Source organism: Humulus lupulus, chromosome 2 (genome assembly GCF_963169125.1).
Source record: "Humulus lupulus chromosome 2, drHumLupu1.1, whole genome shotgun sequence".
Classification (NCBI taxonomy): domain Eukaryota; kingdom Viridiplantae; phylum Streptophyta; class Magnoliopsida; order Rosales; family Cannabaceae; genus Humulus; species Humulus lupulus.
Genome location: NC_084794.1, coordinates 32,299,982 through 32,372,070, shown reverse-complemented (window position 1 = coordinate 32,372,070; position 72,089 = coordinate 32,299,982). Strand labels below are relative to the sequence as shown.

At 35.3% G+C, this 72,089-nt stretch overlaps 2 protein-coding genes and 1 non-coding gene across 3 annotated transcripts; 2 read left to right on the top strand and 1 right to left on the bottom strand.

Moving 5' to 3' along the window:
• Positions 1–5,388: 5,388 nt before the first annotated feature.
• On the bottom strand, positions 5,389–6,368 carry LOC133814112 (glutathione S-transferase T3-like). Its single transcript, XM_062247112.1, has 2 exons — positions 6,078–6,368; positions 5,389–5,901 (listed from the first exon to the last, which is right to left on the bottom strand). Exons 1-2 carry the CDS (start codon positions 6,366–6,368, stop codon positions 5,389–5,391), a joined length of 804 nt encoding a protein of 267 aa, XP_062103096.1.
• A 472-nt stretch (positions 6,369–6,840) lies between these two features.
• On the top strand, positions 6,841–7,374 carry LOC133814111 (uncharacterized). Its single transcript, XM_062247111.1, has one exon. It carries the CDS (start codon positions 6,841–6,843, stop codon positions 7,372–7,374), a length of 534 nt encoding a protein of 177 aa, XP_062103095.1.
• Positions 7,375–52,147: 44,773 nt separating this feature from the next.
• Positions 52,148–52,255, top strand: LOC133820325 (small nucleolar RNA R71). Its single transcript, XR_009886742.1, has one exon. It is a non-coding gene; the product is annotated as a small nucleolar RNA R71 (small nucleolar RNA).
• The last annotated feature ends 19,834 nt before the right edge of the window (positions 52,256–72,089 follow it).

The following is a 72,089-nucleotide window of genomic DNA, read 5'->3' as shown; positions in this document are numbered from 1 at the left end:
ATAAAACAGCACCAGTGAAAGAAAAACAGAGGATGTCAACGCGCCCATGCCAGCTCAGTCGAAGTCGAAGTCGAACTCTACGTTATCACAAAGCACCTTGTTGGACACTTTTGCCACATTGATAAGGCCTTGAATGTTAATTCACAATGCCTACTAACTCAAGATACTATCTCACTCATTCATTTCAAGATAAGAACACACCACCAGTTCTCAACTTTTTTTCTCTCTTTCTTTTGTTATCTTTTGACCAAAAAACTTAACCATATAGGCAAGAAAGAAAATAAAACTACAAATTTGGTGCCTTTCCATTCCTCAGCTGCTTAATTATTTTTATAATTTTTTAAAGGAAAATATTTTTATAATTGAAACCGTGTCATGAGTAGTTTTTAATCAAGATTGTAGCCTCAAATAAATATGTCTATGAAAAAGAGGATGAAAAAGGAATCCTGAATTTTTATAAAATATAGGGTAAATACTCATTTGGTATCCTGTGTTTTATCGAAATACAGACTTGATACCTTATGTTTTCAATAATGCTCATTTGATATCTTATAATTTGAAATTGTACATATTTGGTACTCTAGACTCAAATGTGATCAATAATATTTTATCAATATGATCAAACTGTCCTCAATTATATAAATTTTAAATTCAAATTTAATTACTTAATTACATATAACTTAGGGCAGTTTTGTCATATTGATCAAATTTGAGTGTAGTGTAGGATCTCATTTATATAAGTCTATATGCATGCTCCCTATTGCACAAAATAAAATACCATAGAAAACATAAATACATGCATAAAAGTAATTTTCATACAGATATTCATAAATATAATAATAAAACCATTATAGTACTTACTAGATTCATAGCAGAACAACGACTACGTACACCCTTTGGATTTCCTATCCTTTTGTCCTTGTTGAATGCTAGGTATTGCAAGGAATCCAAACTGCTTTGAAACAATACCACAATCTTCCAAATCTTCCTCTAAAACAACTTAGTGTTTGTGTAAGCAAGTCTCAACACATGAGAAGAGAATTCCTAGAGAGAAACTAAGAAAGTGTGGGTGGCAATGTATAGAATATTATGAGTGATTTTTTTCCTTGTCAAATTCACCTCACCTAATACATTCTATAACACTAGTATATATATGCAATTAGCTAGGACATAAACTAGGCTTTAGTTTCCCATTTTAATTTAATTATTTAATAATTATAATTAATTAAATACTTGTCAAAATTAACCAATTATAATTTTGACCTTTATTTAATTTATTTTATTAATATTAATATCAATCTATCAATATTAACAAAATTATCTCAATTGGCTATAATAACCTCTTCTTGAGACTTTGCAATAAAAATCTCAAAGTTTCTTCTATTTCTTTTCTCATAGAATATCAATAAATAATTTAACATTATTTATTTTCATTGATCTAGTCAATATGATATTTTTATAATTAATAATTAAGTTAATTATTCAAGACTGTAGTGGTATGGCAGAGTCTGAGGTTAATCGAATCACAGCCGCTTCAGGATTTACTTAAAGTGGATTTGCAGAAGGCATATGATACAATAGAGTGGGATTTCATAGAGGAAATGCTTGAGGCTTTCAAATTTCCAAAGAAGATTATCAATCTTATCATGATATGTGTTCGAACTCCTAAATTCTCCCTAATGATCAATGGATCTTTATGTGGTTTTTTTTGCAGCAAAAAGAGGCATAAGGCAAGGAGACCCTTTGTCTCCATTACTATTTGTATTAGGTATGGAATACCTCTCTCGGATCATGATTAAAGTGGGATCTTGCTCAGATTATAAATATCATGTTAAGTGTAAATCTTTGAGATTGAATCATTTATGCTTTGCGGATGACCTACTACTGTTTTGCCATGGAGACTTTGTTTCGATTTTATGGATGCTTAGAGGGCTCAAGCTCTTTTCGGGGACTTCTGGCCTAGTACCAAACCAAAACAAATCTGCATTCTACTGTAGTGGTATGGCAGAGTCTGAGGTTAATCGAATCACAGCCGCTTCAGGATTTGCCAGGAGTCAGTTGCCGTTCAGATACCTTGGTCTTCCAATCTGCTCTAAGAGACTCTCATCAGTGGAATGTGGCCTTATTTTAGAGAAAATGGTTCTTCGAATTAGGCAATGGAGCACAAGAAACTTATCTTATATGGGCAGAGTTACTCTAATAAACTCAGTTCTACTGTCTATACATTCATATTGGGCCCAAATTCTGATATTGCCGAAGAAAGTGTTGAAGGATATTGATGCCATTTGTAGAGCATTCCTCTGGAGAGGAATGAGTGACAATGCAGGGCCTGGACTAGTAGCTTGGCATCATATCTGCAATGCTAAAACAGGTGGAGGGCTGGGGTTTAAGAGAGTTGTGGATTGGAATATTGCAGCAATAGGGAAATACATATGGGCTATTGCTTCAAAAAAGGACAATCTATGGGTTAAATGGATACATAACATCTATTTGAAGCAAATGGATTGGTGGGATTACAAAGCTCCATTGAATAGAAGCTGGTATTGGAGGAAAATGGTGGCTGTTAAGGACATGTTTAAAGCTAAAATCGATAAGGCATCTTTTGCAGCACTGAAGTTCAGTATCAAAGTAAGTCATGATTTGTTGTTTGATTCCCCTATCAAAGTAAACTGGGCAAAGTATGTTTGGGAGAGGTTCTCTGTACCAAAACACAGATTTGTCTTCTGGTTAGCCATGATGCAGAGATTACGCACCAGAATGTTCATTCACAAGTATGATTCCTCCATTGATTCATCATGCTTATTATGTGGAGATTTTAGTGAAGATGTTCATCACCTTTTCTTTCAATGCAAATATAGTAGAACATGTCTAATACAGGTGAAAGAATGGCTGGGCTGGAAAGTTAAAACAGAGGAATATGGGCGCCTACTACATTGGATTGGGAAAACTAGAAGATGGAGCAGGTTTCGGAAAAGCACTTTGACAGCAGTTCTTGCTTCTCTGATCTACCATATTTGGAGAGTGAGAAATGACCTTCTGTGGTCTCAAAAGATGTGGACCATAGATCATACCGTCCAGGCAATACAAAGGGATATCAGATTGAGGATATATCCTTTAATTACAAGCAAAACAAAGTCCTTAGATAAAGATTGGTTTCAGACAATTTGTCAAAGTAGTTAATGAGAATGTACAAAGATAATGATGTATTAACGATAGTATTAGTGGGGACATATATTGGGGAATTGTAGATTGGGAATATATAGTCATATACCATACATGGTTGTACATGAATTGGAGATTGTACATGAGTCGGTTTTGAGCAATACAATGATCTTATTTACCAAAAAAAAAAATTATTCAAGACTACTAGGTTCATTTTGATAAGAGATGACATGGGGACTATGGATCCATGAACTCAAGGTCCAATAAGTTACTATGAGTTTATTTATAACAAATAATCTCACTACCTTATTAATTCCTCATGACTCCACTATAGACTCAAAATTGCACTCTTGAATTCATAGAACACTTTACACCAAATGTAAATACGTTATCCATTGTTATAACCATAACCATCATTCAATCTTCTCTAGATGATCTACTAAGGAGACACATGAAAATTACCGTTTTACCGCACATTGGTATTTTATCCTTAACTCCCACTAAGTTCCTTGTAAATGATATTTCTATAAATTTAATTACAGATATGAGTACTCTATCATGTAATACTTGAACCAAGTTATAAGGAAATCATCGTTTCACTTCTTAGACAGAAGCTATAGATTTTATATCTACGATAAATACTCTCACTCAATTATACTACAAAATCTCCAATATGTAAGTATGAGCTAGTCCGTAGGGTAAGTTGGTAACGAACAAATCAAAAGACTTAAATAATACAATTAGCAGAATATTAATCACTCAAAGAATTAAGATTGAATTGACCTATGGTCAACGTTGTGATATGATTAGATTAGATTATAATGTTACTTACTTATCTTATCAATAATCAATATCGGTCCAGTCCAATGTAACAAAATACATCTGATCTTATCTACTTGGTCGATGTCCTGGATATGACATCACACCATATGTGTAAGTAGATCTTATCGTAGATTACCCAATCAGTATAAATCCAGTGTACTAATTTAATCTTAGGACTACAAAATGCTTTTGAACATATAATTACAATTATAATCAACTGTGACTGAGTCACTATAATTGTAACTATACATATGTTCGAGATTTTATAAATGTTTATATTAATAATAATTAATCATGTAATAAAACATGTAAACAACCCAATTTGATTGAACGAAATAATTTCTACTACTTTATTAATAGTGAATGAATTACATAAGAAATATGGTTTTATAAGGGCATAAAACCTAACATATAGAGTACTAAATATATACAATTTTAAATTACAGAGGGCACCAAGTCTATATTTTGATAAAACACAGGACACTAAATCTGTATTTTGATAAAACGGAGAGTACCAAATGATTATTTACCCTAAAATATATCAATAAAATAAAATTATAAGGTTGATGTGGCAATGGACACTTGGATCGGGAATAAATTCTACCTACTTAACTAGGGAGGATTTCATACGTTAGGGCATCTGCAATGTAACAACATTTTGCTGTATTTGGTGCAGAAATCTCTCCAAGGTAACATTATAATAAACTGTATTTTGATGTGTTTGCTACAGTACACATCATATATATCGTGTATTGTAGCACACGGTATTGTCTTTTTTTTTTATTATTTTATTATATATAATTATTATTATATATATTTATATTATTATTTATATATATATTTATATTATTATATATATAATTTAGAATTTAGTTTATTATGTGGAGATTAAATTGTATATACCACAAATTATGTTTTTAATTATAATTTAAATAAACATTATTGAATATTTGTATTTTTTTTAATATTACACAATACAAACATTACAAATTTAAAGACACACTAAAAAAATTAAAATTGAACACATTAAACATCGCATTCTCATTATAATCAATAGTACACATTCTCAACATTCACAATCACATTACAATTTTTTTAATATTAATCATAGTAATGCATACGAAACATACTCAAAATTATACAATAAAACATTATAAACTTAAATCATAGTCAATGTTACACAATAAAAACATTACAAACTTAAACAAGCATTGAAAAATTAAAATTAAACACGCCAAAATCAAACGGAAAGCAATAACATAGAAATGAACCTTATGAGATACAAAGACAACAATTCAATAATGTGGAAAATTATTCCCTGTTCCGCCAAGATAGTCAAAATATGGACTATAATCTTGTTAGTCATTTTCAGATCTTTCACCTCGATCTTCAGATCGTTGCCCTTCATCTTGAGCACTTTGTCCTTGATATTGAGATGCTCAATATTGTGATCCCTGATATTGAGATCCTTCTCCTTGTTCTCCAACTTCGGATGTTCGTGCTCTTTCTCTGTAAATTCTTCTTTTTTTCGCTTTGAATGTACTGGCAAAACTCCGGATCGGGTATAGAATCCAAATCCGTGAATAAAATTTTATCTTCAGCCTTTCTTTTATGACGTTCATTTCTATCTGTGTTACTCTTTTCAATAACTTGAACGAGTTTTTTACTTTGTTCCATTAGTTTGTTAAATTGATCATCGCCTAATTGTTTTGCCTTTGCTTTTTTCACACCGATAGGTCTTTCAGTTGAATTAGTAATGATTTCTTCATTATTTATATTAAGATCAAATGAACTCATACTGGTGGACGCTGACATCGGAGAATCGAAATTGTGAGATGATGATTTGGACGAAGTAAAATTAGGACCATCTTGTTGGAATCTACTTGGTGCATTGATGTTGTCATCACTTGTAAATTTCTGAATGTGTTTGAGGATGGGCCACACATGATCAAATTTGAAGCCTCTGCTATATTTTTTTCTTAGGCTAATAACATCTTCGCTTGATTTAACTATTAAAACATAAATAAAATAATGGTGTCAATAAAATTTAAAAACAACTTAGTAACAATAAGTAAATTATAACAAACACTTACAATATCTTCTTGTGAAGCACCACTTGGATTTTTATTTTGGATTTGGTTGATGCATCCCCTTAATTTTTCAACTGCACCAATAATGGTAGTCATTCGAGTTTGCAAAGATCTTCTTGGTCGAGGTTGATTACTAAATTTCCCATTCTTGTGGTACTCTGATTCAACTCTTGCCCAAAAACTGTTACCTGATTGGTTTCTTCCTATGATTGGATCTTGAGAAATGTCAATATATACATGGCACAAGTGCATATCTTCCTCAAGTGAGTATGAAGCAGTGCGACTGGAAGACATTTTGGAAGAAAATGTAGTTGTTTTGAAAATATGTTGAAGAGATGTGATCAGTTTGAATGAGTCGTGTGGAAGAGGTAATCTGTTTGAATGATTAGTGTGGGATTATATAGGGATGAAAAAGCTGCATAAGATTTGATTTCTTATCTTTTGATTTTGGATTCAGAAGATAAGATGTGATTTGACAACACAATGCAACGGTTGAGATTGTGGTCAATTTATTTCAGCAGCCAAGATTAATCCGTGAGATTTCTTATCTTCTGATTTTGGATTCAGAAGATAAGATGTGATTTGACAACACAATACAACGGTTGAGATTGTGGTCAATTTATTTCAGCGGCCAAGATTAATCCGTGAGATTTCTTATCTTCTGATTTTGGATTCAGAAGATAAGGATATTTACACTATAAAACATGGATATCACACATGATATAGGGTACACCAAAAAATATATACAGTTTAACTTTGATAAAATATGAATTCTTATCCTGGTAGTTCATCTTATTTATCATCGTCTTCTTCAGATGATGACTATTATGATGATATAGAAATGCAAGTAGTAGGTCAAATTACTGCAAACAACAATTTTTGCGTTGCTCAACACCAAAAAAACAAAGGCTCACGTCGAGGATTGATTCCTGGTCATATAGTTATCCACCGTGACCAGGAAAGTGTTGATCGCAATCTCTTCAATGACTATTTTGCAGAGAATCCTCGATTTACCGATTTGATGTTTCGCCGAAGATTTCGAATGGGTCGTCCTTTATTCCTTCATATTTTGGATGCTATACAAAGACATGACAATTACTTCATCCAGCGAAGGGATGGAATGGGTAAACTCGGGTTATTAGGTTTGCAAAAAGTAACAGTTGTATTTCGAATGTTGGCGTATGGTGTACCAGCAGATGCTACCGATGAATACATCAAAATAGGAGAATCTACAACTATAGAAAGCTTGAAGCGATTTTTTCGTGCTGTTGTCAAGGTGTTTGGAGCCCGCTTTCTCTGATTACCTAACACTGATGATGTTGCAAGACTACTCCACATTGGTGAGCGTCGAGGTTTTCCAGGAATGTTGGGAAGTTTAGATTGTATGCATTGGAAATGAAAAAATTGCCCAACTGCTTGGGGAGGACAATATGTCGGTCATAGTGGGTCCCCAACTATTATTCTTGAAGTTGTAGCTAACTATGATCTCTAGATATGGCATGCATATTTTGGTTTTCCGGGATCTAATAATGACATTAATGTGCTGGAGGCATCCCATCTTTTTGCTAATCTTGCTTAAGGTATTGCTCCACCTGCTAATTATGTTATTAAAGGAAAAGAGTATAATATGGGTTATTATTTAACTAATGGTATATATCCAAAATGGTCTACTCTTGTTCAAAGTATTCATGATCCACGTCATCCAAAAAAGAAATTATTTGCAATGAAACAAGAAGCATGTAGAAAAGATGTGAAACGTGCATTTGGAGTACTGCAGTCTAGATTTGCAATTATTGCTGGATCGGTACGTCTTTGGAATAAAAAAGTATTACATGATATAATGACTTCATGTATTATTATGCATAATATGATAATTGAAGATGAATGTAACACCCCAAGTTGCTAATAAGGTTTAGGACCTTGATTAGCGTGCCTGGAGGGCAATAAGTGAATTAGTATGCTAATAAATGAATTTAAATGAATATGTGATTAGAATGCATGTTTAGGTGGTATAAATATGCATGTGGGCCCCGTTTGATAGGGGTAAATTGGTAATTTTAGCCCGTTGAGGGCATAAATGTGATAATTGTATTATGTGATTTGTACCACATGAGTGTGGTGATAATAATGAGATGCACGTGTCGAGACGGTCCTAGAGAGCTAAATAACTCAAAAGTCACAACGGGATTTCACACCCGGCTTGGGAGGAGCCTAGGGGTACTTTGGGGAATTTCGTGAGTTGAGTTGAGAATTTGTGGTTAATGGTTATTGGTGATTAGGTAACCTGAGTAACCATTAGTAACTGCTGAGAGTAACAAGTTTAGATGGAAAATGGTAGAATTGTAATATAAGTGAAAGGACAAGAGTGCCCTTGAGGTTTAGTTAGGAGAGGATAACCATGAGAGGATAGGATAGTAATTTGACAGGGATATAGATTACTTCAGCTGAAGGAAAAAGGGGATACGTACTACACTTAGTCATATGGTTTGTTTATGTTGAAATTGGAAGAAACCTAGAGGAAAAGAGAAGAAAAGGAAGAAAGGAAGGGAGTTGGGAATTCTGAGATTTAGGAGAGGAGTTAAGGTGATTTGAAGTAATTGAAGCCAAACAAGAATCACGATTTTTTCTGAGGTAAGAATTGCTCCTATTTTATTGAATTTTAAGCTTGATTTTAGAAAGTAAGAATGGAAATTTAAGGATAGTTATGGCTGGTTTTGTGGGAATTCAGCTTGATAGTCAAGAGGAGTTGGTCTAAAGCTGGGATTGGAGGAAGCTCAAGTTGAATTCTTGATTGAGGTAAGAGTACTAAAAATGTTTGAATTCTTATAACTGTTATGGTTTAAGAGTCTAGGGGTCTGGTTTACACTTCTTTCAAGTTTTGGTATAAGTGTTTGAAATCTGAAACTCAAGTGTGAATTTTAGGTGTGATTGTGTGTTTGAGCTTGTTGGTGGTGTTTATAGGTTGTTAGATGGTTTATTTGGGGTTTTGGATTAATTTTGAGGTTTGGGTATGCATTGGGGTTGAATTGGGAGTGTTTTGGCTCGGGGAAAATGCAGAGGAAAACCCAGATTTCTGGGTTCGCGAAGGAGCGTCGCGGCCCTATTCTTGGGCGCCGCGGCGCGAGGCTGCTTCAGGATAGGGGAAGGCTTTCTGACTTGTTGGGCACCGCGGCCCTCTAGGGCAGCGCCACGGCGCTAGGCTATTTGTCAAAACATGGAATTTTGCAATTTTGGGCTTTTGCTCCGGGGGTTCGGGGGATGTTTCCGATGAATTGTTTTAGGAATTTGGGGATTCCGAGAGTGTGGGATTGGTCCCGGGAAGTGGTTTTTGATTGGTTAGTATTAAATGATGTTTTATATGTGTTATGACTAGGTCTCCGGAGAGGCTCGGGTTAGAGGACCATGCTCGCGGCCTTGGTGCATCGGAAAGCTCGGGATACAGGTAAGAAAACCACTGTTCCCATAGAGCTTGTATGCAGGGCTGAGCCCAATATGTCTGAATTGCAGGGCGTAGCCCTTTGATTGAATTTTAGTATTCAGTATATGTTTGTTATGCTATGAATGAGATTAGATGAATGTTCGCTGAGAGCCGAGAACGGCGCAGGCCGAGGTCGGCAGGGACCGGGAACGGCGTTGGGCACGTTGAGTGCTAGGCCGAGTACGGCAAGGGGCCGGGAGCAGCGTTGAGCACGTGGAGTGCGAGTTGCCAGGGTGAGACCCTATAGGATACCTGGGATATCCTCACGGTGTGGACCGCGAACCCAGGGCCTGGTAAAGCGCCTGGGACGGCGTGGCCGTATGTGTGTAGCCTATTGGTGGCCTGATTATATGCTAAGTGTTTGTTATGTATATGTTAACTGCTTGTGAGGGTTTTCTTGCTGGGCTTCGGCTCACGGGTGCTCTGTGGTGCAGGTAAGGGCAAGGGGAAAGTCAATCAACCATGATTACGGAGAGCGTGAAGCAACGTGTACATGTTTGGCCTGCCTGGCTGCCACGACCAGTGGTTTTGGGAGATGGTTGTACTAAAACTTAGATTTTGTCGTCTAGTCGACTTAAATTTGTAAATTATATGTTGTAAATATTTCTAAACAGTTTCTTGGGATCCCAAGTGTCAACTACTCAATGATTTATAGTAAATGTAATTATTTTCAAAGTTTGTTTCGCTGTTTATGATTTAATCACACTTTTGACTTAAAAACCTCGATTAGCGAGTTGAATGCACGTTTAAAAACTCACTTAGTAACGGCTCTAAGGAAGTAGGGCGTTATAATGAACGTGATATTAATGCATCAATTGAAGAGCGAGTCGAAGTGCCAAGTCAAGAAGTTCAGATGGTAGAAGATGATAATGCTCGGTTTCAAGGATTTCTTACTAGACATAGAAAAATCAAGGATAAGGAGGCTCACATTGAGCTTTGAAATGCATTAATTGAGCACTTGTGGGACGAATATGGTAACTCACAAAATTAAAATATATATTTTCAAGTGTGTCTTTTAGGTTTAATTTAATCTAATGTAATGTAATCTTTTTTTCCCATAGAATGTAATATTTTTTTCTCTAGTGATGTAATCTTTATGTTACTACATGCAATATGATCTTTTAATTTATCGAGTTTTAATTATTTATATAGTATTATTGTCATGTAATTAATGAGTAGTTTTATTTAAAACATTAATTAGATATAATAATTGTGATGATTTTGATAAATTAATATAATAATAAAAAGAATATTCAATTTATTTAAAAAAATAATATAATAATAAAGAATTTTTTTTTTTTTTTTTGTAGTTTTTAGTGTTGTGGTTTGGAGTGAAAATAGTTTTTGACACCAAATTTGATGTTGGTGTGATACCAAATTTGGTGTCAAGGTTCCAACCGGTAAATACTAGTCAATGAAGCTATGTCACCTTTTCTCTACCCCTATTAATAGACTGTAACTATCACTTTTGTGTCAGTTCATATTTCCCTTCCCGCGGTGCTCCTCAGTCGTTGATTACTTTAAAGGCTACGATTAAACCATACAAACAACACTTGAGCCGTTAGATTTTTTTTTTTCATATGGACAACTAAGATGAATGGACGACATGTGTCCCATTGCCGTATTAAGCGGGACTAAATCACGCCCCCATGGCATACATCTCTTATATATAAAAAGTGTGTAGATAACGTAGATTCTTACTTTTAACAATATTTTATTTTATTTTCAATTAACTTTAACGAATTCTTATATTTAACAGAATATTCTTATATTTAATAGTAGATTGTAAACTCGACCTAAAATTAAATAAATAAATAATTAAACAAATTAAAATAAGATATTTTTGAGATATTTTACAATGATAATTATTTAAAAATAATAAAAACATATATTTTATAACTTAAATAAAATTTAATTAAACTTAATATTATATTAAACATATAATATATAATATTTTGTTGTCACTGCCAAATTTAAAAACTAGAACAAATATATACTTAAACAAAAATAAATAAATAAATTAATTAATTAAAATATGATATTTTTAAGATAGTTTATGATAATTTAAATACTTAAAATCATATTTATTTAAAAATAATAAAGACATACATATATCATTTTTTTATCTTATAAATTTGTGTGATAGTTTATTTTTTATCAAGTGGTTGAAACTCTTTTTCTTTATCAAATTCACCAAAGGACATATCGCAAGATATATTAGAAACTAAAAATAGTTGATGCATATATATTACTGTCTACACCATGACTTTTTCTATTCTTATTTTATTTCTATTATTAATTTCTTATTAAATATTATTGTATTTTATATATATGTCATGTAGTCATGTAAATATATATTTATGTCAACGTTATGTTTAGATGTCATATATATAGAGATTATTGATATAAATATTTATATATACTCTAGAACTATAATTTATTCTATTATATATATATATATTTTTTTAAAGTAATTTTTATTAAAATTATAGATAATGTTTAAAACTTTGAAACTAAATAAACGTGCATTGTACGCTGCTTCTACCTAATATCTCTTATATATAATAAGTGTGTAGATAATGGAAATTCTTGGTTTTAACGGTTTTTTAATTTTTTTTAATGTTAACTTTAACGGAATATTCTTATATTTAACAGAATATTCTTATATTTAACGGTAGTTTGTAAACACTTAAACTTAAATAAAATAAAATAAATAATTAAAAAAATTAAAATAAGATATTTTACAATGATAATTGTTTAAAAATAATAAATAATTAAACAAATTAAAATATGATATTTATGAGATATTTTACAATGATAATTATTTAAAAATAATAAATAATTAAATAAATTAAAATATGATATTTTTTAGATATTTTACAATAATAATTATTTAAAAATAACAAAATCATATGTTTTATAAGTTAAATAAAATTTAATTAAACTTAAACTCGCTTATTAGAATAATAATATAATTTAATGTCAATTAGCAACAATTTTTTTTTTAAAAAACTAGCGAAGAAACTTAAATTTAAAATACATTTTATAATATTTAATATTCATTAAACATATAATATATAATCTCTTGTTGTCACTCCCAAATTTAAAAATTAGAACAAACATAAAATTGAACAAAAATAAATAATTTATTTAATTAAAATATAATATTTATTTGACATTATTATAAATTTAATAAAAATAATTAATAAATTCTACACATAAAACTAAGCAAACGTACATAATGCATATTATTTGTATCTAGTATATATATATATATATATATATATATATCACCTCATCAATTACAATCGTCACAAGTGGAACTCTAGTTATTTACACTTGCTTGATCTCGATTTTTAATTGAACAATGATGAGCAACACCAATTAACTTACCCATGCATGCTCACAATTTAATAATAGTTAATTAGTTGAGGATAAGCATGGGCATCTATCTTTATTACTATCTAGCATTGAGTTAGGACTAACCTATATATATATATATATATTTATATATGACTTGTCTTATTAATGAAAAAAATCTATGAAAGGTATGCAGTACTATGAGAGGCATAGAGATAGGTGTACATTAGAGAGAATGACTATATAATTATTGTAAATAAATTCTTCTAGGTCAGTTTTGGAGAGCATGATAATAAAGAATTAGCTAGATCGAATAACTTCTAATTCTATATATATATTTTTTGAAATTATATATATAACAAATTAAAAAGACTAATCCAACTATTAAATACAATAAATTAATCTCATCGAAAAACTTAACATAATTTATTCTTGTATCTTCACATATAATATTGGTGAGACAAAAAAAATTATTTTTGTATCTATAATTTATTTTTTACAATTGAGTAATGATATATGCACTCAGTACGACGTAATTTTAAACAATAAATCTCAATTTAGATATACACTGCGACGTAGATTTTAACAAAACATCTCAATATAAATATAAGTAATTAGTAGAAAAAACGGATAGTGATGTTTAAGTACATATATATCATTATATTAACACATCTTTCTCACGAACTGAGTATATTAATGTGATCTTATATATTTTTTTTAAATTAACTAGAAAATATATACAGTGATCGTGTATGGAGGAAAAAATTAGAAGTATCAAGACAATGTATCTATATTTATGAGCTAAAACCATACAATAGACTATGAAAAATCACAAGAGTCAAACCACTCGACTCGACCATATGATATTAAGTTAAATCAAACATATATGTTATATGATATTTTCTCATTCGTACGGACTTGAAACCAACCAGATAGAAAACATGAAAAGAACAATGGCCGGAAGCTTTCGAACCTATTTATTTTGTCGTGAGGTGATTAAAGGGATAAGTACGTACTATAAATATATTAATTATATATCTTGTCTTGATCGAGTTCGTGTGCATGGTTGAGAAAGTATTTGATTCAGTTCGATTATTATTGTCACGTAATCAGTGAGTAGTATTATAAGCAATAATTAGAAGCTTAGAATTATTTCATCAACTAAAATCCAAAAATATAACATAGATAATTTCACCCCAACTCTGGATTTAAAATCATTGCATTATTGTTGTGTAGCAAGTGAGGACAGAGATGAAAACAAATCCGGAAGAGTAGCTAGCTAGCTAGGGTTCTGATAAGAGTCAAAATAAATACAATTAATTGTGGTCGATAATATTCACTTTTCACACAAGCACTACCTTATGACACGTTTCGTACTCAAATTGTCATATCTTATCTACAAGGCAAGATGCTCTACATTTGGACTTGTAAACTTTAGAAATGAGAAATGAAAACATACATATAGATACTATTTCATTCAATTATAATATTTAATATTTCATTACTCTTTTTGGAGAAATTCGAATTTAGAACCTGCTTATCATGAGGCTAAACTTATAGTCACCAATGCCATTATTAATTTAATTATTTCTTAAATTATTTTATTAATTACTTATTTATATATCAATTTCTTTATGTACTTCATCGTTATATACTAAATCATTTAAATCACCCTAAACAACTCTTATTTAAAAATACTATAAACAGTATTTTACTTTATAACAAAACAAAAAAGGGCAATATTATTTCAGATTAACAAAATACTGCACATAATGTTTGAGATGATAAAAATACCCATACTCCAATCAAGATTACAAAAATACCACAAAACAATAACAATTTCTAAAACAACAACAAATTATATCAAAGGCAGTTTTCAAATATATGACTTTATTTTAATAAAATCTTGCATTAATATTAGCTGTTAATTTTTTCCCACTTTTCTGGGAATCTAATAATCACAAAAAATCATGGGATTTTATTTCCAAACTTCTAAAATACAAATCTCATATCACCATAAAGATTCAAAAATCAATTCATTTCAAAACAAAGGACATCTTTCAAAGTTTGCTCCAAAGCTCATCGTCCAATCTATCTTCACCAACTCTGACCACATCCGATCTTCACCGACACTTCCAATCAAGACTCCAACCACGTCTTCAACATCACAAACCTCATTCTCTAATCGTGATCAATTCTTGGAGGATTCCATCAACCTCGAATGATGCCATACTAGACAGCAACCTCCTGCCATTGTGCATTCCTACCTTTAGCAACATTTCCTCTTCTTCTCTAGTGTTTCTAAATTGGAATGTAACTCTGATGTCTCTATAGCAACATTCGAGCCACGTTTACTTTGGATCTCTTCTGAATCACGATTGGTACACCTAAAAAATCAAAATCAGGTAACACCATCAATCAAATTAAATTGTAACAAACAATGAAAATTTCATGAAGAACAATCATCAAGCAATTAAGACATGTTTCTTATATCTAAAAATTGAGTTTGAAGTATGTTGAATCTGCATACTCTGAACAAAAATGAATGAAACACTACTCATTATTAAATAGGTAGTCAGTTACCTATGTACATTATGCTTTTAAAATAAAATAATAAATCAGTAACGCAATGTTGTATGGTAAGGGTAACTAGTTACCAATATTGTTACCTATTACAATAGAGCACAACATAAAAAGTGAAACTAAAGATTGATAATCCTCACTGGTTACCTATCACTTTACCACACAAAAAAAAAAAAAACTCAATATAAGTAACCAGTTACATTTCAGGTTACCTCCACGTCAAGGGAAAAAAATGGAATGCATCGTTTTTGTAACTTATTGTTTGTCTTGAAACCAATTTAGTACCTTGGTGTTGAATGTAGGAAAACACATATACATGAACTTGCTTATTATCAAACAATAAAATAGAGAATAAGTAAATTACTCAGAATTTAATCAAACATAAATAGAAAATCCTAGAACATGCATCTATTGAAATTAAATAATAAAATAGAGAAAAAGTAAATTACTTACTTATCTAAGCGGAATTAATGAGACTCCACCATTTCACTTCTCTATCATTTTGTCATTTTCTTATTGTTAAGAATTGCCAAGAACAAAAACATAAATGCAACCACAATCTTTCTCGCCATTCTTTGATCAAGTCTAACATTCTCAACACATGAGATAGCGATCTAGAAGAGAAGAAGAAAAGATTGTGGCTAGAAGAGTGTAATTATAGGGTTTTCTTTAACTGAACACTTACCAAAAACTTGTCTTTTGAAAACCCTAGCTATAACATTCTATTTATAAACACATCTATGAGCTTATTTTCTTAATTAAATTAAATGTAAAATAAAATGAAATCATGGCCGGCCCGCACTATGTGGGTTGGGCTCATGATGCATGTCTTAAATTTAAGACCCAATGGACTCAAATTCAAGATCGTTTTATTTATACATTTTTATAATTAATTAATTAAATGATTAAATCCTTATTCAAATTAATTATTTATAATTTGAAACTTGATTTAATATTATTTATTAATATTAACACCAATTTGTCATTATTAATAAATATGTCCAATATTTTACAATAACTCTCTTCTTTTCTCTAATTTATAATATTCATGTAAATATTACAAAATTGACCTAGTCAATTCAATATTCTAAATCGATAATTAAATCAATTAGTTGAGACATGTAGACTTGATTTAATCAAAGAAAATGTGGGGACCACAGATCCATGAATAAAAGCTAGAATAAGTTCTCGTGAGTTTATTTATAGAATTAATCATCTCACAACTTATTAATTCCTCGTGACTCCACTATAGGCTCAAAATTAGAATCTTGAAGTCATAGAATGTATTTTCACTAATGTAAATACATTACCCATTGTTATAATCATTATTGTTAGTCAATCCTCTATCAGTGACCAACTAATGAGTCGGGAGAATTTTACCGTTTTATTCCTCATTGATATTTTATCATTAACTCCCACTAAGTTCCTTATAAATGATTAATTTCGTAAACTTAATTACAGAAATGAGTACTCAATCATTTAATCATTTGAACTAAGCTATAAGGAAATCGTCTTTCAACTTCTATTATGGAAACTATAGATTTCATATCTATGATAAATACTCTAATTCAATTATACCATTGAATCTCCAAGATGTAAGTATATGATATTTCATAGGGTAAGCTTTTAACGAGCAAGTCAAGAGATTCAGATAATATAATTAATAGAAATATTATCACTCAAAATTGAGATCGACTTGACCTATGATCAACGTCGTGGCGCTGATTAGATTTGATAATAACGACACTTACTTATTGATCAATAATCAATGTCGGTCCAAGATGTTTGAATCTTGATTTCGGCATCCTAAATTATTCAGAATTTTTTGAAAATTTGTGGGAGTTCCCATGTATATACATTATACATCATCATATAAAAAGTTTTAAGTTGGAGCTTATCCATGTACCGAAAATACTAAATATACTTATAAATAGTGATTAAAAACAATCACTAGTGACTCAAATCTAAGTATTTCTGGTCAGCTGTTTTGTCTTTTGACATGGGTTATTATGTAGGGATTTGTTGTTGAAGTTTTTGAGTGTTGGTGTTGCTTTGTCTAAGGTTTGTACGTGGAAGTTCTTTTCAAGATTGTGTATGTGAAGAATAATGTGTTCTAGGATGGCGTCCACTAGTTCCTTAATGCAGGACATAGAGGCCCAATATGCAAAGATTAGACTAGAGGAAGAGGAAAACGGAGGAATCTCGTATGATAATGTGGAGGAAAATGATGGAATAGATGCCTGATGTTGCTTAGTAAGGAAATTCTCAACTGAAGGGATTATAGACTTCACCATCATGCAAGATGAGTTGGCTGCTTTGTGGCATCCAAGGAGAGGAATGCACGTTAAAGAAATACATAATAATCTGTATCTTTTCCAGTTCTACCATGAAATTGATATTGAGCGTGTGATTAAAGGGAGCATGAGGATGTTTGATAGAAAGCAGTTGATATTTACAAGACTTAAAGAAGGAAAAGTCTCGAGAAATGTCCATCTGAATAAACTTGATATATGGGTTCAAGTGTTTGATGTGCAACCGGGTTTTATGTCAGAAAGAGTGGCTAGGGATGTGGGAAATAACATTTGAGAGTTCATTGAATCAGATATCCGTGTGACTCTTAATATTGATATCCCACTGAGGAGAAGGTTGAAGATCAGGAAAAATGGTAGTGACTGGTTCTGGGTATCGTTTAAGTATGAGAAAGCCCCTGTGTTTTGTTTTATTTGTGGACTCATTGGTCATTCAGAAGGTTTCTGTTAGAAGATCTTTGATAGACCTGTAGAGCTAGTAGAGAAGTCGTATGGAGCTTGGATGAGAGCTCAACCTCACCGGAATAAACAACTAATTGGGTCATGGTGGCTGAGGTCGAGGGTGGCGGTACAAAGGACGGTGCCAGGAAGGTGTGGGAATGTTAACTGCATGTCGAATATGGGAAGTGGCACTATTCATGTAACGCCCTGGTTACCCCAGAACAGTTACGGTGAACGGTGGACCGGAAATTTGACTCGCTACCCGAGTCCTTTGGTCAAAAATGTGCTCTACGTGTAATTAACAGGTTAAGGTATAAAACCAGTAAAAAGGAAATGGAGATTTTCATGACAAATTGCTCTGCAGAGCTAAATAAAACATTTACAAGTTGTTCTCAGTACAAAATGGTCACTACTGTTTAAAATTTACAATCCCGCCGACCTAAGCGGCAAAAATAGGGTAAACCCCCTAGTTCCTCTGAGAACTCCTTGGCCGTGGTGGTCAAGCGGCCGCATATGTACACATCACCACATCAGCTCTCCACTCAAGGCTAGGTGAGCTTCTCTTTCCCTTTACCTGCACCACATAGCACCCATGAGCCATAGCCCAGCAAGAAAACATAACACTTTGCATAAACATTATCAAATGATTATCATTATAATCACACTGAGCATAAAGCTTTCAAACAAATGAGTGAACATCACATGAGGTTCCGATAAACCATACTGAGTGATTGTCAAGCATGTCACTATTTCAAATGGGAGAGTGGCTGCTAGGTAAGCCACTAGCCTCCAAGCGCTTATTTCATTCATCGACCCTCGGGGTCGGTCTGGCATTAATGCTCTTTGAGCCATTCAATGCTAATAGTTGATTAGATCCAATCTTTGTTGGCTTGCGTTACACGCTAAGGCCGTCCTGACTAATGAGTCAGCGCAGTGTGACCAGTGCCCAATACCACTGCTGAACCTGACTAATAAGTCACAGCTTCACAGTTGATACTATCACCTTTGCCAAATCTGACTAATGAGTTAGTACCATGCGTAAGTGAGCAACATATGCTAAACATTATTTATTCAATCCAAGTCCATATTAACACAACCAACATGCCTCATGAATCTCCATGCATGTCACACTTGGGGTGCATTTTTCTTACCTCTGGTTCAAGCTAGAATGAGTAAAAGAACGACCCTTGAGAACGATCAACCTTTAGATTCCTTAGCGGTTACCTAATCATAACCAATTATACTCCATTAATAAAATAAATTAATAAATGGTTCACAATCTAAAATCACACTCCCGGGATCAATCCCCCACTCTTGGGATGCTTAAAATACTCAAACGGGGCAAAGGAACCAAACCCCGAACCTTAAGGATCATTCCGAGCCCTTAAATGTGCTTGCTGAAAAATGGACTAGCGATGCAGCCCCATCAGAAGGGGCTGCAGCCCTGTGAGTGGCGCTGCAGCCCTATTTCCAAGTCAGAGAGCCCATCTCTGAGCCCTGAATAGCACTGCTGCGCCCCAAGTGGCGCTGCTGCGCCTAGAACAGACCAAAAACTTTATGGTTCATCTTCTTTGCGATTTTTCTTGAAACCAAACCCTCCAAACCAATCCAAAACCTCACCAAACACCCAATTCAACCCCTAAACCTCATCTACATCGCACCCTCATCAAAACCCAATCAATCTTACACAAAAACTCCCATTGATTCCAACTATCCACACCAAAACTATAAGCTGAAAACTATAAAGTAAAACAGAGTATGGCTTGTTTTTCATGGATGAATCCTTACCTCAAATGGAATTAAAGTCCTTTTCAATGGGTGAACTGAGTCTACAACTCCCAAGCTTTGATTTCCTAGCTTGTATCTTCAAATTGAGACCAAAAACTTCAAAGGAAGAAAGAGAGAAATGGATGTACGGGAAGGGTAATGAAATTGCTCTGTTTTTCCTCTGTTTCTACAGCCATCCAAAGCCATATAAATCCAAACCCAAATGACTAAAATACCCCTAGGTCTTTAAAAGTTTCTAAAGCCTTCCCAAGGGCAAAGTTGGTACTTTCGAACCTATACCGTTAATCATAATTAACACTTCCCGATTCCCGCTACTCTCAAAATTCCCAAACACCAATAATTCATGTCCCGTTACCCTTTTTACTCCCGGCAACGTTCTAATCATTAAAACATCCCGAGACTCACCCCGAGCCTCGAACTTATTCCCGTTATGACTAAACCGCTACTTAAACACTTAAAGATCGTCTCATGCCGAATAGCTCGAACAAATCCACATTATAATGTGGCCTTAAAACATATCACCAACAAGCATCCAAATAAACAATTTACCCTCAACGGGCCAAATTACCATCACACCCCTATAATTAAGAATATGGACTCACATGCATGCATTTCACATCATATCATAATATAATCATCATATACATGCATTTTATCAATTATTAACACAATTAGGCAAGTATGGCCCTCCCGGCCTACTATTCACACCGTTAAACACATCAGAGAATTCGGGGCATTACAATTCACGTAGACATGGAAGTTATGGAGAATGAAGGTGAGACAGCGAGAAATGTGGGGGCAGATACGGGAGGAAGTGGTAGAGATTTGACTTTGCCTCAATTAAGAGGGAATCGTGGGATGATGAACATTAATGGCAGGGTCAACGTTGGTGATAAAGTAGGAGCAATTCAAAATGATGGGCTACTCATTATTGACCCAAAACATAGACGTACGGTGGAAGGAAGTGTAGCTGGGCGTGAAGAGTTAGGCCAATCTGGGTTTGTGGTGGAAACAAGCCTGAATAATTCTAAAAATCCAAAAAATGTGTCATTGGCAGGCCTTGGCAGTGGGGCTCGCCTGTCACAATGAATACCTTGAGTTGGAACTACCATGGGCTTGGGAACCCACGGGCTATTTAGTTCCTAATAGAGCTGGTTTGGCAAAAGAAGCCCAAATACGTTTTTTTGTGTGAAACGTTTTGTTCTAGAGAAAGAGTGGAGTATGTGCGTCGGATGCTTGGTTTTAAAGGAGCTATTGTCGTCGAAGTCTAGGGGAGGAGTGGTCTTGTGGCTTTCATATGGAAAGGGAAAGATGAAGTAAGTTTGCTTAGCTTTTCTCAAAATCATGCAGATGTTATAATTAAAAGTGAAGGAATTTGTGAGTTTCGATTAACTAGCATCTATGGAGAGCCGAATAGATATGAATTTTTTTAAAGCTATGCAAGTGCACACAATCGTAATTTGTAATAATTTCTTGGTAAGACCTAGTATTGTCCCACAAGGACTGAATTATCAACTACCAGATAATTAATTCTTAGTTTCTATTTGGTTAACAAAAATTAGTTTTGTATCTTGATAATTAAAAACAATAAAGCTACTAAAAACAATGCAAGATTTTAAGAACATAAACAAGAATAAAATTCCAAAGATTTAAACAATTAGGGATTTTAATTTCATCTACAATCCTTCCTATCAATCACTAACACAATATTAAAAACTCTTATTCTTATTAAGCTAACAAGTTGTCAAGGTATTTTAAAAACGGATTAGGAATTATAAAACTCAACATAATTATGAACTTTCTATATTTCTATGATAAATTCAACAATTAGGAGGCTATGAATTCACATCCTAGATGCTACACAAATAACCTCGATACTTTCGTTCTAGATTAAATCTATGTTGTTTCAATCAAAGCTTGTTTAAAATTTACTTTTGAGAATTTCAATTCAAACAAAAATAGATGGTCAATCACATTTCATGCATTAAAATAGATTGAGACAAGCTTAATAGACGAAGAAGAAAAATACTAATATTGTATTAGATCATCAAAGAAGTTCAAGAGAATCCATTAAAAAACCTAACAAAGATTTAGTTATACATTGTCATTCTAAACATAAACAACAATTAAAAATAACATAGAATTAAAAGGTAATAGAAAAAGAACTGTAGAGAGCTAATGAAGATGCTCCACGGTGTGTTCCTTGCTTCACAGTTTGTCCTCCCATTGTTGTCTGCCTCTCCTCTCAAAATTAGGATTAAAACCTTTTTTTTTCCTTCAAAAGCAATGCTGGTCGCGGTCCAGCACTTCAAGTGTCGCGACCTGTGTTAATTTGGGCTTCGCGTGGATGTCAGGCGGGCCGCAGCCCAGCTTTTCAAGGCCACGACTCTGGTTCAAATTCTGGGCAGATAAAGCCTTCAGTGCTGCGGTCCGTGTAGACCCTTGAAAAGACAACAAGCTTTCTGCCTTGGACCTGAACGCAACTCAGCACTGTAGTGTCGCGACCCTTAAGAACTTTCCCAATTTTTACATTTTTGAGTCCAAAAATTTACCCAAGTCATTAAATGACTCAAGGATCCATCCTAATACAGAAACAACACCAAAAAGTCAGATTTTTATCATCTTTTTCACCAATTTCCTCCAATTGCTCTTTTCCTTTATTTGAAAGTTAAAACATGTAAAGAAGCAAAAACAAAGCATAATACTGCACTCAAAAACTAAAAAGATTAATAAAAACTACCTAAAACATGACTTAAAAACAACACAAAACTAGACTCATCAAACTCCTCCAAACTTAACATTTACTCGCTCTCGAGTAAAGTACTCTAAACACTCTAAAATCTCAATCGAACTCTAAAATGAAGCAAGTTAATAACAATAGATCTATCCTAAAAAATCGTGAATATCATGCAATATCATCCTTAGAACATTATAGCCATCATTTTACAATCCAGAATTTCAAGTCAAATATTTCTCAAATTCACTTAGAAGCATCAATACATATGACAACCAAATCATGATTAATGAATAAACAAGTACTCAACTTAGTTTACACAAACTGAATTCACACCAACAGTCCATCGAGTCCATAATCCCATAGGCTTGCGAACTTACTATTCTCCACTAATTTAGACTAAAACATGCTCAAGAATCACTAGGACTTTTCAATGTTATCACGAACGACTTAGGTGAAGGTGGGTGAAAAGGTCATTTAAGCTCAACCTACCACAAGTATATAAACCAATCAAACCAATATACAACTTTACAATCCACAATCAACCATTCATTACCTCTTGTTCATTGCTCAAGAGGGATTTATCGTAACTCAACCAAATATATATATTTTTTTTCTTTTTTTTTTTTTACAGAAGATGTATACTTCCCCCAAACTTATTTCTTTATTACTCACAAGAAATAACATTGAAATATAATATATATTTGTTTTTTTTTCTTTTCTTCTTCTTCTCTCTCTCTCTCTCTCTCTCTCTCTCTACAAATCATTCCCAACACATTAATTCCCCAATTACATATTATATACTCATGGTAGTCAACGGGAAAGGAATATAATTGAGGTTGATGAAGCTCAAAACATGGAACAAACAATGAAAAAGGTAATTTAAAGCTCAAACGGTTAACTATGTATATCAAATTGGTAAGGTCAGCTCGAAAGGCTCAAACGTTCCAACAAAATGCCTTAATCATCTTCCTAAGCATACAAAGTCTCAAAAATTTCGTCTCAAATAGTAAACAAGCAAGTTCTTGAATTTTCCAACATCTTTCCTCAAACCAAAGATTCAACAATGCATAAACCACACCATTGAGTACAAAAAATTCAACAATCATGATCAAGTGTTCATCTTTATTAATAACCACAAGTAAACTCAAGAAATATCCAACTTATGCATGCCGATATTTTTCCATAGCATAGCTTTTAGTTCCATCAAATTTTATCACACTGTATTCACTCAATGTCATCAGCTATCATTATCAACTTGATTCACTAAACACAACACTCAACATCCTAGACACAACAACACTATAAATAATGACTAACCAGAAACAATACACAACTAAAACACAAACTCAATTAAACCAAACTACTCAATATATACAAAAGGAAAGTAAATCTCCCTCCCCAAACTTAATATAAACATTGTCCACAATGTTGAAAATAAAAGCAAAGTGAAGAAGACTTACCGGGAAGCAAATGCACATAAAAAAGGTGGTGGCGATGGAAGTGGCTGAGACTTTCAGACTTCGCCAGCGCAGGGGCGCATTTTTTTTCACGCTTTTCACGGTTTAACAATAGAAGAAAAATTATAGAATAAAGATTGAATCTAAAAACTAAGCAAATAAAACAACAAAAGAATAGTTCCAAAAAATTCAAAATTTTCAAAAATAAAAATAAAAACTAAAGCAAAATTCAAAGTAACCATTGGGATGCCTCCTGAATACGCTATCGTTAACGTCATTTAGCCGAACGCTGACCTTATTATTACATTCAAGCCGGATCCAAACCACCTCTCAAGTCCTTGAGATCCATAGCGTCATAAGAAGATACCTGTTTCTTGATATTGCAAAGTGGTGGGACTTTCCACCGCTCATTTAACAGTTGAGCTTTCCCACTAACGAACCTTTTCAAACGATGACGCACTGTTCGACTGTCAACTTGAGCAATGACCTTTCTCTTGGTAACTTCCACGTTACTACAACCTCTTGTTGCCGAATCCACTCTGCAACATGTTGGAATTTTAATTGCAGCAAAAACATTAAATGTTACCTCCTCATTTTGCACTCGCAGCTTCAATTTCCCTTTATGTACATAATTAGCACCCTTCCAGTAGCTAAAAATGGCCTCCCAAGAATAATAAGAATATTTGCATCATCCTCAATATCAAGAATAATAAAGTCCGCAGGAAAGATGAATTTGTCAACTTTCACCAATACATCCTCAATAATACCTTTTGGGTGCATCACTGACGATCTGCCATTTGTAAGGACATGGTAGTAGTGCGAGCTTCTCCCAATTTCAATTTTCTATAGATAGATAGAGGCATCAGATTAACACTTACCCCTAAATCACATAATGCCTTCTTAAAAACCACATTCCCTACAAGGAATGGTAAAACTACCCGAATCTTTAAGCTTAGGAGGTAGTTTCTTTTGGATTATTGCGCTACACTCCTCAGTAAGTGCCACCGTCTCATAATCCTCGTGTTTCCTTTTCTTCGACAAGATTTCCTTCATGAACTTCACATAACTCAGTATTTTTTCTAAGGCTTCTACAAATGGAATGTTGATGTGAAGTTTTCGAAAAACATCTAAGAACTTTGAAAACGGCTTGTCAAGCGTCTTCTTTTGCAGCCTTTGAGGATATGGGAACTTGATGTGATGCTCAATACTTATTTATGGCTGCTTCTTCTCAAGGTTTTCATTAACCTTTTCATCCACCTTATTCTTCTTCTCAGACTCCATTTTTGATGGAAGATTAGATTTCTCAACTGGCTCTACCAACTCCTTACTGCTCCTCAAGGAGATCGCATTGCACGGTTCCTTAGGATTCACCTAAGTATTACTTGGAAAATTTCCTTGAGGTCTACTTTGTAACTTATTTACCAATTGATCCACTTGCATTTCAAGATTTCTGATGGATGACCGAGTTTTAGTCATAAATTGAGCTTGGAGTTGGTCAAAGTCAATAGTGCAGCTTGTAATTCATTTTTCTTCTCTTGAGAAACTAGTGGTTGTGACATTTCTTGAGGTGGAGCTTGAGAAATGGGCTGCTGTTGGAATTGTTGTTGAGGGCCTTGATTATTTTTCCATGAAAAATTAGGGTGATTCCTCCACCCTGGGTTGTAAGTGGTTGAGAAATGGTTGTTGGCTTGCCTATTAAAATTACTCATCATGTTGACTTGCTCCATAGGGATGGTTTTATTGAACTTTGTTTTCATACACTGCTCAAATTGGAGAGGACCACCACAAATTTCACACCCCGTCAGTAACTGAATGGCATTGGCTGATATTGTATTCTGCTACAATATCTTAATCAATGTCGCAACTTGAGCAATCAAAGTACTGATTGCATCTAATTCATGAACCCCAGCTACCTTTTTGTTACTAGTTGCATGCTCATCAGACCATTGATGGTTGTTTGTAGCCATATTATAACGTCCTAAATTACCTAATAAGGCTTAGGGTCTTGATTAGGGGGCCCAGATGGAAATTCATGGAAATTATATGTTTATGTGATATATATGCGTGTAAGTATGTGATTATGTGAATTATATGATAATATGACTAGATATGAATGTTTAGGTGTATTAAATATGCATGTGGGCCCGTTTCTTATTAGAAGGGCAATTTTCATTTTTTTTTGGCTTGCTATGGGTATATTTGGAATATATGTGCATATATGCGATATATGTGTGAGACCACATTATTATGTTGATATATTTGGGTTACTCAGCACAAGACAATCCTAGGGAGAACATTAGCGGGAAAGTCACAACGGGACCTAATACCCGACTCGGGGCGAGTCAAGGGGTATTTTGGGTATCTAGTACATTACCGAGTTATCAGGTAACGAGAATAAACATTCGAGGATATATTTGGAGTTAGTGAGATTAGGAGAGAATATCAGGGCTTTTGACAATTTTTCCCTCAGGGACGTTTTTGGTACCCCAAGCCTCGGGATTTGCTTAAGGTTACTTAATTTCTAAGTAAACCTTAAAAACACCAAAAAATAGAGGAAACGTTCAACACACACACACTCTCTCTCTCATTCACAGACTTTCTTAATTTTCCTTGGGATCTCTTGCGGTTTAAGGAGAATCGAGGCTAGCTTAAGCTCGGGATTGCTTGGGGAAAGACTTACCATCGATTGGGGCAACAGAGGTAATGATTTCTAGCCCTAAGTCTATGTGTTTCTCTGGTTTTTTAGTTAAGTTTTTGGAGTTTTAAAAACTCAGTTCTGAGTTGGGAATTTGATGGGGTTATGGCCAAGCTTTTGCTTGGAAATTGATGGTTTTTGGCTATTGAATTGATTGGGGAATTTACTTTTGCGTTTTAGCTATGTTGGGATAGGTTTTTGGAGGGATTTGACTTGAGGAAAGAGTCGCATCCCTATTCTTGGGGCATCACGACTCTCTTGAACGCTGGGGAAAACAGGTGCCTTTGGGACATTTGAGCTGCAACGCCTATTAGGGAGCGTCGCAACGTGTGTCGAAGCATAGGAGAGCTTGGGCTCTCTGGCTTGAGGTGGGTCGCAGATCCTTTGTTTTGAGTCGTGACTCTTGAAGGAATTTTGAGCCCCAGGAGGGTTTTTAGTGCAGGAACTCGAACCTAAGGGCTTGGGATTGATCCTACTACCCAGTTTAGTAGAATTTGACGTCTCGAAGGCTATGACTCATTCTAGAAGCCTTTATTCATTTTGACGAAATTCTCTATTGGTTTTGACTAGGTTATCACTAGGGGCTCGGAACGAGGATGGTGCTCGAGGGTCATTCTTAACACACGTTGCACTCGAACCTAAGGTAAGAAAACTGCACCTAATACATGATATATGTGATTTGGGCTTGGCTTGGTTGTTGATTATAACTATTGTTGACCCTTGAAATGGTCAAAGACATGGAGTCAGATAAAACGATAGAAAATAAGATGAAAATGAGATGAAATCAAGATTAAAAGATAAACGACACAAACAATTTATAGTGGTTCGACCCCAATCAAATGGTAATGACCTCGTCCACTTAGTGTTCTTATTGATGTAGAATTCCAAGAATAATGATCAATGAACTAGGGTTCACGAGTTTCACCAGATCTCAAATGAATACAATTGTGGTGGATAAAAACATTCTCTTTCTCTCTAAGAATTTTGAAGCTCAAAAGTCCCCTCTCTTGAGCCCTTTCATTCTTATTTATAGGCTCAAGGAGTTTTACATGGGACAATGGGCCTTAATTACATATAATACAGACGTATCTAAACAATAATTGAAATTACAATCAATACGTAATTGCAAGATCACATATTTGAATGAAATAAATGAATATATGCGACCAGGCTGGTCGCCCATAACTATGATGTCTGATGAGCCAATTCTCTTATGGTCAATAGTCGAACATACTATACTCACTTAAAATGCCACGTGCATCCCACGTTCATGCCAATCCTGCCACGTCATCAGGTAGTCCGTTTTTGGGTAAACATTTGCCCCCCAAGTTTATTTTACTGCGACCAGCATAAAGTAAACTTAACCGACCCCCCGTATGACCTGTCACATCTGTCAGTGGCTTTTCGAAAAAAGTAACTAATCATGCCGTTACAATTTCCCAAAAACATTTTGATGGCTAACACGTTTCCCCACGTTTCGAAAATCCACCCCATCATTACCTCTTTTACAGTGCCACGATCAGTATAAATAACCCCTTTTCCCCACTTTTCACTTTTTACCAATCTTCACTTTCTCAAGAACTCAAAAGCAAAAAGCAAGAAAAACTTCGATTTTTTTTTCGATCCGAGGCATGTCTGCCCATCCGTTTGAATCAATGCTCGTGACTTTGTTTCGATCTCCTATTCAAGTAAGTTTCCTGATCTTCCTTATTTCTGATATGCCATGCAACGTCTACTTCTCTGGTTTTCTGATATTCGGTGCTTTGAGTTTATGAATGTTCTTGAGAAAAATTAGCTTTGGGGTAATCGGGCTTGTAGACAGTAACATGATAGGATAGGGAAAAAACACTAAATGAGGCTTAGGAATTGGCTTTGGAGTTAGGATTACTAATTTAGGGCACAAAATCAATGTAAAAATTTGATTTTCATACACTCAGAAAAATCTGGGTTTTTCTTGCCTTTTCTCAGAGTCGAAAAGCTTCCATGAAACAAACTTTTCACTTCTGCTTTTTAATCCGTTTTCCCAAAAATTTTGCATGTTTTTAGTGTTTACGTTAGAATGCTTCTGGTCGTATAAAAGCTTAACTTTTATACACGAGCAACGTTATGCCAACGTTTCCACTTCGTCTATATGTTGGTCGCAGATTCTTATCTCCCATTTTCTATTCGCTGATTTTCATGCACAATCCGTGGGGAGGTGAGAGGTCGATTGACGATGACTTGCTTGTGCTACTGTTCGAGGATCAAGAACAGTCTTCACTGCCATTTTTAGGAGTTCCTTTTTCACAACACAACCCAGCTACCATACCTCTGACTAGTTCACCAAACATAGGTCGCGTAAAATCAATTGCTCAAAGGAAGAAGAAAACAATCAACCCTTCTGCTAATCAGCCTGCCCCTCGCACTGAGGCTCCTTCCACAAATCCATAGCCTGTAAATACTGTACCACCCGAAATCCAAACTAAAATCCCGACCTCACAACGACCTTAGGCCAAAGGTCGAATGGTATGTAGCTCCTCCTAGCATTATTTCAACTAGGATGGTAAATAAATATCTTAGGAAGTATGGTCTTCCTGGGATAACCCTCATTAAACCCTCACTCGACCAGCGGGAAAATGTGCCTGGGGGCGCCTTCAGCACCTGGTCAAGGTATCACATCAAGGTAGGGGCAACCTTGACTCTGCATCAATTCTTCCAAGGGGTGGCCAATTATTTTGTGGTCACCTCTTTTCAAATCACCCCCAACGGATATAGAGTACTTTCTGCACTCTATATCCTTTAGAAGTGGCCTATACCAACTCTGCATGAGATCAACTACATGTTTGATCTCAAGTCTAACCTTAACCACAACAACACGGGGTTCTTCCACTTCTACCACCAGGAGTCCGCTCGCACCTTCTTGAGCGACATCACCCACAAGTCCAATGTAGGGAAGTACTTTCAGGAGTACTTTCTTACAACAGACCTGGTCACTGACAACCTGGCCTTCACCCGAGGAGGTAAATCTTTTACTCACTGGTCGTTTGATTTCTTTTAGCTTCTCAATACATTCTTTAGAACCTTGGTGTTGTTTAGGTCCATGGTATTGTCCAGACCCTACTCCAAAAATGGAGATAAGAGCAGCACCCCTAGCCAGCATGACGAACATTGAGAAGAATGTCAAAGAGATGGTCACGGAGAGCAACCTAAGGCTGGTCGACCTTCTTTCACCTCACCAGGATGTGAGGGACTCAACAGCTGGGAGTGCTACTGGAGGAGATATCCCCGAGCAGCACTGAGATGTGTCACAGCCCCCGAGGAGGCGGGCTACAAGAGTGACCATCAGGGAGCCTTCCAGCACTCCACAAGCAGCTGCTGTCCCTGCTCAACATGGGAAGGTCAAGGAGAAACTTCCTGAACACTCCAAGCCCATACTTGAATCCTAAGATGAGAACGGTACTGAATTTTCACTCTTAGAAAGTTTGCCCATTCCTTGTCATTTATTTGACGAGGATGACAACTTTAAATATGCGACTAGTTTAAATTCAGACTTCTTCCAGGCAGAGAGTGAGTGTAGCAGTAGTACAATAGATAATGTCTCCACCAGTAATAATGGCTCGGGTATATTACTTAGAATTTTCCTGCACCTTCCAAGGAAACTACTCCTCCTCCAGCTCCCATCGACCAAAATCCTCCACCAGCTCCCATCGACCCAACTCCTCCACTAGCTCCCATCAACCAGAATCCACCTGATCAAACAGGAAATACTCAAGGAGAGGCCCTCGTGAACATAGCCTTCAACGCAGCCCACGACAAGCTGAAGAAGCTATCAAGGCATCGGCGCAGCTGAGAAGCCATCAACAACACTGGCTTCATGAAGGTCGACCAGATCTTTAGCCACGGGCTGAAAGAAATACTCAATGTAAGTTGCCATTTTTTTTATGTGTTTTAATTGTTTGCCTTGTTCTTGTATTTCTACTAACAGCTTTATCTTTTCTCTGATCGCAGGAAGTTCTAACCCTGAGCACTGGTTGGAGCCGCTCAGAGGCGATGGCTGCTTAATATGCCACAGAGTTTGAGGAGAGACTTGGTGAGCAGCTCAAAGTGGTCGAGACCAAACACGCTGAGCAGCTCAAGGCAGCTGAGGAGAAAAATGTCAAATAGCTTAGAGTTGTCGAGGAGAAGATTGCCAAGCTGGGCGAGGAGCTGAAATAACACAAGTTCCATCAACTATAAAAAAAATTAAAAAGATAGATAGGAGGCACAAGTGCCGTCAACTAAAAAAAATAATAAATATAACTATATAAGTAAGTTTTTTTTATGGGTGGTAGAATCGTCCCAAATTTTCTTTTTATCTTTTTTTTTTAGTTCTTATATAAATATATATTTTTTTAAGTGCAAAAATTAAAATAACTAGTAGAAGAATTCACTAACCTTGAGATAAATTTCGTTTCTTTTCTTGCAACTCTTCGGCAACGGCGCCAAAAACTTGATGGACCAAAACAAGTATGTTTTAAATATTTATATCGCAAGCGCACAAATCATTCATATAGAATAGTGATCGTGTAAGCAATGATGTCGAACCCAAAGGAGTTGTCTAAAATAAAAAAGAAAACTATTTTAAACCAAAATTAATAAATTCTAACCTAGCTCCAAAGATTGATGAGTTTTTTGTGACAAGAAAATCAAATAAGAGACAATAATAAAGAAATTAAAGACAATATATAAAAATAAATTAAAAGTATAAATCAAGATAGTAAAATAAGATTATTAAGGTATTAGAATCCACAAAATATAAGTTCAATAATATTTATAAGTACATTGATTCCCAAGTTTTAGTGATAGTTAAAATAAATTAAACAATCATTTTCTAGATAGATTTATAATTTTAAGCACAAATTACTTCTAAAAAGATAGGATTTTTCTTCACTTTTCAAATTGTATAATTTCAAAGTATTTAATGTGAATCAACCTAATGAAACAACAAAAAATCAAATAACATTATTTATAAGGCAAAACATAATTTTTTTGTTCTAAGCATTGGATGTGTAAGTTAATGACACATCTTACACAAAGAATATTATGTTTTTGCACTAATGAATAACAAAGTGTAAATATGTGCTAAAAATAAAAAATACATGATATTTAAGATGAAAGAAGATATTTGAAAAAGAAAAATCCATAAACTTTGTTGCACAAAATGGGATATCAACACACAACATAAATACTATCTAGTTACATATTGTTTCATCATCACCTTAATAATCTTAAAAAGATCAGAAACTCATAACTAGAATAGAAAATACAAACAACAAAATTACAAACATAACTTAGGAAAATTTGGAGGAAAACCCCCAAATTGTTCATCTAAAAATACATAGAAAATTAACAAAAAAGAAGAAGAAGATGAAGAGAATAGAGAGTTTGAAAGTGTAGAAACTTTGTGGTATGACCTCTCCAAAAATAAGCACTCCAAATGGTCTTGAAAATTCCCTATTTATAACGAAAATGAGAGTATTAAAATAATCAATTTAAATTAATTAAATTGATTAAATTCATTACATTAATAATAATATGGCAAATAAGGGTAAATTATAGGGTGTAATGATGATGTTATGGGGTAAAATGTGTAGAAAAGTTTGGGTAAAAAGTGGTATTTTTGGACAAAGAGACAAGGGGACAATTTTCTTTTGTTGGGCTAAAAAAAACGGGAAAAGAAACTTTAAGGCAGCTGCATGGGGGCAGGTGGTTGGCAGGTGGGCCACGGTTGGGCCTGGTGTGAATTGGGCTAGGCGCTGGGCAATTGAGTTGCTTCAGGAGGTGCTGGCGGGCCTTGGATCTGTGAGCTGCTGGAAGCAGCTGGCTGGAGGAGGCGGGCCGGCATGGGCGTGGGCCTGGCCTTGCCTGGCTGGAGATGGGAGCTTGTGAGTGTGGTGGAGGGGCGTGGGCCTGGAAGAGGAGCTGAGCAGGAGGTGTACGGCTGGGAGAGTTGGCTGGGTGCTAATGGAGATTTTAGTTGGGCCTGGGCTGCTGATGGGGTACAGCAACAAGACTTCAGATGGGCCTTGGTGGTGGGCCTTCTCCAAGGCTTTTTAATAATGTCAATATCTTCCTTTCTTTTCCTTGAAAATACCAATCTTTCCTTTATTTTTCTTTCTTTTCAAGAAAAAAAATGCAACATATTTCCTAAAAAAAACATAAATTAAATTAAAACTAAATATTTTCATTAATCAAATATACATCATAAATTCCATGAAAATATTAATTAAAACATAATTTACTTAAACATTTAAGCTCAAAATTGTATCTTTTTACTTCTAACTTAGCAATATTAATTATAAATAATTAAACTACAACATATTGTAATAAAATAACTATAAAAACACACAAAAATCTATAAAATCAAAATAAATCCCATAAATTCATAATTACTTAAAAACTTAATAAATCAATTAAAAACTCAAGAACTAAGCAACAATTAGCATATAAAATGTGGTAAAATAAATTTATTTTGTAGATTTATCACACCCCCAAACTTAATATTTTGCTAGTCTTCAAGCAAAAGAAAAATTAAAAACACACATTTTTTTTCATTGGTGATGTCAAATGTTTTTGTAAAAAAATTCATAATGGAAATAGTTCAAAGAAAATCACAAATAAAAGTAAAGCTTATGTAATTAATTTGAAAAGTTAAAATTGTTTTCAAAATAGATACTTAACATACAAACACAAAAATATCTAATCATCATGAGAACATTTAGATAAGTTTATGCGAACAAAAAATTAAATCTCAAGAGATAATCAAGCAAATTATAGGATTTTTTTTTTTTTTTTTTAGAGATTTAAAGAATTTAATGTTTAAATAAACTATATCTAAATATCACAAGTTCGAATAGAATAGAAAAGTGACATATTATGAAAAATATATATTTAAACAAAACTAACTTAAAAATTAAAAGTAAAGCTTAATAATTATTTATATTTTTCTAAGAACTAAGAACAATTTCAATCATAATTCTTATCATTGGAAAATGAAAATCACCTATATTTTTTTCAAACAAAACAAAGAAAATAATTTATCTTTTAACATTTTACAACAAATGAAAAACATGCAAAAACACAAAGAAAAACACATACACACTACCCCCAAACTTAAATGAAACATTGTCCTCAATGAGTAATAAAATGGAAAAAGTTAAGAACTACTCCCTTGGATGAATGCTTCCTTGCACTACAAGAAAGAAGACTTTTGCCGGCGCAATTCGGAATTGCGTTGGCAAAAAAAACATTTACCGGCGTATTTAGTGAAACGCGCCGGCAAAAACAATGAATTTTCCCAGCGCAATTCGGGGTTGCGCCGACAAAAGTAACCTTTGCCGGCGCAACCCCGAATTGTGTTGGCAAAGGTCTATCGAATTTTTTTTCAAAAAAATGATACACTTTTTCCGGCACATTTCACATAACGTGCCAGTAAAAGTCAAACGTGTATTTTAACAAAATGCACATTTTTAAGAAGGTTATTGGTGGGGGGACTTTTGCCGGTGCGTTTAGTTGCGCCGGCAAAAGTTGGACTTATTAAAACGGTGTCGTTTTGACCTAGGGTTTTAATACTGACTTTTGCTAGTGCATTTTTAGACTTATGCCGGCGCAACGAAACACGCTGGCAAAAGTCATAGCGATATCAGCAGCCGCCCGAGCCCTTCTTCCCCATTTTTTTTCTTCCTTTTCTTTTTTCTCTCTTTCTTCTTCTCTTCTCTCTATCTTCAATCCTCCACCACCCCCCACCCCCAAGCCGCACCACCACCACCCCCACTAGCCGCACCCCGAGCCCACCCACCCCGAAGGCACCCCACCTCGACGGCCACCCCACCCCACCCGAGCCCACCCACCCTGATGCCACCGCGAGCCACCACTGCCGCCCCCTCCTCCTCCAAGTTGCCCACTATAAGTTTTATAATATAGTTTTGTATTTTATTTTATTTTATTTATGTATTGAATTTTTTTTTTGTTTCTATGGAGTCCCCGAGCCACTGCCGGAGTGGAGCCACTTCACCCACTGTATTATTTTTATTTTTGCTTGTTAATATTTATAATATTGTATTTTGTGATATATGTATTTTAGTTAAAGTATGAACTTAAAAAAATCAGATTAATAATGTATGTTTATATTTTTAAATTGTTTTATATTAAATGTGATATGTTTGTAAATATGTATTTAATAATTTTTTTTTGTATTAATACAAAAATAAGTTTTGGTATATGTTTTTTTGTGGTAAAATATTTGTATATATGTAAATTGATGTATTTATTAATGTATATATATGTTTTGTATGATCTGGGAATATTCTGGTTATATATGTGTTTAATTTGTAGTTTTTTAAATTTTTGGGATAGTTTGAAATATAGTCGTTATGCTGCCCAAATTTTGTTAGAGGTAGTAAAATTAATAAAAGTTTAATAATTAATTAAATAAAATTTTAAGTATAATTAAAAAAATACATCAAAAAATTAATTTTTAACTATAATTTAAATAAAATAATATTACCAATCATAATAATTAATAATTAATTTTAACATTAATATTAGATGTCTTGTAATTGAAAAAAGTTCAAAATATAAATGATTTAATAAAATATAATTAAGTAAAATATAAATATGAAAAAATTGTTATTAATTAAGTAAATAATCAAATACAAATTAAAGAATTTAATAAAAAATTACAAAATGAAATTAATGTATATTTAAATTAATTTTAAAATAAAAGTAATAAATAAGTAAATGATTTAAAAAAATTGTAATAATTAATAATTAGCTACATTTTCTTTGGTAAATATAAATAATTATTTTTGCCAGAGATAGGATATTATTATCACTTAGTGATAATTAGGGAGACAAACAGTCATGAAATATTTTGATTATCATTTCCCTCATTTTAAGACAATTATTAATATTTTATGAATTATTTCGCTTAAAGATGGCGAGCGACAGAAGCTGGATGAGTGCGAGGAATCGTTGGTCTCTGGAGTATAGAAATGGTGTTAAGGAGTTCTTCGATATCGCTAAAAATCAGGTGAACGATCGGGGTTTGGTTCGTTGTCCGTGCAAGAAATGTGGGAATGTTAAGTTCCTGCCTATAAATGCAATTTCGATACATTTATTTAACAATGGCATCATACAGTCCTACAAAGTGTGGCATTACCATGGAGAGGCGCTGCCGCCACCACCAGATGTGGTACGAGATTAAGATAGATATGAGATAGCAGATATCCTGGAGGATGTTTATGCTGAAGATGACGTTCCCGCTGAAAACTATAATGATCCTCCTCAAGATGATGTTCAACATCGCGACAAGTATGACAATTTATTAAAGGTGATGTCAAGTGAACTGTACCCGGGTTGCCGAAAGTATTCCGCGTTGAACTTATTGGTGAAGCTAATGCATCTGAAAGTTATTAAGAAGTGTAGCAATCATTACTTTGATGGTTTGCTGGAATTGTTAGTCAACGCTATGCCTGACGAAACAATTTTACCTAAGTCTAACTATGAGGCGAAGGCAAAGTTGCGGAGTATTGGATTGGGATATGAGTCCATCGATGCTTGCAAGCATGACTATACACAGTTTTGGAAGGAGAATGCGAATTTGGAATTCTGTCCGGTTTTATGGTGAGTGTCGCTGGCAAGATAATCGTGGGAATGGGAAGAAAGTGGCTCATAAGGTTATGCGGTACTTTCCGTTGACACCGAGATTGAAAAGGCTGTACAGTTCGAGATATACTGCAGAGGATATGAGATGGCACTATTCTAAAAGGCCAAAGGAAGATGGTGTGTGATGAGGCACTCCGCTGACAGTAAGGCGTGGAAGCACCTTGATGAGTTGTACCCATCTTTCGCAGCCGAACCTCGAAATGTAAGGCTTGGGATGGCTACAGATGGGTTCAATCCTTTTGGGAACATGAGCAACTCTTACAGCATGTGGCCTGTGATACTTGTCCCATACAACTTGCCGCTGTGGAAGTGCATGAAACCACAGTCATTAATGTTGTCTATTCTAATTCCAGGTCCTTCTTCACCTGGAAAAGATATTGATGTCTATATGAGACATTTGCTTGACGAGTTGAAGGAGTTATGGGTGAATGGTGTCGAGACACGAGATGCATACAATAGTACCTTGTTCAATATGCGTGCAACAATCTTGTGGACCATTAACGACTACCCAGCTTATGCTATGATGTCTGGGTGGAGCACAAAAGGGTACAAGGCGTGCCCCACATGCAATGAAGAAACTCCCTTTGTAGGGATTAGAAGTAAAATTGCATACATTGGCCATAGAAGGTTTCTTGATATGGATCATGAATGGAGGAGTAAACGAGCACTATTCGACAGTAACAAGGAACTCTGGCCACCACCGAAAGATTACTCCAGTGATGATGTGTTGAAGCAATTAGAGAATTTGCAGATCAGACATCCTGGGAAACACAAAGAATTTGGTGGTGTGAAACGCAAAAGGGCTCCGATTGAACTTAATTGGTCGAAGAAGAGCATATTTTTCGAGCTTGATTATTGGAAGGAATTATTGCTGAGGCATAACTTGGACATAATGCACATTGAAAATAATGTTTGCGACAGTGTCTTTGGAACTTTGTTGAACTTAGAGGGAAAATCTAAAGACATTGACAAGGCAAGACTTGATCTAGCAAACATGAAAATTAAGTAAAAACTCCACCTCCGCAAAGAGGGAAACAAGTGGAAGATACCGCACGCCAGTTACACCCTCAGTGTCTCGAAGGGTCGAGTTTTCTGTGAATTTGTGAAGTCAGTTGAATTCCCGGACGATTTTGCTGCCAAACTTTCGAAGAATGTCAATGTCAATGATGGCAAGATAACTGGGCGGAAATCACACCGATTGCCACGTGTTGTTTCAGTAGTTGTTGCCCGCCGCAATTAGATCGTTTTTGGTTCCTGAAGTTCGGAAGCCACTTATTGAGTTGTGCGGTTTTTTCAAAAAACTTTGTTCACGGACTTTGAATGTGAAAGACCTTGAGAATATGGAGACAGACATTATCACCATTTTATGCAAGTTGGAAATGATATTTCCTCTAGCATTTTTCGACATTATGGTGCATTTGGTTTTGCATCTTCCGAAAGAGGCAATTCTTGGCGGTCCCGTGCACTTTAGGTGGATGTATCCCATTGAACGTTCAATGGTGGTTTATAAATAGTATGTAAGAAATCGTGCACGTCCGGAAGGTTCAATCACAGAAGCTTACGTGGTCAACGAGGGCTTAACCTTTTTCTCAATGTACCTCCGGGGGGTTGAGACTGGATTCAATCGACCTGAGAGGAATGACGATCGCGTTAAATCCCAACCAAATCTGGAATATTCTATTTATAAGGCTGTTGGTCGTCCATTTGGTAAGAAATCAAGTATGCTCCTCAATCCGCAATTAAAGCAAAAGGATGAGTGGTATATCTTGAACAATTGTGCCGAAATTAAGGAGTACCTTAGGTGTGTTTTCTAGTCTTTTTCAATAAATTTGTTTGGTTTATATACCGAGTAAAGGAAAAAATAATAACATTGTTGTCCGTTTGTAGTGAGAATATGGTTGAATTAAGAAGACGGGGGGGGGGGGGGGGGGGCTCGAATCTTGAAGCTCAACAAGAAGCTGATTTTCCTCAGTGGTTCAAAGAAAGAGTATGTATATTAGTCAATTCTTTTCCGAAACCCCACTTAATCAATCCAAAACTAACATTCAATGTTAATGTTGATAGGTGAACATTTTGCATGAGTCAACACCTACTGAAGTGAATAATGAATTGTATGCTCTCACAAACAAATCAAGCGGCACCGTGTTCTCATATCTAGGGATGATAGTGAATGGTATGAAATTTGTGATTCATGGTTGTGAGGAATGGTGCCAAGTGAGGAAGGAGTGAACTACTATGGAGTTCTGGAAGAAGTAATTGAATTGTCCTACTTGATGGGTTACAGTGTTGTCCTATTCAAGTGTAGATGGTTCAATACAAGTAGAATTAAAGTGGAATCCAATTTTACGAGCGTATATGTGAAGGAAGAATGTTATAAAGATGATCATTTCATTCTCGCATCTCAAGCAAAGTTGGTGTATTATATTCGAGATGTGGAAAATGGGGATGAATGGAGGCTCGTTAATGAATACATTCCGAGGAATGTATGAGATTTCTCAAATTCCGATGTTGATGATACTGAGACCACAAATGATATACCAATATTGCAAGAAGTTAATTCTTCTTCATTTCAGTTGTGGGTAGAACTTTCAATTTTTTATAATCTTCAGTATGATCGGGTTGATGTCAATGCCACCGAAGTGTACAACGTCGATAATTTGGTTGGCGAAGGTTCAGATGAATTTGTTGTCGATGATGAAGTTGAATTTGAAGATGACACGTTGGCTGAGTATGAAGACGATGAGGATGACGAAAATGTTCTAGTTGATAGTGATAGTGATAGTGGTGTTCGTAATGATGTTGTAGTTAGTGATGATGAGGACAGTGATATGTAATTTGAACAAATATATGTAACTTTTTATTTAATTCATTGAAAACTTTGTTTATTATCATTAATTAATGGTAGTATAAGATATCCGTACACATGCACCTAGTGAATGCCTTGGGAATAGTCAATGTATTCATGTACTGGTACTCATTTTTTCAAGATATTTCATCAAATATCTTGAAAAAATGAGTATTATAACATGTTTGCTTACAATATCCAAGGGATCCACTAAGTCGGAATATGGTAGGTTGGGAAAGACAATAAGTAATAAAATGTTAATTTTATAACAAAAAACAATAGACATGCACCTAATGGATGCCTTGGGGATAGCCAATGTATTCATGTACTGCTTCTCATTTTTTCAAGATGTTTGAGAAACATTTTGAAAAAATGTGGAGAACTACATGACTGCTTACTATCTCCAAGGGATCCACTAGGTTGGAATAGGGTAGGTTTGGAAATACCATAAGTAATAAAATGTTAATTTTATATATACATAAAAAGTAATAGACATGCACCTAGTGGATGCCTTGGCGATAGCCAATGTATTCATGTACTATTCCTCATTTTTTCAAGATGTTTGAGAAACATCTTGAAAAAATGTGGAAAAGTACATGACTGCTTACTATCTCCAAGGGATCCACTAGGTTGGAATAGGGTAGGTTGGGAAAGACCATAAGTAATAAAATGTTAATTTTATAACAAAAAACAACAAACATACATAATTTGAATTAGTTAATTAATGAATATTTTAATGTAGAATGGCTTAACCAAGTAATGACACAGGTGGTGGCTCCAAGAGAGGTAGGGGAGCTTATTACGGTGCCAATATCGAGAAGGAGCTGGCCACCAAAAAAGTTAGCCATTTGAAAGTAGAGTTTGATGAACAAACTGGAAAAGCTATTCAAACGTACGACAAGTGGTTCAACAATTCCATGGCTCGTTATTTCCGTAACACCATACCCCCAACTACACTAGCTTGGGAACAAGTAAAACCAGCAGATATCCAAGTTATTCGGCAGAGGCTATCTATAAGCATTTTTTAAATCTTTAATAACTCACTATTAAAGATTTTGTCTATCTTCATAATATTTTAACAAATTCCAATTTTAATTGTGATTTTAGGACAAATTCATTTATCCACAAGACAATCCAGTAATCAACGATGCCATGGTAAGACAAATGCAAAAGCATCTGATTGATTGGCGCCACACGATGAAGAAACACTGGGTAGCGGTTGGAGGAGAGGTGGACAACGAGAGAAAGAAGTCAAAACCTTTTGGGTCGATTACTTCTTCTGATTGGGCTATTCTATGCGATTTTTGGGCTTCTGATTCTCAGCACGTATGTCGTAGATTTTACATTAGTGTTTAATTATAAAATTACAATCTATATTAATGAGTACTATTTTATGTTTGAAGCGTATATTGAAGAGAAATAAAGAAGCCCAAGCATAAATGACCATACCAGGAGGACACAGTTCCAAACCAATCATTGCCCATGTTTATGATCACGTAAATTATAATAACCTATATCCTTACCTTTACAAAAATATAATGAAGGTAACAATTTTTAAATAGTTTGCTTTTTTTGATGGACCCGTCTACTGGCGAGCTTCCGAGCATGATCGACACATTTGAGCACCTCCACAAGAAGAAGGATAAGTGGATTAGTGATGTAGCGGCGACAAAACATGTAAGTTGCATAACCTTAACTCATTTATGATCATTTAACTTTAAAAAAGTTTAGTAAATAATTAATAAATATTAATTATTAATTGATTGGTGTCAATTAGTAATTATTTATTAATTATTAATTAAATTTTTAACAAATAAATCTTTATAATCTATGTGCCAATATTTTTATGATTAATGATTGTGGACTAAGATAAAAAAAAAAGAATATAACTAATGTTGTCCCCGTATAAGGGAGCTTGTGGGCTAAGTTAGTTTGTTCATGAAAATCCATATCTAAATCACAAACATGCAAATATAGTTGATGTATATGTTTAGAGACGTAAATTCCACATTAATGGAATTAACTACTCTTACTGTATATATCAACAATATCTTCATGTTTTTTATGTAGATATAGATTTTCATGACCAAATTAACTGTAGCCCACTTGCTCCCTTATATAGGAACAAAATTAATTATATTCTTTTTCAATCACTGGTCTGCAGTCATTAATGATAGGATGTTGGCAGATAGATAATAAAGTTATATTTTATATGTTGTTATATTAAAAATTTATAAGTTAGGTTTTCAAATAATGTTATATTGGAATTTGAGATACGTGCTTTTTATTGTGTAGACTGAGATGACCGAGCATCGAGCATCGCAGAGTACGACCCTTATATCATCTGCTACTTCTTGTGTCGGCGATAATGTCAACGGTCAGTTCCCGCCTGATATGGATATTGTCACAGATGTCCTTGGACCCCGCTCGCGTTATAAGAAAGGGTTTGGGGGGTTGCCTAGGTTGAAGGAAATTGGCACAAAGAGTGCAGGATCTTCGTCAACTTCTCAAATGTCCGACCAATTGCCACCTGAAGTGGACATCATTTTGTAGCAAACTCAGGACATTATGCTGGAAAATCAGAACCTAAAGAAGTATACGACTAAACTTGAGAGTCGTCAACGATGTCAAGATGTCCTGCTCAGTGCTTTGTTGAAGTAGGTTGGTGTATTGGCTCCTGGTTTTATTGTCGACTTACCAGAGCAGGATCCGAACGAGGAAGATGATGCTCACGGGGGCGGGGATTATGAGGAGGGCAATACACATTTGTATAACTTTTATTTATTTATTTAAAGTTTAATTTATTAGTCATTTAATTTACTAAACTACTTTTATATTTTCATGTTTGGTGGAGACAATAAATATTAATAGTTGTAACTTTTTTTATTTATTTATAAAATTTTAATTTTATTTCTAATTAAATAATATTACTAAAAAATTAAATAATTATTAATATATTAAAATCGAAATTTATTAATTAATATTAATATATTGAAAATAAAATCAGTAATATTATCAAAAAAATTATTTAAAAAATACTTTTACCGGTGCAAAATTACGTTGGCAAAAGTCTCAACCTTTACTGGCGCCAAAATGCATCACTACATATATCCACCTTTTCCGGCACAAAAACGTGCCACTAAAAGACACATCTTTTCCCGGCGCAATTTTGCGCCACTAAAATAATCATCTTTTGCCGGCGCATTTTTTTCCCAGCGCATTTTTTCGTCGCCAAAAGATACAATTGCTGGCGCATTACGTTTTGCGTCAGCAAAAGTGCCATTATCGATGGGGGTACGTCGTGGCTTTTTTTCGACGCAAAATTGCGTCAGTAAAACCCATGTGGCTTTTGCCGGTGCAATACCTGACTTTTGCCGGTGCAAATTTGCGCCGGCAAAAGTCTGGTTTTTTGTAGTGTTGATTTTGCTCCTTTGTTTTCTTCTCTTCTTTTCTTTTTGGGCAAGAAGTTTCCTTCAAGCTTTTTGGAATTTGAAAAACATGAAACAAAAACACACAACAAAAGTGAAATATAAAATTAAACATAAAAAGTATGGGTTGCCTCCCCCAAAGCGCTTTAGTTTATAGTCTTTAGCTCGACTATAATTTTTTTCTTTTCATCCTACACCCAATCAATAGTGTAAAATTTCATTAGTAGGGTGAGTTATGACTCTGATGCAAATGCCATAAATAATAATTGATAACATCACACCTACAAGAAAATTAGAAATATGAAATTTTAATGGAATATCAATAAAATAAGAGATTTGCATATCTATATTAGACTCCTTTTCATTTTGAGTAAATGTACAAATTTGTTCAATTATGGGCTCTTGAGATATAACTATATCTTTTTCATTTTCTTCATGAGCCTCAAGAATTATTTCATCAAACTCTTTTGTTTCATTAGGGGGTTGGATGCATATTACAAGCTATTCAACAACTTCATTCTCTTTTCCACTTTCAATTTGACTATTTGGATTGGGACTGGGTTGATTGAGATAAACTTGTTTTTCCGAATCTATAACAGTTGCAAGTTGTCCTACTATTGTCTCAATTTTTGAGAACAATTGAGACTGGGCTTGTAAGATTTGGTAGGTTGATTGCATGAACTGTTGTAGGGTAGCCTCTAAAGATGGGCTCGTTTCTTGTTGAATGAGATATGATAGGTCGGATTGGGCATGGATTTGATTAGGTATGTTGAATTCATGCTCTATTGGAGACTGGGTATGACTCCATGAAAAATTTGGATTATAGGTGGGGGAAAATGAGATATCAAAGGATTCACCGTAATCATGCATATCATTAGTTTCTCCATAATTTAAATTTGATTGCACATAAAAGTTGTACTCAGAATTCCAACTATAATTAAAATGATTCATATGGTAAAAACTAAATGACAACTAAAAATTCTTTTTTGTTTTTGTTTTTAATGACAATTAAGGTAAAAATAACAAGAAAATAAAATTAAGAGAACAAAAACAATGTTAAGATATTAAATAAAATTTAGGAGGCACAAGTGTCATCAACTAATAACAATATATTAAAATAAAAAGTTAGGAGGCACAAATGTTGTCTACTAACAAAGATATAAACGAAATAAAATTACAACAAAGTTACAACAAAATTAGGAGGCACAAGTGCCATTAACTATAAAAAAAATTAAAAAGATAGATAGGAGGCACAAGTATCGTCAACTAAAAAAACAATAAATATAACTATATAAGTATAGGTAAAAAGAACAATAAATGAATCGAGTTGACTATCTTTGGAGGGTTCTTGCTTTGTTTCAGTCTGTTAGCAGCACTCGATGTTCTAAGTACTCAATGAAGGGTGTCATCCATGTGTTTGTTTCTTGAATTACTAGGGAAGACTCTTCTCTTGAATGCTTGGTGCGGACAAATGTTCAACATCTACTATATTCAAGGTTTCAACATCCTTCGTGCTTGCTAACTTGGCCAAAGCATCAACGTTTGAGTTTTGGTCGCGAGGTACTTGCTAGAGAGTATACTTTTTGAACTGTGCCAATAATTCATTTGCCTTGTTCAAATAAGCAACCATCTTCAAAACCCGGGCTTGATATTCTCTAGTATTTTGATTAACCACTAACTGGGAGGCATTTTAGATTTCAAGTGACTTTATGTCCATATCCTTGGCTAATCTTAATCCTACGAGTAGAGCTTCGTATTCGGCTTCATTATTGGACGTTATGAAGTCGAATCTAATTGCACAGTGGAATCGATGTCCTTCAGGCATTACTAAGATTAAACCTGCTCCAGCATTGTGCTCGTTGGAAGAGCCATCTACGAACAACTTCCAAGAAGGAATTTGGCTTTGGAGTTCAGGTTCTTCTATCGGCTCAGTATCTTGGAGCCCAGTAAACTCTACGACAAAATATGCTAAAGCTTGTCCCTTCAGCTGCTCGTGGTGAGTAAGAAATATCAAACTGTCCAAGTTCAACTACCCATTTCAACAGTCGACCAGCGGCTTCTAGTTTCTGCAGGACTTGCCGTAGTGGCTGGCCGGTGAGTACTACGATGGGGTGAGCTTAGAAGTATGATCGCAACTTTCAGGAGGCTAAAATCAAGCAGTAGGCTAATTTCTCGATGGGCGGATATCGCAGCTCTGCTCCTATTAGCCTCTTGCTTAAATAATACACAACTTTTTGAACATGTTCCTCCTCTCTGATCAGGAGAGCGCTAGCAGCATACTCGATGATTGCCAGGTAGATGAACAGAGTTTCTTTCTCGACCGGTATGAATCCCAAAAATTTCCCTGATCCAACTCCGAAGGAACACTTAAGGGGATTCAACTTCATCTGATATTTGTTTAAGACGTTGAAACACTCTTGTAGGTCCCCGATGTGTTCTTCTGCATTCTTTGACTTAACCAGCATGTCATCAACATATACCTCCATGTTAACACCAATCAGTTCTTTGAACATGTGATTGACTAGTCACTGGTAAGTCGCACCAGCGTTTTTCAAACCGAAGGGCATTACTTTGTAATAGTAAAGTCTTGTATCGGTCCAAAAGATAGAGTGATCCTCATTAGGTGGGTGCATACTGATCTGATTGTATCCAGAATATGCATCTATGAATGATAGGATCTCGGGCCCAGATGTGGCATCGACCAGCTGGTCGATCCTTGGGAGTGGGAAACAATCCTTTGGACAGACTTTATTGAGGTCTGTGAAATCCACGCATGTTCTCCACTTGCCATTTGGCTTGGGAACCAGCACGGGATTAGAGACCCACGATGGATAAAACGCTACCCTAATGAATCCGTTCTCCTTTAGCTTCTCAACTTCTTCTTTTAACGCTTTTGATCTATCTTTGTCGAGCAGCCTCATTTTCTGTTGTACTGGTGGAAAACTTTTATCGATGTTCAAGACATGGTTGATAACTGCTGAGTCAATCCCAACCATATCTTTATGCGACCAGGCAAACACCTCCTGGTTCTTCTTAAAAAATTCCACTAGTTTTTGCTTTACTATTGTCTCTAAGTTTTTACCGACTTTCACAACCCTGGTCAGATCTACCTCATCAAGTTGGACCTCCTCGAGGTCCTCGACTGGTCCTACATCTTCTTAAAAATCCCCAAAGCGAGGATCTAAATCCATATCCTCACTTTGGGCAATACCCTATTTGGTGACCTGCTCACCAGATTGGGCTTGTACTTCATTTTCCAATAGCAACCTTTTCTCGGCTCCTTCTCTCGATCCACCCCTTTTTTCCTTGGTAATCAAAGAATTATAGCATTCTCGCGCTTCTCGTTGGTTTCCCAACATGCATCCTACCCCTGCGTCGGTTGGAAAATTTATGGCAAGGTGTCAGACTGATGTCACGACTCACAAGTCGAATAGAATAGGCCTTTCAATCACAGTATTATATGCAAAAGGACAATCAAATACTATAAAAGTAGCGAGCAATGTCCTGTTCGCAGGTGCAGTTCCTGCTTTGACCGGAAGCCTGATCGACCTCGTTGGCACGAGCCCTTTGCCAGAAAAACCATAAATGGTTTGGTTGCATGGCTCCAAATCCTTCACTGACAACTTCATTCTTTCCAGCGAAGACTTGTACAGAATGTTTATGGAACTCCCTGTGTCAACTAACACCCTCTTAACCATTATATTGGTGATCTGGACGTCCACGACTAGAGGGTCCGAATGGGGAAATCGGACATGCTGAGCGTCAAGCTCAGAGAAAGTTATTAGTTCTTCCTCTATTCGAGCTTTCTTGGGAGTTCGCTCCTCTACATTTAGCATTTCAATGTCCTGGTTGTGGCGTAAGGTTTAGGCGTATCGCTCCCCTGCCTTCCCACTATCACTTGCTAGGTGTGGGCTGCAGCAGATGGTCAGCAATGTACCCACCACTGGAGCTGGCTGTAAAGGGGGCGAGCATTGGCGTACAAGTGCCTGCTCGTTGCCCCCTTGAGCCTCTCACTGAGAACCTCCAGTGGCTCGTACATATCTTCTTAGGTGTCCCTGTCTGATAAGGAACTCAATCTCATCTTTAAGCTGGTTGTACTCATTGGTGTCATGACCATATCTTTCCTTATCGGTGTTGGTCGTTTATAAGGGACAGTGGTGTTGGTCACCTGGTATACTTCTGCTCTGCTTTCGACTAGGGTCGTGTAATTGGTGAACCTTGGCTCATACCTGTTACTTTTAGGGCGCTTATTCTCATAATTTATCGACTCGTGGTTCGCTCTTTTTCCTCCATTTTCCCATTATTTTTTTCGTTTCCATTGGGTTTCCTCGACCCATTGGCGGCTTTGGAGGGATCTTTTTTCGGACCCTTGTCGCCTAAAGGTGCCTTCCCTACGTTAGCAATTTCCTTTTAGAGCTTTATGTACTGGTTTGCTCGGTCCAGAAATTCTTGGGTGATCTTCACCCAATTAGTCCTTAAACAGTTCCAGAGGGGTGAATGGCGCCGTACTCCATCAGTGAGTGCCATCATATTCCCCTCATCACCAACTGTTTTAGCTCCAACAGCGACTCGCATAAAACGCTGGACATATTCCTTCAATGATTCACCCTCCTTCTAGCGTATCTCGACCAGTTGGTTGGCTTCGGTTGGATGTACTCGACCAGCGTAAAAATGCCCATAGAAATATTTCACGAACATTTTCCATGACACTATGCTAGCGGGAGGGAATTTGAAAAACCACTCCTGAGCAGTATCAGATAAGGTTGCCAGAAAGATTCTGCAGCGAGCATCATCCGACACCTTCTGAATGTCCATTTGTATCTCTAATTTATTCACATGAGATACTGGGTCTCTGAATCCATCGAAGTTGGGTAACACTGGCATTTTAAATTTTCTTGGGGTTTCTGCCATCGTTATTCTTTGTATGAATGGAGTGCCTCTTCTCCGATCATACTCGATGTGGGATGTTCGGCTCCCCACTAACTACTGGACGACCTGATTTAGAGCATCAAGTTGGGCCTGTACAGCGTCTGAAATTATTGGGGTGACCGGTGCTTGAAGGGCATACTCGTCGTGCCTTTCTCGTCAATTGTTGAGCACGTCCCTTAAGTCTTCATCCCTACGCCTTTGCTCGCTAGCACCCAGTCAATCAAAGGCATTAGGTTGCCTAGGCTGCCCCCCAGCATTCTGGCTCGTCGGCCTATTATCTCTAGGTGGGGGATTCCGTTCTCCACCCCTATCTCCTTGCCTTTGACTAGTATTTCCTCTGCTGGAATCAACTTCATTGTAGTCATGGCCATCCCTAAAATGCGACCAACTATGGCACGCCCTGCTGATCGCATGATTTCCTCCTCTTGCTGGCACGTCCCGAGTGCCAGAGGGAGGCCTGCGTTGATCAGTGGGTCCCCGGGCATTATTATGTCATGGGGGGCCCCTAACCGCAGAGCCTGACTCAACTTGCCTTCTGCTAGCAGAAGAACATTTCCCCCTGCTCGATGGATTTGTCTCCTCAGCAGTTTGGCGTCTAGGGCTTCGGGGAGGCTGCCTGACCCTATTTTGCCTTTGATGCTCGGGATTATCTCGACCAGTATAAGAAGGTGGTTGCTGCTCAGGATGTTGGAATGGAATATCCTTTTGAGTAGTAGGAGGTTGCTCCGCCCTCTGAGGGCTTGTTGGTTGAGGCGAAGTGTGGTGATGTTGTGGATGATTTGGATGTGGACCTTGTTGTGGTGGTACACTTGGTGGCCGATCCTGTTGCGAGGTTAGCGCAGGTTGTCCCTGGGCCAATTGAATGGCTGCTTCTAGAGCGGTAGTAGCGTCCCTCTGCTGGCGGTCCATGTCGGCCTGCCGCTCATTCAATTCCTGACGTTGCCGGTCAATTTCTCTCTGCTGCAACACCATTATTTCAGCCACATTCTCCTAATTAGCCCTCAGATTGGCTAACTCCTCCTGTAACACAATCAGTGTTGTCCTTAAAGTCTCATAATCCATTTCCTCCTCTTAAAACTCCACTTGTGGCTCATCCTCAGCCACGTTTTGTGGGAGAGGCTGGGTTGGTGCGGCACCAGAAGTTTGTCCCATTTTTCTGGATGTTTTTGCCATTTGATCTTTTTCGGAGGTCTTGAGTTTCGATCTCAATGAAAGCACCAAAATGTTGACCCTCGAAATGGTCAACGACACAGAGATAAAATGATAGAAAATAAGATGAAAATGAGATGAAATCAAAACGAAAAGATAAACGACACAAACAATTTATATTGGTTCGGCCCCAATCAAATGGTAATGGTCTACGTCCACTTAGTGTTCTTATTGATGTAGAATTCCATGAACAGTGATCAATGAACTAGGGTTCACGAGTTTCACCAGATCTCAGACGAATACAATTGTGGTGGATAAAAACACTATCTTTCTCTCTAAGAATTATGAAGCTCAAAAGTCCCCTCTCTTGAGCCCTTTCATTCTTATTTATAGGCTCAAGGAGTTTTACACGGGCCAATGGACATAAATTACATTTAATACAGACGTATCTAAACAATAATGGAAATTACAATCAATACATAATTACAAGATCACATATCTGAAAGAAATAAATGAATTTTTGATGGTGAGAACTCGTCAACTAAGTTAAGTTGAAAAAATTGCAAAGTGAAGATTATCAATAGAAAAGCCTTAGAAATTTAAGTATCAACTCCAAGAACAATTGCAGAAGAACAATGGTGAAATCGATTTTCATTCATTATGGTGCACTTACTACAGTAAATTTTCCAACCCCCTTTCATGTGGAGGTAGAGTTCATTTTATAGCAGGCTCTAATGGCCTTGGGTACATGATGGTCCAGGGGACCACATGGTACATGAGTACACTAGCAGGAGAGTGGTTCCAGGGGTGGTGGTGTCGGGCCCCGTACATGGTCAGAATCTGTGGGGGTGTCTCCACTACCTACTGAGTACGAGTGTCAGGGGTTGTCCAGTGTGGACCGTAGCAAGTACTTTGCTTGCACAGCCACTACTTGTCTGACAGAGGCTTAGTGTCCGTACTTCCCCAAAGCTTGTCGTGAATTGATGTGAGACACCTCCAACGCGCCCTTATTGGTGCGTTGGAGAGTTCCATAATTTTGCCTCTTGTTAGACTCACGGTAATAGTGGTGTCCAGTAAGTGGTGCTAATCTTAAGGGGCGAGATAGAACCCCTCTTGTGAGGCCAATTTTTGGGAGGTGACCCTTAGCGAGATGAGTCACTGCTTGAGGGGCGAGACCCTCGCGAGACGCCGCTCGCGAGGCCGCTGGGCGCATCTAGGTGTGGCGCGCGAGAAGGTCGTGGGACACCAGGGGAGCGCGAGACCCTCACACGTCTGCGAGGCCACATGGGCGCAAGGCGCCCTCGACGACGCATGGCTTGAGGGGCGAGGCCCTCGCGAGACACCCCTCGCAAGCCCGCCAAGCACATCTAGGCATGGCATGCGAGACGGTCGTGGGACACCAGAGGCGCGCGAGACCCTCATGTGTCTGCGAGGCCACATGGGCGCGAGGCGCCCTCGGCGACGCATGGCTTGAGGGACGAGGCCCTCGCTAGACGCCCCTCGCGAGGCCACTGGGCGCATCTAGGCGTGGCTCGCGAGACGGTCGTGGGACACCAGGGACGCGCGAAACCCTCACGCGTCTGCGGGGCCACATGGGCGCGAGGCGCCCTCGGCGATGTACGGCTTGAGGGGCGAGACCCTCGTGAGACGCCCCTCACGAGGTTGCTGGGCGCACCTAGGCGTGGCGCACGAAACGTCTGGGGTGTCCGAGGTGAAGTGGTCATTTGGAGCAGGGTCTATTTGAGCACTAATTTGAGGGTTCAAATGGACTTCAAATATGTGGCCTTGGACCTCCCAAGGACCTTAGGCGTGAAACGCGGGCTCTTTGCCGGTGTTGAGTTTTGAGCATCCACATGAATATATGTGACCAAGCTGGTCGCCCATAACTATGATGTCTGATGAGCCAATTCTATTCTGGTCGATAGTCGAACAAATTATACTCACTTAAACTGCCACGTGCATCCCACGTGCATGTCAATCCTGCCATGTCATCAGGTAGTCCATTTTTGGGTAAACAACTATGAATAGGGCTTGGCTCTTGAGAATGAATGTGATTTAGGTTATGCTTGAATGCTTTGTGTCTAGATAATTGTTTAATGAATGTTTGCCTTGTTTGCATAGGTAGGGCTCGACCCCGTTAAGGAACATGGTTGTTACTGTGTTTGTGTTTAATTGGTTAAGATACCATGATTTATATGTATGCATACTTGTATTGTCTAGGGTATGCTTATATGTGTTTATATCTGATTGTCTGGTTATCTGAATGTCTGATTAAAGCCTTGACTTAGTAGTCAAGGGAGGAAATAGCGCATTGCACGCTTGTCGAGAGGCTTAAGCCCAATCAGGGATGTACTATTACGTTGGCCGACCCTATGGTTGTTGGAAAACAAAGTGCTTGGCTAGCTCTATGGCTAGTTACTTAGAGCTAAGGGCAAGGGCCCCAGGTGACTCTATGGTCACATAGATAGGGCATAGGGCCCCGGGTTGACTCTATGGTCATCTATTCAAGGCAGCAGGCCTCAGAATGATCCAATGATTATTTATTTGTAATTGTATGCATGCGTGAGTAGGTTATTACGGTGGGCATGCTAGATATGTATTTGGAACTTGTATTTACTATACATGCACATGTTTAAGTTTTCTTGCTCAGCCTTGGCTCACGGGTGCTATGTGGTGCAGGTAAGGGAAAAAGAAAGGTAGACCAGCCATGAGTTGGAGAGCTTCGGTGGCAGCGTGTACATATGCAGCTGCTCGTCCACCACGACCGAGGATATCTCATAGGAACTAGGGTTGTATCCCTTATTTTGCCGCTTAGGCCGGCTGGTTGTAACTTTTGATTTGTATATACCATCTTAAACATCTGTTTGTAACATTTTGGAATTTCGTCTATATATTAAACTTTTAAATGAAAAGTCAACATTTTCTTTGACCAAAACTTTTAACCATAACCCTTAACATTAACCTTAGTTACACGTTTATAATCAAACGACTTAATCAGCAAGTCTAACACTATTTAAAGTACACAGTGTAACAGTCCTGGATTAGGTGGACGTTACACATATCTTCCAACAACTCATATGCCTCGTTGGCACTTTTACTCATAAATTCCCCTCCCGCTGCGGTATCAATTATGGTGCGAGTAGTACCGCACAATCCACTGTAAAATTTGTGGACCAACATCCACTTTTCAATGTTGTGATGAGTACATTTTCTCAATAGTTCCTTGGACCTCTCCCAAGAGTTATATAAAGATTTCCCCCTCAAGCTGGTAAAAATTATTGATCTCCCCCCTTAATTTATCAGCCTTTGATGGAGGAAAGAACTTGGCAAGGAAATTCAGAGCCAAATCCTCCCAAGTATTCATAGAATTGGATTGAAGGGAGTTCAACCAACTTTTAGCTCTTTCCCGTAACGAAAATGGGAATAGCCTCCACCTGATTGCATCGTTGCTCACCCCATTATACTTGAACGTTGCACATAGCTCTAGAAAATTAGCTATGTGCATATGAGGATCTTATGAGGGTAAGCCACCAAAATCCACGGTGGATTGCACCATTTGTAAGATCGACGGCTTAATCTCAAAGTTATTAGCCTCTACAGCAGGTGGTCTTATACATGTTTGCACTCCCGTAACAGTTGGGAGTACATAATCTCGTAAGCTTCTCACAACGGGATTATGAGTGTGTCCTTTCACCACTTCTGGCAACCCTCCATTCAACCCATCATTGTTTTGAGGGTTTTCCATTCCATAACCACATTTGGACCAATAGCTCTCTTGTTTCTACGATTCTTCCTGCACGCTTTCTCAATCTCAAGATTAATAAGAACAAGGAAATCTACTCCTCTTCTGCTACGCATATAATAGGACTACTTGAAAAATGGCCAAGAATGCATGCAAAACAAGTTCGAAACAGTTCAAAGAACAACCAAATTAGAAATAAAATTAATTACTTTGATATTCATCATTTTCAGTCCTCGGTAACGGCGCTAAAAACTTGTTGCGAATTTTTAAAGATATGCAAGTGCACACAATCACAATTTGTAATAATTTCTGGTAAGACCAAGTTGTTGGAAATGTGCCCTGAAAGCATATGTAGTGGACATTGTTTTTATGAAATAAATAAATAAATTGAATTTGTTATGCATATATTTTATGGACTATATTATTCTATGATAATATTATGTAAATATCAGGAAAATTCCTAAGTTCATGAATGTAATCTCAAACACGTATTAGTACGAGAGGATTGTGTTTGAGATAAATGAACTTGAATAGTTCGCAGTAAAATAAAGTTATGGAATCTTTAGATTAATTACTGCAAGTACAGTCCACTAGTATTATGAATACATGTGATCTAGATCCGGATCACTAGTGTGGTAGGACACTTTAGTGGAGGTGCTTTATATATTAGAGAATATATAGAACTGGACCAGATATGTTTATTAATACTTAGTTAAATACCGTTTCGAAGTATTAATTAAATATATCAACTGATGATCATATAAAAATAGATCTTAATCCTGAGGTTACTATGAACTCCTGTTTATGTTATATGAGTTCTTTGATTCACTTGTTAGGGTCTGTCAGAATGATCAGGCTAAAAACTTTTGTTTTGGGAACTCATTAATATAGATGGCTGGGGACATAGTATACAGATATGGAATCTATACCTTCTCGCAAGAGATTGAATGATGGTTCTCTTAAGGGTTGACTTTTGGGACTGAAAGGTTATTGAGCTCAAATTCATAATTTAGTTATGAATTAACCTTCACTAGTAGAGTCAATGGTACTTAAGGAAACAAGACATAATTAAAAGGGTAAAAACGGTAATTTTATTCCCGATTAATTATGAACCATTATTACAGGGTCAAGTTGTATGCAATGATTAAATCAATGGACGCTTTATGATTATAAAGTACTCAGTAAATGAAATGTCTATAATTACAAGAGTTCAATCTCATATTTATAGTGGAATAATCATGAGATTAATAAATTAAGATTATTTAATTAAATAGTTTAATTAATAATCTCAAATTTATTGGAGCTTGGAATTATAGGTCCATAGGTCCCCATAGCAGCTCTATCAACACTGTTCAAGGTAAGAGTTGATATGAAGGGAAAATAGTTTAAAGACATATTTAGGAAGAAATTTGTTCTTCAGGCCAAATATGCAATTATATGATAATGGTGATTAATTAATTAATTACAAATTAGTTGTAGTTAACCAAATTAATTAATATTTAATTATTATATAATTTTCGAAATTATATTAAATAATTAAATTAATTTTCGAAATTTAATTAAATAATTAATGAATTATAATTTTCGAAATTATAATAAATTAAATATTTAATTTCGAAAACTTGGGTTTAATTAATTAGTAGAATTAATTAAATATCTTTATTTGAGTGGGATAAAATAATCTGATAAGTTCAAATTGGATTTGAATTTAAAAGATTAATATTTATTCAAATAATTAATTATATTTGATAATTAATTAAAAAGATAATTAATTTGAATTCAAATTTGAATTAGTTATCAGGTTGTTAGATCTTATCTGACAAAGAAATTTGAATAAATAATTAAATAAAATTTGAAAAACTAATATCCCTAGAAATTAGGAAGCTACACGTTCACACACAGTCCATAGACTGTGTGTGGCGTGTAGAGCAGTATTTTTTCAGGGATGGGATTTTCAATTTTATTTATTTAATTAATTAATTAATGGATAATTCGAAAATTGGTTTTTGGATTTTTTCATCAATGGAATAATTAATTAATTAAAAATTAAATTGTAAAATGGTTACATATTTAATTTTTAAATTTTGAATTTTTTCTGTTAAGTATGACTGACTAGAAAATTATTAAGACAAGAAGAAAAAAAAAGAGTGAGACTACTCTGAACATTTGCTCTGTGAAAATAGAACGATAGTTTTCTCTCCTTGAAAATAAAGAACCAATTCTCAGGCCTATTCTCTTGATCTCATGTGTTGAGTACATCAAGAAGAATCACAAATAAACTATCCTTCATTCTCTAAGTGCCCACACATTTCTTGAGGTGTAGAGAACGCTTTGGAAGATCTTGGTGTGAGTACGTGGGAGCGGCTTGGATAGGAAGATCGTTCTAAATACAAGAAGATAGCAAGGACACTTGATAGGCTTCAAGAGGTATGATTTCTATCACTATCTTGTTTATGATTGATGTATGTATATTAATGGATCCGCATATTTAAAGGTAGTTTAAATATGTTACAAAATTTTTGTTGTACACTGGGCCAACCACACCACCATTCCGCTGCGTATTAGGAAACTCGTTCCTAACACAAGTATCGTCCCACAAGAACTGAATTATCAACTACCAAATAATTAATTCTTAGTTTCTATTTTGTTAACGAAAATTGGTTTTGTGTCTTGATAATTAAAAACAATAAAGCTACAAAAATAATGCAAGATTGTAAGAGCATAAACAAGAATAAAATTCCAAAGATTTAAACAATTAGAGGTTTTAATTTCATCTACAATCCCTCCTATCAATCACTAACACAATATTAAAAACTCTTCTTCTTATTAAGCTAACAAGTTGTCAAGGTATTTTATAAACGTATTAGGAATTATAAAACTCAACTTAATTGTGAACTTTCTATATTTCTATGATAAATTCAACAATTAGGAGGCAATGAATTCATAACCTAGATGCTACACAAATAACCTAGATACTTTCGTTCTAGATTAAATCTATGTTGTTTCAATCAAAGCTTGTTTAAATTTCACTTTTCAGAATTTCAATTCAAACACAAATAGATAATGAAATAAGATGACCATTCACATTTCATGCATTAAAATAGATTGAGAAAAGCTTAATAGACGAAGAAGAAAAATACTAATATTGCATTAGATCATCAAAGAAGTTCAAGAGAATCCATTAAAAAACCTAATAAAGATTTAGTTCAACATTATCATTCTAAACATAAACAACAATTAAAAATAACATAGAATTAAATGGCAAAAGAAAAAGAACTGTAGAATGAATTGTCCAATACAAGATTGTGTGTGGAGGTCAGGGATCAGACAAGGTGATCCTATCTCGCCTTATTTATTTATTATTTGCACAGAAGGCTTCTCATCTCTTATCAAGAAGTATGAAAGGAAAAAATGGATTCATGGTTGTAAAGTGGCTAGAGGTGTGCCTATGGTATCGCATATTCTCTTTGTAGATGATAGGTACCTGTATTATAAGGCTACATAAAGGGAAGCATAAAAGATTTTGCAGGTCTTTAGATGTTTTGAAGAAGCTTCGGGCCAAAAAGTTAATCTTGCTAAGTCCTCAGTGTTTTTTAGTTCTAATACATGTCGTCAATTAGGAAGTGCAATTTGTGGAAGTTTGGGGAAGCAGGAAGCAGGTGAGGGAAGTATGTATTTGGGTCTTCCTAACATGATGGGAGAAATAAAGGACCATTGTTGGGTTTTTTGAAGGAGAGAATGAGGCAGAGAATACAGGATTGGAATGGTAAGCCGCTCTCTAGAGCATGAAAAGAGATTTTGATCAAAACTATTACTCAAGCTCTTCCAACTTATGCTATGAATTTTTTTCTACTTCCTCTGTCAGTTTGTAAGGATGTGGAGAGAATGATGAGTCGATTTTGGTGGAACACTTATGAAAATAGGAGGAAAGATATAAGCTGGATGAGTTGGGATCGACTTTGTTCTCATAAAACTAACAAAGGAATGGGTTTCAGGCATTTGAGGGATTTTAATTTGGCTCTGTTAGGTAAGCAAGGTTGGTGCTTATTCACAAATGAAAATGAGTTGGTTGGATAGATTTTCAAGGAAAAATACTACCCTCGAGGTACATATTTGAGTGCGGAGTTGGAAACTAGTCGTAGCTTTATTTGGCAAAGTTTATGGGAAGCTCAAGAGTTGGTTCGGAAAGGAGTTCGATGAAGTGTGGGTTCAAGATTGAAGATTGATATTCTTAAAGATCCGTCGCTCCCAAATGATGATAATCAGTTTGTGGTATCTAGTCATCCTGGTCATGTTAACAAGTAAGTGGCAAGTCTTTTATGCCAGGGAATCGTGAGTTGGATGAAGAGGTGTTGAGTGACATGTTTGGAGATAGGGCTAAAGACTTAATTATGGGTATCCCTCTGAGTAGTGTGCCAGGTGATGATTTGTGGCAATGGACAAAAGAGATTTCAAGTTGGTATTCAGAGAAAAATGCATACAAGCTGTCTCAAGTGATGAATGGAAGATGGCAAGAAGATGCCAATGAAGGCTTTTGGAGAGCATTATGGCAATTTAAGGTTCCCCCAAAAGTGTGAAACATGCTGTTGAGAGCGTCTTCGGGCTATTTGCCAACTCGTGTCCAACTTAGAATGAAGCATGTAGAGTTGGAATCGGTCTGCCCGGTGTGCCAAGGTGAGCCTGAAATAATTGTTCATATCTTAGTAAGTTGTTTGTTTGCTACAAGGTGCTAGGAGAAAGTGAGGGTCTGCCTTCCAAGGGATATTAATTTGGTATTTGCAAGCTGGCTCTAGGCGGTTTTTGTTCAGAATTCCAAAGATAGCAGAGGACTGGCTAGTATGTTATGCTGGGCAATCTGGAAGGGACGTAATGATCTAGTTTGGAGTCAATAACATTTATCTGTGGATCAGGTGGTGGTCGTAGCTAAAACAAGTCTGGATCAATTTCTAAATGCTCAGGAAAAACAAGTGTAACAACTTACTCAGTTGTTATTACCAGGAGAAGGTGGTGATTACTGGGTTAGGCCTCAAGATGGTTATGTCAAGGTAAACGTAGATGAAGCTCTATTTATTAATGATAATCACTTTGGTTTCAGTTGTGTGGCAAGGGACTATGAAGGTAAGCTACTGGAAACTCTTGTTTGTCATAGGCGTGGAGTGGTGAAGCCTGAGTTGGCAGAGGCTATTGGTTTGAAGGAAGCATTGAGCTAGATGAAAAGAAAGGGATGGTGTAATGTGTTACTGGAATCAGATTTCCTTTTAGTTGTGCAAGCTATAAAGAGTAGAGTTTTTATGCTTTCTCCATTTGGTTTAATTATTAAGGATATTTAGTGCATTTTGTCTAGTATAACAAATGTTTCTTTCTATTTTGTCAAATGGTCTGCGAACAAGGTTGTTCACTATCTAGTAAGAACCTCTTATTTATATGCTAATTGTATTATTGGTGGGAATGATATTCCTACTGATCTCATGGTTGTATTGTTGGAGGATAATTTGATTTAATGAAGTTTGCAATTTTATTCAAATAATAATAATCAATGTCGGTTCTAGTCTGGTGTAAATAGATACATCTGATCTTTTCTACTTGGTCAATGTCTTGGATAAAACGCCACACCATTGTGTATGTACATCATATCATAGATTACTAAATCAGTGAAAATCTTGTGCACTGATTTAATATTCGAACAATTTCTTTTGAACATGTAATTACAATTATAATCAACTGTGACCTAGTCACTATAATTGTAACTATATACATGTTCAAGATTTTTTAAACATTTGTATTAAATAAATAATCATGTATTCAAAGACGTGAGCAATGCATTTGATAAAAAAAATTCTATTCTTTATTGATAATAAAATGTGTTACATAAGAAATGCGATTTTACAAGGGCATAAAACCCAACATGTAATACCTTACATATATTGAAAATCAGTTCAAATATGTACATTTTCACTAATTTTAGTAAATATTTTTTTGGTGATAATAATTTATTAATATGTTTTAAATCTAAAAATAAATTAAAACATATTTATAAACTTTTTGTGAAAAAATATATTTGACAAAATTTGTGGAAAGGTACAACTTTGAACATATTTATAATATAGAAGGTATTAAAATAGTTAATAATAATAACTTATTTATTGTGATCTATTAAAAATATGGACTACACATCATCATTGAATTAATTTGGAATATACAATGGCTGCAATACTAATTCCACCAAATTATTTTCTAGATAACTTGGTGCAATCTATAAAAAAAACAGAGAGAGAGAGAGAGAGAGAGCGAGAGCGAGAGAAATATACACTAGCAGTGCCAAGATTAAAGTTTCCTATCAAATAGAAAATGGAACACCACCAATCAAGCTCCTCACAACTAACTCTGTCTTATTTAACACAAAAATGAATAAAAAAAAATTCTATTGCAAGTACCGAGTTATGATTGTGCATTAATATTATTCAACATCGATCAATAGCATCTATACCACCATTACCCTACAATACAATAGACCAATCACTCTTATCTTTTTCAACAACCTTGGTCTTAATAACTACCTCCTTTTCACATGTCTTCATAAACAAGATGAACAAGAACAACTACCTCATCTTGGATGTGACTATGTGAAAAAAAAAAACTACAATAAATATTGGTAACTATTTACCACATATGTTACATCATAAGCTAGTTAAGAAATATATACCTTAATAACAATGGAGAGTTGTGAAACACTCTCTGTTAAGATTGGTTAAATATATAATGGTTAAGTTGTTTACATAATGTGGTACAAAACAACTTAACGATTTCACATAATTGAGATGTTAAATTTAAGTATTTGTGTTAAATATCTAAAATTGAATTTTTGGTCTAAAGTAATTCCATGAGTTATCTAAGAATTCCCAAAAAATTTGGGAACATTTGGAGATGTTTTGGGCTCAAAATGAGGATATAAGACAATGGGAAGATGACATATCACAAGGCTAATTGCGATGTGTCGCCGAACACTTTGTTGAAAATGCCTCAGACCACATGTCACCTAGAGCTCTATTTTTTTAGCGGGAAATGCCTTTTTTAAACCCCAATTTGATTAGTTGAAGCCTAATTAAGATGCTAACACTATATTGATTAATACCCAAACGTCTCATCCATTAAGCGATGGTTGTTGTATAGATTGTGTAGTGGACTCCACAAAGAAGTAAAGAACAAAGTTAACAATAAATAGAGTTAAGAGGAAAATAATATGAGAAAAAGATAACAAGTGATATTTTTATTGTTTCTTTGGGATTTAAAGATTATAAATGAAGAGAAGATAGATATGTGATGTATCAAAAGATAACAAGTAGGAAAGAGAGTCACATGTATGCAACACTATTTATTTGGATATTTGATTCACAAAAATTGCACAAATGAAAAGTTCACATCCCATCTATTCATTTGAAAAATTTAACATTGAAGCACAAATATATTTCACAAAAAGGTATTTTAGTGATTAATATTCTTTACCATGGAAGGATGAGATAAATTTTATGAGAAATCCAAAAATGACATTACATCATTGACAATAATGCAATAAAATATTTGACATAAAACCTAACACAAATACTACTTTTACTATTTATAAAATCCACAGAAAGAGCATGACTAATACTATATAGATTTAGCAAAAGTAAATATATATGAATGTGATGGATAAAATAATGAAAATATTATCTATATTATTTTTACTAATTTGATAATACATAGAAAGAGTTTGACAAGATCTATATATTATTAGTAAATACAAATATAGATAATAAGATGAAGAAAAAGAGATGAAAGAAAATAAATCACTCAAATATATAAACTTGAAGCACATGGTGAATAAAAAATATCAAAGTCATAGTGCATATAGAATCATCTCTAACCTTCCTAAGAAGGTTAGCCTATTATGCTACACATTTTCATAAAAATTGTAGAAAGGGAAGATGAGAAGTGAGACTAAATTTTGGTAAAGTTTTGCTACCTAAAAATTACATATTGAACTAATAAAATGAGCTCCTATTTATAAGCCTAGAAAATGAATATAAAATAATTAAAGAAAAGTTTAGGGGTTACAAAAGATAATAATAATATTAATACTAAAATATGATATGGTATAAAATCATATTTAATATTAATATTATTTTTATTTTTGGCCTTGTTATAATTGTTATTTTGGTCTATTATTTGCATGTAGGTGGAGTGGTGATGAGAAAAATGAGGCTGATGGGATTTTATTCAGACCAAGAGGACCGACGCCACAAATACATCAGGAAAAAGAGCTGGTAGGTGTGGGTCACACACGTGGCCCTAGAGCTGGGGCTGGATGCATGGCGAGCGGAGGGAGTGCTACTTGGTGCACTATTGGTGGGAGGAGTGTTAGGCCGAATTTTGATGGGCCTAGGTGTTGGTTTTTATTGATCAAATCAGAGATTATGCGCAGAGGAACAACAATCAAATTGTCAGATTAATCCCATAAGATTTCTAGATCTACTTCTTCACACTCATATATATATTGAATCAAGGACAAGAATAGAAACATTACCTCAGGTCCTTCCTTGCTGCTATCTTTTCGTATGGCTGAATCCTTGAGATCTCACACCAAGATCTTCCAAAATGTTCTCAGTCACCCAAAGAACGAGTGTGGGCTCGCTATACAAATAATAGGCAATAACTATTTATCAGATATTCTCAACACATGAGATCTGATAAATTTTAGACCTAGGTTTTGTGAAGAACAATGACCTTTGTTTTTGTCACTGTTCTTTTTTCTCTGAGAGAATCCTAGATATTTTTCTATTCCTGAAAACTTACGTTCTGTGAAAACTGATATCCCATATTTAATAATATCCAATATATTAAAATATTTGTTATTTTAAACAAATTCAAAATAACTGATCAGTTATCAGATTTTTGTTTAAATAATAATATTTTAATCATATTAAAATATCTCATTATTTATTTAATATTTAAATAACTAAAATTGTGGAATCAAGAGACCAAGTCTCTCTCTTATGCGTGTAGCACAGTGCATGTGCACTGTGCCACACGTTTACCACATGCATGTGTAGGCATGTGATTTTTCCCAATTTTATTATTATTTAAATACCAAAAATCCCAAAAATAAATTAATTCAAAATTAATTATATTTCTGATAAATCAAATAATTAATTAATTCTCAATTAATTAATTACACATAATTAATCGATAATTATGTTTGATACATAGAAAAATATTTTACTTATCACATAAGTCCTTTTTGCCCATTTTTGCCCATTTTTGTATTTGCCTTTGACAGTGATTATTTGAGTCATTTCAGGGACCATGGACCTATAACATTAAGCTCCAATAAATTGAAACTAAATAATTAAACTCTTTAATTATAATAGTTAATTTATTAATTCTGATATTACTCCACTATAAATTCAGAATTGCACTCTTTATGTTATAGATATACTTTTACAGAAATCTTTTTCTTAAGTCGTCCATTGATATAACCATCTTACAATAGTTCAACCCTCTAATTAATTAGTTCATAAATTAGAATGGAAGAATTACAATTTAACCTTTCTAATTTACTTCTTATTCCTTAAGTACCATTAATTCACTAGTGAATAATTAATCTATAATCTAATTATAGATTTGAGCTCAAAATCACTCAGTTCCAGAATTAACCCTTAAGGGAACTAATATACGATCCGTTAAGAAAGATTAGATTCCGTATTGTTGATACATGTTCCCAGCCATCCATGATATTAAATCTCCAAAACAAAAGTCATTAGCCTCATTCTTTGAAGACACCTTAAAGAATGAATCAAAAGATTTAATAAACATGAACAGGAGTTCATGCACACTCAGGATTCAGGTTGATCTATAAATGATCATCAGTTATGATATGAATTACCAGTCTTTATTGTTAAATAGTTTTTGGATAAAGACTTTAATTCACATCGGTCCTTGTCATATATAATCATATTATATAAAGCACCTTTACCGAGATGTCTTTCCACATCAATAATCTAAATCTAGATTATTTGTATCATTATGATACTCAGTAAACCGTACTTACAACTCCAATTAAAGAATACCATAACTTTAATTTGTTGTTGTTGACTATTTTTATTCATTCATGTGATCTTAATTCTCTCGTACTAATACAAGATCACACCCTCAATAATGAATATGGAATTTTTATGATATTTACAAAATTATTCAAACAATAATTTAACAATCTAAATATGACAATAATAATAAACCATTGTATTTATTTATTCACATAAAAAAACAAATGTTTTTACATGCTTTTAGGACACACTCCTAACAATCTCCCACTTGTACTTAAAGCAAGTGAGGCATTTCTCTCAATCCCATATTACGTACATGACCCTCGAATTGCTTTGCTGGAAGCGTCTTCGTGAACGGGTCCGCCAGGTTGTGTTCTGATGCGATTTTCAGAATGGTCACATCTCCTCTATGTACGATTTCTCTGACTAAGTGGTATTTGCGCTCTATATGCTTTCCCCTCTTGTGGCTTCTTGGTTCTTTAGAATTGGCCACTGCTCCACAGTTGTCACAGTATAGAACAAGTGGTTTCTCCACTTCTGGAACTACTTCCAAATCTGTGTAGAACTTTTTCAGCCAAACTGCTTCCTTAGCTGCTTCACAAGCTGCTATGTATTCAGCTTCCATGGTTGAATCAGCTATACTGGATTGCTTAATGCTTCTCCAGACAACTGCTCCACCACCAAGAGTGAATACTGAACCAGAAGTAGATTTTCTACTATCCTTGTCAGATTGAAAATCTGAGTCAGTGTATGCAGTAGGTTCGAGGTCACTACCCGAATATACTAGCATATAGTCTCTCGTTCTCCTGAGATACTTGAGAATATGTTTCACCGCAATCAAGTGTTCCAAACCTGGATTTGATTGATAACGACTGAAAATTCCTACTGCATAACATATGTTAGGTCTAGTACATAACATCGCATACATTAGGCTCCCTACAGCCGATGCATAGGGATACTTTCTCATATCCTCTTGCTCTTGTAGTGTCTTTGGACACTGATCTTTGCAAAGGGAAATTCTATGTCTGGTTGGTAATTGACCCTTTTTGGAATTCTCCATAGAGAATCTTTCAAGCACTTTATCTATATAATTTTCTTGTGAAAGTGCTAAGAGCTTGTTCTTTCTATCTCTTAGAATTTTAATGCCTAGAACATAGCTCGCTTCTCCCAAATCTTTCATTTGGAATTTGTCAGCCAACCATTTCTTTACATTTGATAATGTCTCTACATCATTCCCAATGAGTAGGATATCATCAACGTAAAGAACTAAGAAAACGACAATTTTTCCTTTGATGTATTTATAAACACATGCTTCGTCAACATTTTGTTCGAAACCATATGTTTTAATAGTTTCATCAAATGTTAAGTTCCAAGATCTTGATGCTTGTTTCAATCCATATATGGATTTCAACAATTTGCATACCTTTTTATCTTGATCCTTCTTTATGAACTCTTCTGGTTGTTCCATATAAATGGTTTCATCAAGGTGGCCATTCAGAAAAGCTGTCTTGACGTCCATTTGCCATATCTCATAATTATAAATGGCAGCTATGGATAAGAGTATGCGAATGGACTTAAGCATGGCCACAGGAGAAAATGTTTCTTCATAGTCCACACCCTCTCTTTGTGTGTAGCCTTTGGCCACAAGCCTTGCTTTATAGGTTTCTACCTTTCTATCTGCACCCCTTTTCTTCTTGTAGATCCATTTGCATCCAATGGCATTAACATTGTCAGGCAGATCTACAAGTTCCCAGACTGAATTGGAATACATCGATTCCATTTCTTGATTCATGGCTTCTTGCCACTTATCAACATCAAGGTCTTCCATTGCTTCTTTAAAAGTCAATGGATCATCCTTTTCAGTATCTGATACAAGAACGTGTGCCTCATGTTCGTAGCGAATAGGTTGTCTCACAATCCTCCCACTACGACGTTGCACTGGTTTTTCCTTTTCAGGAATTGTGGTTTCTTTGGTTGTTTTATCATTAACCGATGAAGAGGATGGATATGAAATATTATCTGTCATTAGTTCCTGTAAAACTACTTTGCTCCGAGGTTTAAAATCATTCATATAGTCCTGTTCTAAAAAGGTTGCATTTGTCGAAAAAAATACCTTTTGATCACTTGGGCTATAGAAATATCCACCTCTTGTTTCTGGAGCATAGCCCACGAATATACACACTTCAGACCTAGAATCCAGTTTTCCAGATTTAGGTCTTAGCACATGAGCAGGACAACCCCAAATACGGAAATGTCGTAAGCTAGGTTTACTTCCATTCCATAGTTCCAGAGGTGTCTTTGTCACAGCTTTGGACGGGACTACATTCAAAATGTAGTTAGCCGTTTGTAGTGCATATCCCCAAAACGATAAGGGAAGTGAAGAGTAGCTTAACATAGACCTGACCATGTCTAACAGAGTCCGATTCTTCTCTCTGAAACTCCGTTTTGTTGTGGCGTTCCAGGTGCTGTGAGTTGGGATAGAATTCCATGCTCCAGCAAGAAATCTTTGAATTCAGAATCCAAATATTCACCACCACGATCAGATCGAAGTGTTTTTAAAGATTTACCTAATTGCTTCTCAGCTAAAGCTTTGAAGTCTTTAAACCTTTCAAAAGTTTCTGGCTTCTTAAGCATTAGGTATACATGACCGTATCTAGAATAGTCGTCAGTAAATGTGACAAAATATTCATAACCACCTCGAGCTAGAATGTTAATTGGACCACATACATCACTATGTATTAGCTCTAGTGGTTCTTTGGCTCTATTTCCCTTCGAAGTGAAAGGTCGTTTAGTCAATTTACCTTCTAAACAGGATTCACAAACCGGTAGGGTTCCAACTGTTAGTTCCCTTAGAGGCCCTTCTTTAGTTAACCGGTTTATCCTATCTAGACTGATATGACCTAATCTTAAGTGCCATAGATACATGTCATTTTCTTTAGAAACCTTTTGTCTTGTGTTACTTTGCGGAACGGCTACTTTAAATAATTCAGAATTATTGAGCGATTTTTCAATTGGATCAAGCATGTACAGTCCATCCTTTTGTTTTGCATGACAAATATTGTTCCCATTCCTTGAAATAAAAATCATATTATTATGAAAAGAAATGTTAAAATTTTGTTCATGTAACAAAGATAAAGAAATAATGTTTCTAGTAATTTCAGGAATAAATAGCACATTATTCAAAACTAAAAAATTGTTCTTAAAATTCAAACGGACTGTTCCACCTGCTTTGGTTGAAACAAGCGCTCCACTTCCCACTCTTATAGTCATCTCTCCTTGCTCCAACTGCCTTGCGGACTCAAGCATCTGCAAACAAGAACAAACGTGGTTAGTGGAACCAGAATCAACTATCCATGATAATTTATCTTGTTCCACCAAACAAGCTTCGAGTACAAGTAAATCTGATTTACCTTTCTTTTTCTCTTTTAGCTCGGCGAGATACTTTGGGCAGTTTCTCTTCCAATGACCATCGACATTACAATGGAAACATTTTCCTTTGGGTGTCTTTTGTTTGGGGTCATTGTTCTTTTTGTTCTCGGGCGCTTGGGATGACTTCTTTGCCTTTTTCGGATTGTCCATTTTAGGTTTGCTGTCATTGTTATTGCCTTTTCTTTTCTTCTTTGAAGAAGATGGTTTTGCTTCAGCAACATTTGCTTCAGCCTGACTTGAGATGGTCTTATTCAAAGACTCAAAAGTTTGTAATTCATTCAGCAATTGTGTCATGTTAAAATCTAATTTGTTCATGACATAATTTGTTGTGAATGCAGAAAAAGCAGGAGTTAAAGACTCAAGTATAATGCTTACTTGTGTCTTTTCATCCATGACTGCTCCATGCGTCTCAGCTTCATGAAGTACACTGATCATGTTCAAAACATGCTCACGCACAGATTGACCTTTCTTCATCTTAGCATTCATGTAGGTTCTAGTAGCCTCATGACGGCTTTGCTCAGATGAGCGCCCAAACATTTCCTTAAGAGATTCTAGTATCTCAAAAGCAATTTCCATGGATTCATGCTTTGTTCGTAAGACATCACTCATGCTTACAAGCATATAGCACTTGGCTTTGTTATTGGATTGAATCCATGCATCAAATTTTTCCCGAACATGTTTCGGGGCATTTGCGCCAGGTTCTTCAGGACACTCCTCATTTAGGACAAACTTGTGGTTTTCACTAACCAACAATAGATTCATATTTGATTTCCATTTTATGAAGTTATCACCAGTCAATTTTTCTTGTGCAATCAAAGCAGTGATGGGATTTCCAGAGATAGACATATTCTGAATAAAATAAAAAATACAAATATATTATTATTATATTTAGAAAAAATAAATATCAAAGTTTCGGAAATTAAACGTGATGCATGAGCACAATTAAAACACATAAAATAAAGATTAATTTCCACGATAAAATTTTCTAACAATTAAAGTGCCGCCTTAGGGTCGGTCAAATTAATTTTAGAGAATTTATAAGACATTCTTATCTTTATTGTTTAATACTTAAAATAACTCTTTATTTTCTCTTTTAAACATTAAAGTACCGCTTAGTTTGGTCAAGTTATGATTATCCACTCTCAAGCTTAATCATAACTTTGTGAGTGTAACCCATTATTTCGGAGTTCATGACTTAACTTAGGACATGCCGCCTTAGGGTCGGTCAAGCCTAAAATACATCATTAGTTCCTATCTATGTAAGAAATATAACCTTGCTATTGATATGTCTAGACACCTTCCTTAGGGGGACGAAAACAAAGCCGTCGCAAGGCGCTATTCATATCTCACGGTGTCATATTAATAATGGACACCATGGGTTATGTTTGAGATATCAACCATCTCCCACTCACTATTTTGAAATAAGTGTTTTTAACCTAATTAATTCCAAATTAATTATAGTTTCTTTAAACTTTATGAACACAATTAAAATTGGAAAGAAAGCGAGTTTCTAGGTCCATGTCCAATTTTAAATTACCAATCATGTTCATCTAAACTTTACTAAAAAAACACTTTTTAAAATAAAGTTTGTTTAAAGAAATTAAGTCATAAAGACTTAAAAATTGGTGTGACATTTTACCAAGTTTTTAAAATAAAACTAAGTAATTTACATGCAATTGATTTCACAAAACAATTCATATAAACATATAGGACAATCCTAATAATCATGTTTCTACTAATGAGATGCATAATTATGACTGTGTGGGTTTTTTTATGTATGGCATACAATGCATGAACATGTTATCAATCACATTAACCACATGAAAATAATTATTTAAATAAATAAATAAACAATAAATGTTGAACCGGTTGCTTTTGGGTATTTCTAATTTTACAACCACTTTATAAAAAAGAAAAAAAAAACATTTTCTCCTGTGGACTATGAAGAAACATTTTCTTCATAGGCCATGCTTAAGTCCATTCGCATACTCTTATCCATAGCTGCCATTTATAATTATGAGATATGGAAAATGGACGTCAAGACAGCTTTTCTGAATGGCTTCCTTGACAAAACCATTTACATGTCTCAACCAGAAGGGTTTGAATTAAAAGATCAAGAGCAAAAGGTTTGCAAGCTTCTTAGGTCCATTCATGGACTCAAACAAGCTTCTAGATCTTGGAATCTTAGATTTGATGACACAAGAAAAACTTTTGGTTGTTGAACAAAAATGTTGATGATCCTTGTGTCAATAAACAAATCAAAGATGGTATAGTAGTATTCCTCGTTCTTTATGTTGATGATATCCTACTCATTGGGAATGATGTAGAGACATTATCAAATGTAAAGAACTGGTTAGTTGAACAATTCCAAATGTAAGATTTGGGAGAAGCCAAGTATGTTCTGGGCATTAAGATTCTTAGAGATAAACAGAACAAAACTTTGGCACTGTCTCAAGCAACTTATTTTGATAAGGTGCTAGAATGCTTTAATAAGCAAAACTCCAAAAAGGGTGATATGCCAACCCATTACGGAGTATTCCTTTCCAAGGAGCAGTGTCCAAAGACACCTCAGGATTATTTAAACAAAAATCTGATAACTGATCAGTTATTTTGAATGGTTTTTGGATAAAGACTTTAATTCACATCGGTCCTTGTCATATATAATCATATTATATAAAGCACCTTTACCGAGATGTCTTTCCACATCAATAATCTGAATCTAGATTATTTGTATCATTATGATACTCAGTAAACCGTACTTACAACTCCAATTAAAGAATACCATAACTTTAATTTGTTGTTGTTGACTATTTTTATTCATTCATGTGATCTTAATTCTCTCGTACTAATACAAGATCACACCCTCAATAATGAATATGGAATTTTTATGATATTTACAAAATTATTCAAACAATATTTTAACAATCTAAATATGAAAATAATAATAAACCATTGTATTTATTTATTCACAGAAAAAACAAATGTATTTACATGCTTTTAGGACACACTCCTAACACTATGTTGCTACGCTACTTAGATTTGAAAAAAATGTCATATTTTCCTTCCTTTTTTAAAGTTTTATTTTCTTTCTTTTTCTTGCTTTTCTAAATGCTTAAAATAAAAATTTAATTCCTACACAATAATAATAAATTAAATCATAATCAAATATTTTCATTCCTAATAAAATATATCATATTAATTCAATAATAATAATAATTAAAATTTAATTTAATTTGACATTTAAGATCAATAAATGTGAACTTTTGACCTCTAATCATATATAATATATGAATTTAGAGTGTTTAAAAGCCTTAATCGCACTTTCTCAATCTCTCTCTAACCTCTCCCTCTAGGTCTCCAAAGACACTCATTCTCTCTAGGAAACTCATCAAGAATTGCTTGACTTGTAGGAGTTTCAAGGCTTGTTAAATCCATATTTTCATTTCACTTTGTAGAAGCTTCAAGAAACTTTGGGAAGGCTTGGAATAGAGAATTTGGACAGCGATACTCCTCATGCATAAGTCTTGGTTCTACGATTTGTGGTTTTGTGACATAGGAGCATTTGGCTTTCAGTTTTGTGTATCCTATTATTTTAATAATCATTTATCTTGTGATAGTTCAATTATATTTTAAATTGAAAAACCATACTATGAGCATTATCAATAAATCAAATTCAAAACAACATTACATGCTCATACAACAATCCAGGAACGCATTTTATTTAGAGCATTGAATTGAATATATATAGATGAAACATACCTGACGTTGAGTCTCCAATGTTCATCCTTGAATCTCTCACGATCTACACAAAACAATATTAGAAAAGCAATGCAAGAGAGATCTTATGGAGAGCAACCCTTACCAAACCATATACCACTGTACTTTTCCCAACAACATATATGTTCTATATATATGTCTCATATGCCTTCTTACCCTAAGGGGTATATTGGGCCTATTGGGCATATATTATCAGATATGGCGGACTATGATTTAATGGGTCAACCTATTGTTTTTAGGGTGCTACCATGTGCCTCAATTGTAATTAGATTAATATTAACCATCCCATTATGGTCTTTAACTATTCGTAGGCACTCTTAGAAAATAATTGTGATAATGGAATTATGTTTGTAATTATATTAGTCCATATAAAATTCTAACATTCTCCCACTTGGACAATATAATCAAACCACCATAATGTCGTCCATCACAAAAGACAGTCTAATAAATCATATATAATATCATATCGATAGGATACATATATTATTTATGATTCGGTCTTGAAGACATTCAAAAACAATAACAATCATTAAACCAAACATGCATGTGGTACATTAATTTGAGACTATGCGCATTCATCTCCTTTTGTACCCGTCACTTCGATGAACAATAGTATATACTTATATAAACATATATACGTAACATCAACAATAAGAAGTGACTTCAATCATCATTATGCATCTTAAGAACAAAACACAAGCTATAAGCAATCCATACAAAATACTAGCATGTTTGATACATAATAACAAAACTCCCACTGAGCTCAACAAGCTAGGCTCCTAACAACCCCATTCGAGCAACATGCTCCAGAAATACACATATGGGTAAGCCTTTCGTTAGTGGGTCTGCCAACATGCTAGTGGTAGGCATGTACTCAATAGAAATGAGGGACTCAGCGACTTTCTCTTTAACAAAATAGTACTTTATATCAATATGCTTTGAGCGAGAAGTAATCCTAGTGTTCTTAGAGAAAGCTACTGCTGCGGAGTTGTCACAATACAATTTCAGCGGCCTCGAAATAGAGTCTACAACATTCAAAGCTGAAATGAAATTCCGCAGCCATATTGCTTGACAAGTAGCCTCATAACACGCCATATATTCTGCCTCCATCGTAGAAGAAGCTGTGAGTGTCTACTTGACACTTTTCCATGTAACAGCTCCTCCAGACATCATATAAATGTAGCCTGAAGTGGAATTTTTATCATCCACGCATCCTGCATAATCGGCGTCACTGAACCCAACTATATCAAGAGTGTCAGCTCGCCGATAAGTCAACATATGATCCTTTGTACCCTGAAGATACCTCATGACTTTCTTAGCCGCTTTCCAATGGCTAAGACCAGGATCACTCAAGTATCTACCCAACACGCCGACAACAAAAGCAATATCAGGGCGTGTGCATACTTGAGCATACATCAAGCTACCAACCAATGACGCATAAGGAATGACTTTCATTTCATCTCTCTCTTTATCATTTTGTGGACATTGGGCCTTTGAGAACTTATCACCCTTCACTATCGGTGCCTTCCCAGGAGAACATGCATGCATATTGAATCTTTTCAAGATCCGATCAATGTAAGTCTTCTGAGACAAACGAAGAATACCATTAGACCTATCCCGAAGAATCTGAATCCCAAGTACATAGGAAGCCTCACCAAGATCCTTCATATCAAAATGGCTAGACAAAAGTTGTTTTGTCTCAGACAACAGATCAGAATTATTAGATGCAAGTAGGATGTCGTCAACATACAATACTAGAAAAATATAGCTGCTCCCACTGACCTTCATGTATATACATTGATCTACTACATTCTCCTTGAAGCCATTTGCAGTGACAATCATATCGAACTTGAGATACCACTGCCTTGATGCTTGTTTAAGCCCATAGACAGACTTTTTGAGCTTGCAAACCATGTGTTATTTGCCATACTTCTCAAAACCAATAGGTTGAGTCATGTAAACATCTTCAAATAAATCTCCATTCAAGAAGGCAGTCCTCACATCCATTTGATTGAGTTCTAGATCAAAATGAGCAACTATATCCATAATGATTCGCAACGAATCTTTGGTGGAAACAGGTGAAAAGGTTTCTTTGAAATCAA

Excerpts from the sequence above, each read along its gene's own strand:
- LOC133814112 (XM_062247112.1), bottom strand. The coding sequence starts at position 6,368 with ATGTCTTCCAGTCGCACTGCTTCATACTCACTTGAGGAAGATATGCAC. Across the intron at positions 5,902-6,077 it reads GTGCTTCACAAGAAGATATT|AAATTTACAAGTGATGACAA; the intron begins GTAAGTGTTTGT and ends AAACACATTCAG.
- LOC133814111 (XM_062247111.1), top strand. The coding sequence starts at position 6,841 with ATGAATTCTTATCCTGGTAGTTCATCTTATTTATCATCGTCTTCTTCA.